Source organism: Lissotriton vulgaris, chromosome 5 (genome assembly GCF_964263255.1).
Source record: "Lissotriton vulgaris chromosome 5, aLisVul1.2, whole genome shotgun sequence".
NCBI lineage: Eukaryota > Metazoa > Chordata > Amphibia > Caudata > Salamandridae > Lissotriton > Lissotriton vulgaris.
Window position 1 is genome coordinate 1,589,628,868 of NC_141693.1, and position 72,089 is coordinate 1,589,700,956.

Consider the following 72,089-nt stretch of genomic DNA (forward strand, 5'->3'; position numbering starts at 1 on the left):
TTACCTGTTTGTAGATAGGAAGTTGATATTCTGGCATTCTATATTTTTACCTTGATATTTTGGCAAGTCGATATTTTGACTGTCGATATTCTGTCAGTGATCCAACGGTATGCAGTGCTTCAAAAATAATCGCTTATGGACGGACTGGACGTGGTAGAGGGGAGCGTAATTAAATAACGCGGTATGGTTACAAGGGTGGGAATGCTCGGTAGAGCGGCATTAGCAACAACCATGCATTTACATTGGTAAAGCGGCGTGAAAACAACCATGCATTTACATCAGTAATGGTGAAACAATAGATTTTTTTTTTACCAATGCTTGCTTTTTTTTTTTCAACATACTTTATTTAATGTAACGAATATTATAAGGTGACAGTCCTTTTGTACTCGTAATAAGTACTATATGTATACATTGCATGAATCTATCATACGTTTTTCACCCTATTAGACAGGAAATGAGGAACAGATAATTCCTGACAACAACGTAAGTACCAGGTCATTATAGTTATGTCAGATAAAGATACAACTTAAGCCTTCACATTTCCAAATAACGAGAAGAACAGATTCAACCATGTCCCCTCCCTCCCTAACCCTCCCGACCCCTACTCCTGGTCAGTCAATGTGTAGTTACTTTGAAGTGAGATGTTAGTAGTGTGGTGAAACACCACAGTCTGCGGCACCTGTAGGTTATGAAGTGTGGGTCTGAGTCCTGGAACCTATTGTTAGAATAGCACAGGGTGAAACTGCTTGTTATGTGGGTGGGGTGCCCTATGGCGGCAGTAAGTCAAGTGATTCGAGGTCGTGTAGCAGCTCTACCCCACTGTATCATGTCAGCCTGCCAGCTGGATACTGCCGGGCACCTGGGGGACTTCCACCTCATGTTGAGGGCTCTTACCGCCAATATGAGGGCTAAGTCTAAGAATTGTAGTCGTAACTTCTGCACCTTTATACGTCTACTCAGACCTATGAGGCAGTTCAGGACTTCCTCTGAGACAGGGATTTGTGTGGCTTCGCTCAGAGATTGACAAACTCCCTCCCAGTAACCTCGCAGTCGGGGCAGGACCATAGCATATGAAGGAAGTCCAACTTGTTTCCCATACAACGGGGGCAGCAATGGGAGAAGTTGGGGAACATGTGATGAATTCTCATGGGGGTGAGATACGACCTATGCAGGATCATCGTCTGAATGAACTTTAATTTAGCGTTACGGGACACTCTTTTGGGGTGTTCTAGCATGCTCTTCCAAGCCTTGTCAGTGATTTCCGTAGCAGAGTCCTCGCATCATTGTGCTCTAAGGGGATGTAAGTGAAGGTGCGGCATGTGCCCGAATACCCGTGTACAGCCACCGGACTAGGTGTCCACCATTCCCCATGTAGTGTAAGAGATGTACCAAGTTATCTTGTGGGGGTTCATTGCGTTGTGGGGCCCATGTGTTCTTTATGTAATGGGAAACCGTAGCCTGTAATAGATACAGAAGTGTTGGTGCGCCCGTAGCAGGAGAAAGGTGTTGTGATCAAGCAAGTTACCATCACCGAAGAACGCCCAGACGTCCTCCACTCCCGCCTCCATCCAATCATGTATCCTGACCCTCATAAGCCTACCCTGCGGTGTGGGGATGCCCAAGAGGGGGATGTTCATTGAATAGGGGGGTCACCATGGAGGTATATGATAACGCCTTCCTCCAGCACTTTATTGCAGTCTTCAATAGGGGAGGGCTGTCCACTGGGATTTTAACCTTAGGGAGGAGCAGGGAATGCAGTGCACCACGGTCTAAACCCCTAGGCGCATATCCAATTTCCTGCAGATTCATCCCTGTGGTCCAGTAAGACAGCCATTGAAGCTGGCTGGCGTAGTAGTACGTCCCTAAGTCCGGAAACCCCAGGCCGCCACTCTGAGTCTCTAGTTTAAGTTTCCGTAGGCTCACTCTCCTATGGCCCATTCCCCAAATTAGGCCCACCAACATAGTATTCAATGTATTGAAAATAGCCTGCAGGATCATGACAGGTAAGTTCACAAAGTAATATAATAGACTAGGGAGCATCACCATCTTTGAGTTGGCAATACGCCCCATCACTGACAATGGCAGAGAGGACCAGAAGGCCACACTGGCTCGGAGGGCTGTTATGGCCCACAATATGTTACCCTCGATTTGATCATCCTGCGTTCTATAAACTTAAATGCCCAATCATTCAAAAGTGGTGGGGGCTACTGGCAATTCATTCAATTCAATTCGCCGAACTATAGATTGTTAGGGTATGGCGTTTCATGAAAGAATTATGCCATAGACTTTCCCGGGTTTATAGCCAGGCCCGAGAGACGCTCAAAAGTGGAAAAAATATCAGGAAGGGGGAATTCACGGCTGTTAGATCACATAAGTACAAGAGGATTTTGTTCGCATAAATGGGAAATTAGATGGGATGAACCATCAATGGGTATGCCAAGTTGGTCTGCTGATTGCCTAAGCGCTATCGCTAGGGGTTCCAGCGCAAGAACGAACAACAGGGGAGAAAAAGGGCATCCCTGTCTCGTACCCCTGTGGACCCTATATTGGTCAGAAATGTAACGACCAGTACGGGCCCGGGCAGTGGGGGATGTAAATAGTAGGCGCACCCATTGAAGATATGTGTCCGGATACCCGAAGCGTTGGAGAGTCGCAAACATAAAATCCCAGGATAGAGAATCAAAGGCCTGCTTAAGATCCAGTGCTATGCATCTAGAGGATTGATAGGCATGTGGAGTGGCCTTCATGACATAATGTAACCCTCTGGTATTGAGAGAGGTGCTATGGCTCGGCAAGAATCTGCATTGGTCACTATGTAAGAGTGTTTTAAGGTAGGGATGTAGCAGAGTCCTCGGACCATTGTGCTCTAGGGGATGTAAGTGAAGGTGTGGCGTGTGCCGGAATACCCGTGTACAGCCACCGGACTAAGCAGTGTACCGGATCTGTCTGCTTCCGTGTGTTTGCGTGGCAGGAATGCCCTTTGGTCGATTGTCTGTAGGCTCTCTAGTGTTTCAGCATAGTCTACACGGGCTGTCTGCAATGCCTCTTTTTTGTCAGGGTCTGTTACTGCCTCTCGTTCCAACGTGGTCTTCTGTTGTTCGACCCTGAACTAATGTTGGTGTGTAGGGTTAAACAATAGATAACGCAGTATGATTGTAAGCGTGGGAAATACCAACGCATGCGACCCTAATGGTCATGTTGCAGCAATCATCTGGCAATTATAGTAGGAAAACGGTGGGCAGTACTTCAAGAAAAATCGCTTTTAAAGGACTGAAAGTGGTAGCGGGGAGCGTAATTGTACCACAGTATACTTGAAAGCGTGGGAATGCCTGATCAAGCAGCGTGAGAACAACCATGCATATCACATTGGCAATGGAAAAACGTTTAATAATGCGGTATGATTGCCAGTGTGAGAATGCTCGGTAAAGCAGAGTGACAAAAATCATGCATTAATAATGGTAATGGCACAACATTATATTACGCGGTATGACTGCAAGCGTGGGAAGCGATGTCACCCCAACCCTGCATTTACATTCGTAACAGCACATCATCAAAATGCAGTTCAGAATAGGCGGGTGTTAGAAATGGAGGTCTCTAGTTGGCAATGGCTGGCCACTGTCCAAGTAGGGACCCTTCTTCCTAAGTCAGAGTAAGGGGGCTACACCCTTTGATAACTCCTGCTCAACCCTGTGGTAACATAGCACGAGCAGCTAGGCTTATCAAGTATCTTTATATATAGACTTAACACAAGACCAATAACATTAAAAAGCCACAATACTGTAGAATAGGGTTATGCTGTAAAAATAGTTCAGAAGGTGCGAATAGGAGTTCAGTTCAAAGCAGTGGTCTCTGCGACCCTTTTACTTACAAAGTACCTGGATTTCGTAGCAAAACCAACAAAATGTGGCAAACGAGCGGCAGTGATGATTTTCCTCATGTGAGGCCGGCAATGCATTAAATCCTTGCCGCAAGGGAGGATGATGCCCCGGTCTGCAGATGCGTGTGGGACAAAGCGACAAACTTCTTCACGCTAGGCCAGCGATGCGTTGAATCCTTGCCACAAGGGCAGAAGATGCTCTGGGCCTGTTGCGTATTCGATCCTGTTGCGATGAAAGAAAATGGCGCTCCGCGAGGGAGCGATGCTCCGGGCGTGATGCGAGGAAAATGGCGGACGCACGGCGCCCGCACTCCGATGCGATGATCTCGATGCAATGATCCGGGGTTAGCGAGTACTCGAAAAGCCTGCAAACGTGTAATGCGATGATCTTCGGGTGTTAGCAAGCACTTTGTGGTGAGCAAGTGTGCGATGCGATGGTTTCAGGGTTGCGAGCGCTCGGCGACAGCAGTGCAGTGATTTTTCTGACACTCTTTAGCTGCGGCGGCTCGCAAACGGGCGTTAGCGGCGGTTTCAGCACTCTCTTCTCTGGAGTAGAACTAGAGGCCCCAGAACTCACAGGGGCCTCACCTTCAGATAGAAATCTTCGCAAGGAGGAATCAGGAGGCTGGTGGGGGAGTCAGATGTGCCTGTGACTCCGGCAGGAGGCTAGCTCTCTTCTAGCCTTTGGGTGATTGCTTTAGCAAAATAAAAGTCTCTCAAAAGTCCTTTTCCCTCTTCTTCCAAGTCCAGGGGAAACTACTGCAGGTCAATCCAAGAAATAGCACACAAGCACAAGGACAGTCCTCTCCTGCAGAGTCCTTCAGTGAAACGGACAGAGGTTCTTCTTGACATCCAGGAGCAATACAAAAGTCAGGGGTTTGGGCACAGATATGAATTCCCCAAAAGTCTTTGTTTTCAAAAGTCTCTAGTCACTGAACCCAGCCAGAACAAGTTCTGCTCAGGCCTGGAGCACATTGTTTACCAGGCTGCCTCCTTCCTTTCATAAAGAGGGGGTCTGCCATCAGACGCACAGTAGGAGATAGAGCCAGCATTCACCTTGCCATGGCACAGCCCTATTCAGGTCAAGGAGCTACCCCTTGCTAAAATATGTATTTTATTATTCTGAGCTCAAGCATACTAACCTCGAATTTCTACCATGTTCCCTGAGTCAGTTAGGACTATAAAATGTAATAGTCAGACTGCCCATTCTGGCCTTTGGATAACAGGTAGCCTTACAGCAGTGAAACACAAAATGGAGTGTAGTTCACTACCAGGACATGCCACACATATCATGCCATGTCCTACCTTACACACACAATGGACCTACCAAAGGGGTGACTGACATGATGCCATGGGAAGGTTCAGGGGCTGGGAAGTGTGGGCACTTCACATCCAAGATGGCAATTCTGTACTGCTCACAGCCACTGCAGTGGCAGGTCTGAGGTCCCTTTTACACGCTGCTTCTGTGGGTGCGCAAATCAGCGCTTCAGGCCCACCAGCAGCATTTTGGTTAACAGCCCTGGGCACACAAAGGCCACACTACTAGGGACTAACAGGTAAACCAAATAAGCCAATCAGGGATATACCAATTCACAGTCATAGTTACACAGGGAGAGCATATGCACTTTAGCACTGATCAGCAGTGGTAAAGTGTCCAGAGTCATAAAGCCGACAAAAAAAGGTCAGGAAAAATACAGGAGGAAGGCAAAAAGTTTAGGGATGACCCTGCAAAAAGGGCCATTTCCAACACGACCCCCTTCCAGCCAAAACGCAGGGTAGACCAATCACGACCCTGATGGGCTTCCCTGCTTTGAGCAATAGAACATGGAACTGGCCCGCACTTGCAGGGGCATAGTCCAGTCCTACACCCATCTGAGCCCTGGTGGATCCCTCTGTCCACACTCTCAGGGCCCACCAAGACAACCAAGGGGAAACCCTTGACCTCACCTGTCAACACCATCTGTGCAGCACCTAACCCTAGCTTGCTCACAGGTGCGTCCCAACAGACAGACATCAAGCCAATGTGGTCACTGACAGTAGTCAGTGATGAGACCCAGGCCTTACACCTCTCAGAGTCCTCAAACCTCTGTGACATCAGAGAGTGGGATCAGTAGCCCCAGGTGCCCAGCACCTTTCCCCTCTACATCCTGTCAGGTCAGGCAAGACACCCTGACACTGACCTACCAGCCCTAGGCCTGTAGCACATGGCTGGACAAGAGACAGGAATGGGCTTTCCCACACCCAGTCCTCCTCCTCAACTGTGGATACCACTTGTGCAGCACCTAACCGTAGCTGGCTCACAGGTGTGTCCCAACAGACAGACAACAAGCCACAGTGGCCACTGACAGTAGTCAGTGAAAAGACCCCAGGTCTGAAACCTCTCAGGGTTCTCAAACCTCTGTGGCATCCGAGAGTGGAGGGCAGTAACCCCAGGTGCCTGACACCTTTTGTCCACTCTCCCTCTCATCAGGTCGGGAAAGATACCCTGACACTGACCAACCAGCCCTGGGCCTATACCCAGCGTGTTAGACCTGGCACCATTAGTGTGGATCTCCCTTCCATTTTTGCTGTTGCCTCATGTGTTTTTGCTGGTATTAGATGCTTTGGGCACTGTGCCACTGCTATTCAGTGCCACAGTGCAAGTGCTCCCTACTGTAAATTGATGTATGAATCAGTGGTTACATGTTTGGCTATTTGGTTTACTTGTCAGACCCAAGTCTAGTGCACTGAGTGTGCCAGGGCATGTAATCCAAATGCTGCTGGTGGGCCTGCAGCACTGGTTGTGCCACCCACAGAAGAAGCCTTGTAAAATGTATCTAAGGTCTGCCATTGCAGAGCCTGCGTGCAGTCTGGTACTGTCATGCTGACTGGGCAAGTGCACCCACTTCCCAGTCCCTAAACCTTCCCTTTTCTTCATGTCAGTCACCCCTATGGTAGGCCCAAGAGCAGGGTGCATTGTAAGTATAAGGTAGGACAAGCCCTGATGTGTGTGGCATGTCCTAATAGTGAAATACAGCCATTTTCGTTTTTCACTAATGCAAGGCTACCTGTTCTCTATAGGCCTGAATGGGCTGTTAGCGTTATTACATTTTCTAATCCTAACTGTTTTAGAGAACATGGTAGAAATTCAAATTTAGTATGCCTGAACTCAGAATAATAAAATACATATTTTAGTAAAGTTTATTTTAATATTCTGTGTTTGCAAATACCTCTTTTAGAAAGTAGGTATTTGCTTGTCTAACCATTCAAACCTGCCTCTGCTAGTTTGTGTATTCCTATGTCTGGTTTTGTGAGTGACAGGGCTGGTGAATTCTAAAAGACAGGCTGAGTCACCCAGTGGTGAATAGAGAGATCTGCATCTAGATGGGAGGGAGGAGTTACACCTGAACCTTGAATAGGGCTGTGCCTTCCTTCCACAATGCTGGCTCTACCCCCTGGGAAGCGGCTGATGTCTCTGCCCTGCACACTGAAAGAAGAGAAAGAGTCCTGTAAACAAAGTGCTCCAGGACCGTACTTGCCTTCCACAATGCTGGCTCCACCTCCTGTGGGGCGTCTGATTTGCATGCCCTGCAATGTGAAAGGAAAGGAGAAGTCTAGTAAGCAGAGTGCTTCAGAACTGGTTTGGACTGGGCAAAGGCCCCTCTCCCCTCAGAGAACAAAGGATTTCTGGGTATAAATATTGGGACCCTGATCCCATGAAATTAGATTGGCCTGCAGTAGTTGCCTTACTGCCAAAGGAAGGAGAAAGGAACTTGGTGTACTTTGCTTTCAACTTGTGAAGGATCTCCAAGAGTTTGGAAAAGAGCTTGTCTCCTGCTGAAGTCTCAGGGACAACAGACTTCACCCCCAAGCTCCCCAGAGTTCTATTGGAAGAGCCTGCTGCTGTTTTGGGCCTTCTGAGGAATTGCATGTCGAAAGGAGCTGGAAGTGTGACTCAACGAGAAGTGCGTCGCTGTCGCTGTGCCTGCCGTCGCAACTCCAAAGGAGCGTGTTGCCGCTGGAACTGTTGCACTGCACCACATCGGAGAGAAGCGTGCCGCAATGAAGAGGAAGCGTGTTGCTGTCGCTGCTGCCGTCGCAACTCCCAAGAAGGAGGGTGTCGCCGCTGGAGCTGTCGCACTACACCGCATCAGAAGAAGAATCTCGCAACGAGATCGGAGCGTGTCGCCGTAGCTGTGCCTGCTGTCGCAACTCCGAAGCAGGAGGGTGTCGCCGCTGGAACTGTCGCATTGCATCGCATCGACCAAGAACACCTCGCATCCCCGAGAAGCACTCCGCCGTCGGAGCTTGACCGGTTTCTGGCATTTCAGCCGTCGTCGGCCCGGCTTGCTTGAATCCTGATGGTGCAGTGAGCAAGGGACTCATGTCTGAGTATACCCTGGTCTGCCCTGTTCCCATGATGCACTGGACCAGAGACAGACTAATTTGCATATAGCCAGGTTCTGAGCTGGGATGGAGCAGTGAGCTAAATAACGGTGATGGATCAAGCCCTGATCTTCGGACTGGGTAAGAGTGGTCTGCTTAATTCAGACACTCTGTTCATCACCACCCCCTTTTTTGAATCGTTTTTGGCCACTATAGGTGTGGCAGGGTATACTCAGACATGAGTCCCTTGCTCACTGCACCATCAGCATTCAAGCAAGCCGGGCCGACGACGGCTGAAATGCCAGAAACGGGTCCCCGGAAGCTTGTCTCCTTTACGGTGAAGAATTGGCTTGGTAGTTTTGTCTGCCCTGTTCCCATGATGCACTAGGCCAGGGACAGACTAATTTGCATATAGCCAGGTTCTGAGCTGGGATGGTGCAGTGAGCTAAATAACGGTGATGGATCAAGCCCTGATCTTCGGACTGGGTAAGAGTGGTCTGCTTAATTCAGACACTCTGTTCATCACCACCCCCTTTTTTGAATCGTTTTTGGCCACTATAGGTGTGGCAGGGTATACTCAGACATGATTCCCTTGCTCACTGCACCATCAGGATTCAAGCAAGCCGGGCCGACGACGGCTGAAATGCCAGAAACCGGTCCCCGGAAGCTTGTCTCCTTTCCGGTGAAGAATTGGCTTGGTAGTTTGGTCTGCCCTGTTCCCATGATGCACTGGGCCAGGGACAGACTAATTTGCATATAGCCAGGTTCTGAGCTGGGATGGTGCAGTGAGCTAAATAACGGTGATGGATCAAGCCCTGATCTTCGGACTGGGTAAAAGTGGTCTGCTTAATTCAGACACTCTGTTCATCACCACCCCCTTTTTTAATCGTTTTTGGCCACTATAGGTGTGGCAGGGTATACTCAGACATGAGTCCCTTGCTCACTGCACCATCAGGATTCAAGCAAGCCGGGCCGATGATGGCTGAAATGCCAGAAACCGGTCCCCGGAAGCTTGTCTCCTTTCCGGTGAAGAATTGGCTTGGTAGTTTGGTCTGCCCTGTTCCCATGATGCACTGGGCCAGGGACAGACTAATTTGCATATAGCCAGGTTCTGAGCTGGGATGGTGCAGTGAGCTAAATAACGGTGATGGATCAAGCCCTGATCTTCGGACTGGGTAAGAGTGGTCTGCTTAATTCAGACACTCTGTTCATCACCACCCCCTTTTTTGAATCGTTTTTGGCCACTATAGGTGTGGCAGGGTATACTCAGACATGAGTCCCTTGCTCACTGCACCATCAGGATTCAAGCAAGCTGGGCCGACGACGGCTGAAATGCCAGAAACCGGTCCCCGGAAGCTTGTCTCCTTTCCGGTGAAGAATTGGCTTGGTAGTTTGGTCTGCCCTGTTCCCATGATGCACTGGGCCAGGGACAGACTAATTTGCATATAGCCAGGTTCTGAGCTGGGATGGTGCAGTGAGCTAAATAACGGTGATGGATCAAACCCTGATCTTCGGACTGGGTAAGAGTGGTCTGCCTAATTCAGACACTCTGTTCATCACCACCCCCCTTTTTTGAATCACTTTCTTTTGCAGAGCATTGAATGTTTGGGTAAAGGGCAGCAAGGTTAATGATTTTCAAGGTCTCTTTGATTTGATTGCATGGGAGCACTTGTCTGATAATTGTTTTCCAGAGCTGCACCAGCATTTGATAGATAGCAAGTTGACTAACCCTAGGAAGCTTGCTGAGAAGGCGGACCACTGGGTCAGTACCAGGGTCCACAAGGTTCACATGGGAGACTCAGCCAAAGGTGGGCAGGGTCCCCAGCAGAAGAGAGGGGGAGACAAGTGTAAACAGAAGGAGTTCCGCAAAGGGCCCCAAAGTAGTCCCCAAGGGAACCCTGTGAAAGGTTCCCTGCCTCCCCCTGAGAGAAAGCAAGGGGCCCGACAGGTAGTCCTGTTCCCCAGGGGCCCCTGAAATGTTTCAAGTGTGGTGATCTGGGTCATAAGGCGAATGATCCCAGGTGCCACCTGTTTGGTAAACAAGCACCAACTGGTGCTCCGCCCCGGCAGATGGCTAGTGTAGCCTTGTGGGAGGAGATTGAAGTCCAAGGTGGGGGTCCCGCACAGATGACCCTTGTCTCTTTAGGAAACTGTGAGACGGTCTCAGAAGCTCAGCGACCCAGGAACACTAATACATTTGGGCAGCTAGTGGCCGTCAATGGCCAAAAGGTGGAGGCTCTTAGAGACACAGGAGCCAGTGTGACAGCTGTCAGGTGTCACCTAGTGTCTGACAAGCAGATTGCCCCTCATGCATTTTGCAGAGTTGTTAGCACCGACAAAACAGAGAGTCATTGTCTAATGGCTCAGGTTCTCTTTGAGTGGGGGAGGGGGCTCTCTGGTACTCTTCAGGTAGCTGTGAGGCCCGCCATGCCTGTTCACTGTTTGTTAGGAAATAGTTTGGAGAGCTCCCCTTGGGAAAAGGTGGAGAAAACAACTCACTTGAAGATGGTTGGACTGCCTGACTGGGCGTGCGTGATCACCCGGTCAATGGCAGCCAGTAGGGGTTCTCAAGAGGACCTGGAGCCTGAGAGGGAGGCCCAGGACCCTGCAGAAGAGAGAAGTGGAGGGGTAAACCTGCCCCCGAAGTTCCCACAGCCCAGGAGGAGGTAGATCTTGAAGGGGGATGCCCTGGAGCATACCGGGGAGCAAGTAGCTGAACAGGGGAACCTGCCTGAGCTGACCCATTGGCAGCAAGAAGGAGGCCCCTCCATGTGAGAATTTTGCAAGGAACAGAGAGAGTGCCCTTCTCTTGTGGGCTTGCGGGAACAGACTGCAAGCCAGGCAGCAGGTGATCAGTCAGGGTCACACTTGATTTACTGGGAGAATGGTCTCCTGTATAATAAGCCCTAGGTTGCTGAACCTTGGTCAGCCCGTGTGCTGGTGGTGCCCCAGAAGTTCAGACCCTTCCTACTGGGGCTGGCTCATGATGTGCCGTTAGCAGGTCATGTGGGGCAGGACAAGACCTTTGAAAGGCTTGTCATCCACTTTCATTGGCCCCAAATGCACAAGAGTTCTGATACTCATTGCAGGACTTGTCAGACTTGTCAGGCAAGTGGAAAGTGGTAGGAAGCACAAGGCTCCTCTCCAGTCATTCCCTGTGGTCAGTACCCCCTTTGAGCGGGTGGGGATTTACATTGTGGGGCCACTGGACCCCAAGACAGCCATGGGCAACAGATTCATCCTGGTCTTGGTGGACCATGCCACCCATTACTCGGAAGCCATACCTCTGAGAACAGTGACGGCCCCCGTGGTGGGACGAGCACTGATGGGAATTTTCTCCCGAGTGGGATTCCCTCGCGAGGTAGTGTCTGGCCGGGGGACCAACTTCATTTCCAAGTATATGAAGTCCCTGTGGCAGGAGTATGGTGTAACGTACAAGTTCACTACTCCTTAACACCCCTAAGGAAATGGGCTGGTTGAAAGGTTCAACCGGAAGCTGAAGGGCATAATAATGGGTCTTGAGGAACCCATGAGGCGTAAGTGGGACGTCCTCTTACTGTGCCTACTCTTTGCATACCGTGAAGTGCCACAGAAATCTCTAGGGTTCAGTCCCTTTGAGCTTCTCTATGGACACCCAGTCTGAGGACCTCTGAGTTTGGTTAAGGAAGGCTGGGAGCAATCTCCCAGGAAACCTCCCCAGGATGTATATAGCTACATGCTGGCCTTCAGAAACCAAACTAAGCGTTTCAGGCAACTTGCTGAGGCGTACCTGGAAGCCAGCCAGGAAGAGATGAAGAGCTGGTATGACCAGAATGCCGCTCTGGTAGAGCGTCAACCTGGCCAGAAAGTGTGGGTCATGGCCCCAGTGGAGCCCTGCGCGCTCCAAGATAAGTGGACCGGACCATTTGAGGTTGTGGAGCGCAAGAGTCCAGTTACCTACTTGGTGGACTTGCGGTCTCCTAGGAACCCCTTGAGGGTCCTACATGTCAATCGCCTTAAGCCCCACTTAGAGAGGTCTGAAGTGGGCATGCTCTTGCCAACAGATGCTGGGATGGAGGTGGAGACTGAGCCTCTTCCTGACCTTCTGTCAGCTTTAGAGCAAGATGGGTCAGTGGATGGTGTTAACCTCTCTTCCACCTTGACCCCTGAGCAACAGAATGACTGCCGCCAGTAGCTGGGACAGTTTTCTGATCTGTTCTCCCTGGTTCCTAGTGTCACAGATTGGTGCGTCCATGATGTGGACACAGGAGACAGCTTACCTGTGAAGCACAAGTCTTACAGAGTAACTGACAGGGTAAGGGCTTGCATTAAAGAAGAGGTCTCAAAGATGCTTGCACTTAGGGTAATTGAGTCATCTAGCAGTCCTTGGGCCAGCCCAGTGCTCTTGGTCGTGAAGGGTGCAGCGCGGGGGGCCACACCTGAACTCCGGTTCTGTGTGGACTACAGAGGTCTCAATTCAGTCACGAAAACTGATGCGCACCCCATCCCCAGAGCTGATGAGCTCATTGATCAGCTAGGGGCTGCACTGTACCTTAGCACGTTTGACTTAACGTCTGGGTACTGGCAGATCGCCTTGACTGATGGGGCAAATGAGAGGTCAGCATTCTCCACACCAGATGGGCCTTTCCAGTTCTGTGTTATGCCCTTTGGGTGAAGAATGCCCCTGCCACCTTTCAGAGGTTGATCAACCAGGTGTTGGTTGGAATGGATGAGTTCAGTGCTGCCTACCTGGATGACATTGCAGTGTTCAGTGCCAGTTGGGAGGAACAACTGCACCACCTATGGGAAGTGTTGTTGGCACTGCGGAAGGCAGGCCTCACGATCAAGGCGAGTAAGTGCCAGGTCGGGCAGGGTTCCGTGGTGTACTTGGGACACCAAGTTGGGAGCGGCCAGGTGGCACCCCTTCAACCCAAGATTGAAACCATCCTGGCCTGGGAGCTGCCCAGAACCCAGACAGAGGTGAGAGCCTTCCTAGGTCTCACAGGATATTACAGGAGGTTTGTCAAGGGCTATGGCAACATTGTTGGTTCCCGACAGATGAATGAAGAGGGCCTTAATCAACCTGTAGCCTTTATCAGTAGAAGGTTACTTCCACAGGAATAGAGGTGGAGTGCTATTGAGAGTGAGGCATTTGCTGTGGTCTGGGCACTGAAAAAGCTGAGACCATACATGTTTGGGACTCACGTATAATGCAAACGGGGCTGCGTTATCCTAAACTGATGGTGGTTGGAGATCTAAATTTGCATTTGGAGGATCCGCTGGATAACGGCGCTCAGGATGTTCTTCAAGCGCTAGCGGATCTCCATTTAATGCTTAAATCTGACGCCTCTACCCATCAAGGTGGCCACCTATTGGACCCGATTTTCGCAAACTGGGATGACTTATTCATTAAGCTCCCCTTTCCGATCCCCTGGTCCGATCATTTTATTGTTTCCTTTGAGATTAGGCGGCCCCAGTTTGCCGGTCCACAAAAAACGAGTACGACCAAACGGAGGAGGAAATGGGCAAATTTCTCCACGTCCAGTTTTAACCCGGCCCTTAAGAAGGGCGGGCCTCCCGGGGGCAGTGATATTATGTCTGCATGCGATTCTCTTGATAATCGCATCCTGGAGGCACTGGACAACACGGCTCCCAGGTCTTCTAAAGTATCAGGCAGGCAGGGAAAGTCTGGGCCTTAGTTTAGCAATGACCTGAGAATGGCCAAATCGGCCTGTAAACACCTGGAGAGAATCTGGAGGAGAAAGTTTGATGACTCTGCTAAACTTGAATATAAAGCTAGTCTTAGGAAATACCATGCGATAATTAGGCAGGCCCGGGCTACCTTCTATAACAACAGGATCACAACTGCCGAGAACTCATCTAAAGAGCTTTTATCTATCTTTAAAGAGATCACATCTTTAGCTCGAGTCACTGCCCCAGATGCGGGATCATCTGAGTCTTGCAACAAAATAGCTAACTTTTTTGCAGATAAAGTGGGGAGGATTTATGCCACCTTTCCTGCTTCAGCTCAGCAGGGAAATGCCAGTAGCGAAGGGATCTTGGTGATCCCAGAAGCAGATTGGCTGCGTGACTTTGTGGTACCTAGTGAAGAGAGACTCATAGCAGTGGATACCAGTATTAAGTCTGGCTCACCCAGAGATCCGGCTCCCTCTAGTATCCTGAAGGGGAGTCTCACTATATTGGAACCCTACATGAGACATCTGAAAATCTCCTTTTCCGCTGGAGCAGTCCCTAATAAATGGAAGGAGGCCATTGTTATCCCACTGAAAAAGAAACCTAATATCAGCGCAAATCAGATGGATAACCTCCGCCCGATTTCTCTTTTGCCGTATTTTGCGAAGGTAGCAGAAAAGGTTGTTAACATGCAACTGGGTGAACATGTTAATAATCATAACCTACTCCATCCTACCCAGTCTGGTTTTCGCGCCACGTACTCTATGGAATCAGCCTTACTTTTATCCACCGAGCTCATCCGCAGTTTAGTGGATGCGGGACAGACAGCAGCGCTAGTGCTTCTTGATCTAAGCACCGCGTTCAACACTGTTGCCCATCACACTCTATTGCGGCGTCTGCACGAGGGCGGTGTTGGCGGGAAGGCCATGGAATGGTTGCGATCCTTTTTAAACGACCAATGCTTTCAGGTGTCACAAAAACCTTTCCTCTCGGAAAGTGTCAAGCTCGATCAGGGGGTCCCACAAGGATCCATTCTTAGCCCTACTCTCTTTAATGGAGTAAGTTTGGCGTCATATGCGGACGATACGCAACTAGTGGTAACCCTGACTTAAGAGTCGGAAGAGACCGCACAGAACTTCACATTGTGTCTTCAGGAGCTGGCGTCCTGGATGGCTTCGAACTGTTTGAAGCTAAACGGCAACAAAACGGAGGTCCTAATTATAGGCAAGACCCCCTCGATTTGGTCATCCGCTTGGTGGCCATCCACCTTGGGACAGACCCCTTCCCCGAAAGATCTGGTGAAGAACCTGGGGTTTTGGGTGGACTCCAACTGTCCTATAAGACCCACACCAGGCGAGTGGTGGGTAATTGTGTGGGGGTCTTATGCACTCTCCGCAAGACCTTAGACGTTCTCCCTATGTCAGCAAAAAAGACGATGGTCCACACCTTAGTGACATGCCGGCTTTACTATGGGAATGTTTTGTACCTGGGGGCTACCGCCAAGTGCGTTCAGAGACTCCGGCTTATTCAGAACGCGGCTGCACGTCTCGCTCTAATGCTCCCTGAGAGCGTCATCCAGCAAGGCTCCCAAATCCCTACACTGGCTCCCGATGAGGAAACATGTTCTGTTTAAGGCCATGTGCATTAGTCATCAGATTCTGCAGAAGAAAGGACCTTCTTATCTACACAATCTCCTCACCCCGTATGTTCCCACAAGAGGTCTAAGATCCAGTGGTAAGTGGCAATTACGCATACCTGCTATCAGAAGAGCCAGGATGGGCGGACGCACTTTCAGGTTCCTTGCAGCATCTTACTGGAATAAGCTTCCAGTGGAGCTCCGTCTTGAAGCGTCTGAGACGGTCTTTCAGAAAAAGCTGAAGACATGGCCTTTTCCATCGGATAATTCCATTGTCTGATTCCTTCCCTGTTTTCCCCTAGTCCTTTGGGACCTTGTCGCAGCACGGGGATGCACAGTTTTGTGTAACCAGGCGCTTTATAAGTTTAAATTGATTGATTGATTGATTGACTTCTGGGTTCAGATAGACCACAGGCCCCTCAGATGGTTGATGCAGATGAGACGTGGGAATCCAAAGCTGTTGAGGTGGTCCATCTCCCTACAGTGTATGGGCTTTACGGTGGAACATCGCCCTGGTACAGAACATGCCAACGCTGATGGTCTGTCCAGATTGTTTCCGCCTTAGTGAAGAGAACTCCCAGGAGTTAGGGTAGTTCTCCCCACTTTTCAGCTGGAGGGGACACGTGTTAGACCTGGCACCATTGGTGTGGATCGCCCTTCCATTTTTGCTGTTGCCTCATGTATGTGCTGGTATTAAATGCTTTGGGCACTGTGCCACTGCTATTCAGTGCCACAGTACAAGTGCTCCCTACTGTAAATTGATGTATGAATCAGTGGTTCCATGTTTGGCTGTTTGGTTTACATGTTGGACCGTAGTCTAGTGCACTGAGTGTGCAAGGGCGTGTAATCCAAATGCTGCTGGTGGGCCTGCAGCACTGGTTGTGCCACCCACAGAAGCAGCCTTGTAAAATGTGTCTAAGGTCTGCCATTGCAGAGCCTGTGTGCAGTCTGGTACTGTCATGCTGACTGGGCAAGCGTACCTACTTCCCAGTCCCTAAACCTTCCCTTTTCTTCATACAAGTCACCCCTATGGTAGGCCCAAGGGCAGGGTGCAATGTAAGTATAAGGTAGGACAAGCTCTGATGTGTGTGGCATGTCCTAATAGTGAATTACTGCAATTTTCGTTTTTCACTAATGCAAGGTTACCTGTTCTCCATAGGCCAGAATGGGCTGTTAGAGTTATTACATTTTATAACACTAACTGTCTCAGAGAACATGGTAGAAATTCAAGTCTAGTATGCCTGAACTCAGAATAATAAAATACATATTTTAGTAAAGTTTATTTTAATATTCTGTGTTTGCAAATACCACTTTTAGAAAGTAGGTATTTGCTTGTCTAACCATTCAAACCTGCCTCTGCTAGTTTGTGTATTCCTATGTCTGGTTTTGTGGAGTCACCCAGTGGTGAAAAGAGTGATCTGCATCTAGATGGGAGGAAGGAGTTACACCTGAACCTTGAATAGGGCCGTGCCTGCCTTCCACAATGCTGGCTCCACCCCTTGGGGAGTGGCTGATGTCTCTGCCCTACACACTGAAAGAAGAGAAGGAGTCCTGTAAACAAAGTACTCCAGGACTGTACTTTCCTTCTACAATGCTGGCTCCATCTCCTGTGGGGCGTCTGATGTGCATGCCCTGCACGGTGAAAGGAAAGGAGAAGTCTGGTAAACAGATTGCTTCAGAACTGGTTTGGACTGGGCAAAGGCCCCTCTCCCCTCAGAGAACAAAGGATTTCTGGGTATAAATATTAGGACCCTGATCCCATGAGATCACTTTGGACTTCAAGAAGAAACCTTTACTGAGGAGAGGAACCTGAAGAAGCTGAGGAGAGACTATTCCCAAGCTGAAGTGCTGCTTGGGGGATTGGCCTGCAGTGGTTGCCTAACTGCCAAAGGAAGGAGAAACAAACTTTGAGTACTTTGCTTTCAACTTGTGAAGGATCTCCAAGGGCTTGGAAAAGAGCTTGCCTCCTGCTGAAGTCTCAGGGACAACAGACTTCACCCCCAGAGTTCTTTTGGAAGTGCCTGCTGCTGTTTTGGGGCTTCTGAGGAACTGCGTGTCGCAAGGAGCTGGAAGTGCGACTCAACGAGAAGAAGCGTGTCGCTGTCGCTGTGCCTGCCGGCAACTCCGAAGGAGGGTGTCGCCGCTAGAACTGTCGCATTGCACTGCATCGGAGAGAAGCGTGCCGCAACGAAAGGAAACGTGTCGCCGTCGCTGCTGCTGCCGTCGCAACTCCGAAGAAGGAGGGTGTTGCCGCTGGAGCTGTTGCACTGCACCGCATCAGGAGAAGAATCTCGCAACGAGGTCAGAGCGTGTCGCCGTCGCTGTGCCTGCTGTCGCAACTCCGAAGCAGGAGGGTGTTGCCGCTGGAACTGTCGCATTGCACCGCATCGATCAAGAGCACCTCGCATCCCCGAGAAGCGCGCCGCCATCGAAGCTGCTGCCGTCGCATCTTGGATGTCGCCGCTGTAGTTGTCGCATCGAGCGGAAGCTTCACGCATCGTGGAGGAGAGCGTCACCACTGGAGCTGTTGCCGTCGCATCGTAAGGATGTCGCTGCTGCAGTCTACGCTTCGAACCGAGAGTTTCTCGCATCCCCGAGAAGCGTGCCGCATCTGGAAGATCTTCACGTCTTTATTTCTTTGCACCTGACTTTGCCGCATTTCCCATAGCCGTGACATTGCTTGTCGTGGAAGCGCAATGCAACTTAAGATACATTGACGCAGAGTGTCGCATCTAAGAACTGAACTGAACGAAGCTTAAATTTACAATCTTAAAGTAATAGTAGTGTGTATTTTTGTCGTTTATGATTTTGTGATAACTCTATATAAAGTCTACTTATTTTTGATATAAAACATGTGTGGTGTCCATTTGTAGTGTGGTCACTGGGTTACTGTATGTCGTCACAACTGCTTAACTTACAACGCCTCTGAAATAAGCCTTGACTGCTCATGCCACGCAGCCTCGAGGGTGAGCAGGGGTTATTTTAGGAGTGTAACCCCCTTGTCCTGACTAGAAGAGAGGGTCCCTACTTGTCACAAGTACCTACCTGTGCCAACTAGAGACCCCCAAATCTAACACAGCGGCTGGACAAGAGACTGGGGTGGGCTTTCCCACACCCGATCCTCCTCTTTGGGGCTCAGTACCCTCTACTTGCTTTGGGGGCAATTACTCACCGCTGACACAGGGAGAACGCAAGCCAGCAGACAGCCTCCCCCGCCGCTGAAGACCATTCCGGCCGCCGAGTGGGGACGAGCTGCACCTCAGAGAACTACAACTCCCAGCGCCCCCTGACTGACTGGGACGCCGCCTCCTCACGCCTGCTGCTTCCGCCCGGAGGCGCATAAACACGAGCAGCACCTCCGGGGGAGTGGGGGCCTCTACTTGGTTTGGGGGCAAGTACTCACCGCTGACACAGGAAGAACGCAAGCCAGCAGACAGCCTCCCCCACCGCCAAAGACCATTCCGGCCGCCGAGTGGGGACGAGCTGCACCTCAGGGAACTACAACTCCCAGCGCCCCCTAACTGACTGGGACGCCACCTCCTCATGCCTGCTGCTTCTGCCCGGAGGCGCATAAACACGAGCAGCACCTCCCGCATCGCGGGACACGCGCGGGCTGAGCCCGGGCAGAGGGCAGGCCGTCTGTGGCCATCCGGGGCAGGAAGAGGCAGGGCAGGGCCACCCCGCTAATATCTACAACTTCAAATGGGTAAGAGGAATAAAAACTTGACTATGGAGGAGGGGGGTAAAAATGCTAAGGTACCAAGACATTCTAACTCTATCATGTCATACCTCTCCTCTGCTGTGGGGGCCCTAACTAAGGAGATTGCCAATGCTGAGCAAGAACGGCGTATCGCTCCGACCTCCCCTCGAATTATAGCATCATCTCAACTGTGAGAAGTTGGCCTGATATATGATGATCACTAGTTCTAGTGATCACCTTGTATCAGTCCAAACAACCCTTATGGTGATTGGTTGTAAGTCAACCTTATAGACCAGCTATCCTAGTAGCGTGGACAAAAGCAGTCTTTAGGCTAAACTCTTTATGGCATGTGAAGCCAGCTGTTTTACCACATATAACCTTTGAATACCAAATGAAAAGGACACCACACAGGTAGTTATGAAAATAAACAGTTATTTATTAACTAACAACACCTCTGAACTCTTTATGAGGTCAGAGGGCTAAGCACATGACAATACTCAAAAGGAAATACGAGTTCGCACAATATTTACAAGTGCGCCTTAGGGGCGAGACAAACCATATACTCAAAATAATGGAATGCGAGGAAGGAGAGTACTGTAAGGAGATCCAGAGGCTGGAGGATTGCTGGGACTACGCTACAAACTAGGTAAGTAAGGAGCAGGAGGCCCACGGGACACACGTGCAGAGTGGGAACTCTCACGCGGGATGCGTACCAAGGTCTATGGATCGTACAGTTTAGAAAGTTACGGATTCCGGACGAACCCGGCTGGATAAAGGGAAAACAACAGTGGACCTGGACACTAGGATAGTGTACACAGACTTCAGCACCTAGAAGCTTTAGTTACCTAACCCACAGGCTGCGGGTGCATAGGGCTGAAGTTGCGTCAGGTTTGCTGCGTTGATCCCGGTGATGCCTGAAACAAGGAGTTGCTGGCAGGCAGCCAGATGGAGGAGTCCGGTGGTTCCAAGGATGGAACGAGGAAGAAGAAGTCCTAAAAGGGAAGGGGACAGAGTCTTGGTCACTAGCCAGTGATGGTGCTGGAACCAGGAGGGAGCCAGATGCTGTCGCCGCAGTCAGGTGAAGGAAGGGTCGCTTCTCTCTGCAGCTGTGTGGACCAGGAGCTGTTCTTCACGACCAGGCTGGAGGCACGAGCTGTCCCACGTAGTCTGCTGCTGTTGGCGGTGTCGGATCGTCGATCTGGACAGTAGGCCTTGGCAAATGCAAGCCACGCGGTGGAGCAAAGATGGCGTCTGGTGCAGACCAGAAGGGTCCGGGGTGCTTCTCGTTCACAGGGAAGCAAGGGCCAGTCTTGGGGACCAGACTAGCAGTGTTGGATTCTTCGGGTCATCGTCTCAGAGGTCACAGGCCAGCCGGCGAGTGACCAGACAACAGGAAGAGCAGCAACCAGGCAAAAGGGCCCCACGCAGATCTCGTGGATGCTGGGGGGCTGGTCTTTGATGCAGGAGCTGCGTCAGTGTAGGGCTTCTCAAACCCCAATGCACTCACTCGAGGATCCCTCGGCGGTCGTGCTGGAAGCGCTGTGCAGGTTTTCCCAAGATGGCCGTGTCCACGTTGCTCGTCGCACCCACGGGTCCCAGCTGTGCTGTATATGTGGGTAGAGGTCAGAGAGGTCTGGAGGTCTGCGTCTTTGTCGAGCTGGGTCGTCGGATTCCGGGATGGAAGGACTTGCAGTAAACCGCACAGGAGCTTGATGGTGCTGCGAAGCAGGATGGTCACTCCCTGACCATAGGGGAGATTCTTCAGTCTTCTGGAATCAGGAGGTCGAAGGTCAAGAGTTTCTTCGTGGAAGTAGTCAAGATTAATCTGATTTGGAATGGGACCAGCTCCTACCTTTATCCGGCTAAAGGGGTCTGCACTACGACTAGGTCCCTCCCCTGGGTGGGACCAGGAAGGGGGGTGGTTACACCCCCTTTCCTTTGTCTGGTCTGTCGCCAGCTCTGGGGCTGGAGTGCCCCAGGAACTGGTTCTGACCGGTGTATGCACAGGGCACCTTGTGTGCCCCAGGAATGTCTCATTCCTTTGAGCCCTGTCCTACCTAATACACAAAATCCTGTCTGGGGTGGTGCTAGCACCTCCCAAGGCAGGAAACTCTTTGTCCAAGCCTCCCTCGCTGGAATGACTCCCAGCAGCAGGAGGTCAGACTTGTGTCTGTGGTGGCAGCATCCATTTTGTGATGCTGAGGCTCGAGTTAACTTTAACCGGGGTTCACAGTTACATACATGTTGTGTCCCTCTAGAAGGGTGGAATGCTAACCCCGTCACCAGAATTGGCGAGGGGTTAGTATTCCAATTCGTATGACACCTTACTCGACATGTTTTGATAATGCGATACCAAAGTTAGCAAATAACCGCGAGGATTATAATGCACTTAAGAGTATATGGTACGCGTTATCATGGAATAGCTATTAGGACTTGGTTCCGCAAGCTGCAAACGAGCTCAGCTCATGCCAGAGCACCATCTCACATAATTCCAAGCACTCTGCCTTCAGGATTGATAAGGCCTGCCATAGGAGTGACTTATAGGAATGTATGTGTCCATTTTAGGGTTAGATATAGGGATGCTATATCTAAAGCAAAGGGTGATTACACCACCTTGCCCCAGCTGTCGTGCAGCCAGTGGTGTCAGATTTGGGTGGCCAGCCAGGGGTGGCATAATACATGCTGCAGCCCCTGGTAGGCCCTGGGTACACCTATGCCCTGGATACCTAAGGTATGCTGTACAGGGACTGATAAGGTGGCCCAGTACCAATTGGTAAATGCACCTAAGGTACATGTGTGTCAATTTAGAGAGAGAACAGCTAGGCTGTAGGTCTGATTAGCAGGCCCACAGCCAGGGAAAGTCGTAAACCAGTGAAGCAAAAAGCAAAAATCGGGGGTGACTATAGGATTGCAGACCCCACTCTCCTACATAACCCCCCCTCCCCAAACTTAGGGACATTAAACTAACCTTGACCAGGTGAGTCTTCTTGTTCTAAGTGGAAGTACCTGGAGAGACCATCTGCATTACCATTGTCAGTCCCTGGGCGGTGCTCCACTGTAAAGTCCATCCCCTGTAGGGAAATGGACCACCTAAGAAGTTTGGGGTTTTCGCCCTTCATTTGATTTAGCCATAAGAGGGGCTTATGGTCGGTCTGAATCTTGAAGTGAGTGCCAAACAAGTATGGCCTCAGCTTCTTCAGGGCCCAAACCACAGCAAAGGCCTCCCTCTCAATAGCTGACCAACGTTTCTCTCTAGGGGTCAGCCTTCTACTTATAAAAGCAATGGGCTGGTCATGACCATCAATATTCAGTTGAGATAGAACAGCTCCCACACCCAACTCAGAAGCATCTGTTTGGACAATGAATGGCTTGGAGTAGTCTGGACTCTTGAGAATAGGTGCAGTGCACATGGCCTGCTTTAGGTCATCGAATGCCTTCTGACAGCTAACTGTCCACTGAACTTTCTTTGGCATTTTCTTACTTGTCAGGTCATTAAGTGGAGTCACAATGGTTCCATAATTTCTGACAAATTTTCTATAGTAACCAGACAGGCCCAAGAAAGCTCTGACCTGTGTCTGGGTGGTTGGAGGAGCCCAGTCTTTTATGGCCTGTATCTTGCTCTCCAAAGGTTGAACTTGGCCTCCACCTACAAGGTGGCCCAAGTATACAACTTGACTCTGCCCTATCTAGCACTTGGTAGCCTTGATAGTGAGGCCTGCCTTTTGCAGGGCCTCTAAAACTTTCCTCAGGTGGATCAGGTGATCCTCCCAGGTGGAGCTAAAGACAGCAATATCATCTAGATATGCTGCACAGAACTCATCCAACCCAGAGAGAACTTGGTTCACCAACCTTTGAAAAGTGGCAGGTGCATTCTTCAAACCAAAGGGCATCACCACAAACTGGTAATGACCTCCTGGGGTCGAAAATGCTGTTTTGGCCTTGGCATCCTCAGCTAACCTGATTTGCCAATAACCAGCTGTCAGGTCAAATGTACTCAAGAATTTGGCAGAAGCCAATTTATCTATGAGTTCATCTGCTCTTGGTATTGGATGGGCATCTGTCTTGGTGACAGCATTAAGACCCCTGTAGTCTACACAAAACCTCATCTCTCTCTTACCATCTTGGGTGTGAGGTTTAGTGACTAGAACTACAGGACTAGCCCAAGGGCTCTCTGAGGGTTCAATGACTCCCAATTCCAACATTTTCTGTACTTCTTGTTTGATACAGTCCCTGGCGTGGTCAGGTTGCCTGTAGATTTTACTCTTTATAGGCATACTGTCACCAGTGTCCACCTCATGGGTGCACCAGTTTGTCTGACTGGGTGTCAGAGAGAACATTTGTCTGAAGGATTGAAGAACCTGTTTACAATCCTCTTGTTGATGTTCAGAAAAGACTACACCATCTACTGACCCATCATCAGGGTTCTGAGTGAGCAGGTCTGCGAGAGGGTCACTCTCTTCCTCCTGCCCCTCATCTGTAGCCATGAGCAAGCCCATGTCTTCCCTGTTGACAAATGCCTTGAGCCTGTTCACATGAAGTACTCTGTGAGGGCTCCTGGGAGTTCCAAGGTCCACCAGGTAGGTGACCTCTCCCTTTTGCTCAATAATGGTATGGGGTCCAGACCACTTGTCTTGGAGAGCTGCTGGGTCCACTGGCTCCAACACCCACACCTTCTATCCTGGGTGATACACAGTCAGGACAGCCTTTTGGTCATGCCAAGCTTTTTGGAGTTCTTGGCTGGCCTCCAGGTTTTTAGATGCCTTCTCCATGTACTCTGCCATCCTGGAGCGGAGACCAAGTACATAGTCCACAATATCTTGTTTAGGCTTTTTGAGGGGTAACTCCCATCCTTCCTTCACAAGACATAGGCGTCCTCTTACAGGATGCCCAAACAGAAGCTCAAAAGGGCTGTAGCCAACCCCCTTCTGTGGAACCTCTCTGTAAGCAAACAGAAGGCAGGGTAAAAGGATGTCCCATCTTCGCCTAAGCTTTTCAGGTAACCCTTTTATCATCCCTTTTAGGGTCTTGTTGAATCTCTCAACAAGCCCATTGCACTGTGGGTGATAGGGGGTGGTGAATTTGTAGTTGACACCACATTCCTTCCACATAGCAGTCAAGTATCCTGACATGAAGTTTGCACCTCTGTCAGAGACAACCTCCTTAGGAAACCCCACTCTGGAGAAAACTCCAAGTAGGGCCCTGGCCCCAACAGGAGCTGTAGTGGTCCTAAGGGGAATAGCTTCTGGATACCTGGTGGCATGATCCACTACCACCAGTATAAATCTGTGCCCAGATGCTGTTGGGGGGTCCATTGGTCCAACAATGTCAATCCCCACCCTTTCAAAGGGTACCCCCACCACAGGTAGTGGTATAAGGGGGGCCTTTGTTGTGCCACCTGATTTGCCACTGGCTTGACAGGTGACACATGAGCGACAAAACTCTTTAGTGTCCTCAGACATATGGGGCCAGTGAAAGTGTGAGCAAGTCTGTCCCAAGTCTTGTTCTGGCCTAAGTGACCTGCAAGGGGAATTTCATGGGCCAAGGTGAGAAGGAAACCTCTCAGAGACAAGGGGATGACCAGCCTCCTGGTAGCACCAGGCTTGGGGTCTCTTGCCTCAGAGTAAAGGAGTCCATCATCCCAATACACTTTATGAGCACCTGTGGCATTCCCTGCAGCCTCAGCAGCAGCCTGCTGTCTGAGGGGTTCAAGAGATGAACAGTCTAATTGTGCTTGTCTCAAGTCTGCCCTGGAAGGTCCCCCTGTCCCAAGAAACTCAACCTGGTCAGGTTCAAGTTCTTCTAGGACAGTTCCTTCTGGGGTATTTGGGTCAGTCTCCTATGAGAGCTGATCCTCACCTTGAGGCAAGGGGGAAGGCACTGCCTTAACCCTACTGTTCTTTCTCTTGGTTAGTGTCTGGTCCATTGTTCCAGGATCCAGCACTAGTTCAGCTGGGCATTTCTTGGCCTGTGACCTAGTCACAGCAAGGACATGTGCTGACAAACCTAACATCTCCACAAGAGTCCTATACTCCACATCTGACCATAGAGAGGATTCCAAATCATTGCCCAAAAGACAGTCAACTGGGAGGTCTGAACTAACAACAACCCTTTTGAGGCCATTTACCCCTCCCCAGGAGAAATTAACAAGTTCCATACTATGGGTGGTAGTGACATTTCTAGCGTTGGTCACTAGGTAGTCTGAACCTAGTATTACCTGATCAGGGTCCACAAAGTTTGGTGTCACCATAGTGACACTGGCACAAGTGTCCCTGTAGGCCTGAGCCAATTTTCCATTGATTAAAGGTGTTTGCCTGTACTTGCCCAGGGTACTGGGACTTATTGTAGGGGTCAAATCCATGTCCCCAGTACAAACAAGAACAGCCTGGGTAGGTACTCTGACTAGGTCAGAGCCTGCCTCAGATACCAATGTCAACCCCACTATAGCCTTAGGGGGAACACTACCACTACTAACTGAACTAGGGGTTGCAGGTGCCTTAGGGGCAGTAGTGGTAGGAGCTGGGCCTTTCTTGGTGCACTCACTAAACCAGTGAGTATTACTTTTACAGTACTGGCACCATGGTTTCTTCTGACCATTATTCTTCTTCTTTTGGGAATTCTGGGACCCACCCTCCTTAGATTGTTGGGGCCTGTTGAAGACTTCTGGTCATTTTGTTTACCCTCATTACCCTTCTGGTCTGCTTTCTTCTGGCCACCACCCTGGTTCTGGTTCTGCTGCTTGACCCTTGTCCTCACCCATCTGTCTGCCTTCTTTCCCAATTCTTGGGGAGAGGTCAGATCTGAGTCAATAAGGTGCTGATGCAACAACTGATTTTGACAATTACTTAGGATTTGTTCTCTCATAATTAGGTTACACAATCCTGTATAATCAGTAACTTTACTTCCCAGTAACCAGCCTTCAAAAGCCTTAGTGGCACAATCAACAAAGTCAGCCCAATCCTGAGACTGAATTTTCTGGGTGTCTCTGAACAGCAACCTGTACTGCTCAGTGGTTAGGCCAAACCCATCAACCAGTGTGTTCTTCAGGACTTGGTAATTGTTAGCATCCTCAGCTCTAGTAGTGAGGAGCTTATCTCTACCTTTACCTTCAAAGGAGAGCCACAGAATAGCTGCCCACTGACTCTGGGGGATGCACTGTACAGTGCAGGCCCTCTCCAAAGCAGTCATCCATTTGTGGATGTCATCCCCTTGTTTAAAGGAGGGCACTATTTTACTCAGGTGTCCAGTATCAAAACTCCTGTCTTTATCTCTAGGGGTAATGCTGCCACCAGTGGGGTCTACCCCACTCAATTTCTGCTCTCTGGCAAAGGCAAGTCTTTCCTTGGCAAGGGCAAGTTCTTCCCTCTCAATCCTCAGATTGACTTCCCTCATCTTGGCTTCATGCTCTCTTCTCCGAGGGGATGTCATCCCTCTGTGAGAAGATACCTGAGAGCCATTGGTGTGAATGGATCTGTTAGAGCCTCTGGAGAGAGACCTAACTCGTCCATTCCCAATGTTAAGCCTGCCTGAGAGTGGGCCTGGGGGTCCCCCAGTTCCATTCTCATGCCTGCTTAAGTTGGTGCTGGTGAGCCTACTGACTACTACTTGACCTTTGTCTGCCTCATCCCCTGATAACTCCTCTTCCTCTTCCTCCTCTTCACTTTCAGCTCCATGGAGGTTAAGGTCAGGGTCACCAAGGGTTCCCACTAAGGGGGGCATGCTCCCATCTGGATTAGAGGGGCCTGTGTTAGGAGTCCTTCTGGCATCATATGTCTCTAAGAGACCTATCAGAAAAGGAGTGGTAGGGTTAGAACCCTGTTTTAGTTTCCTGGAGGTACACAATTGTCTCATCTCCTGGAAGCTAAGAGCTGCATATCTGGAAGTGACCTGTGGAAGGTCATCAACCACAAGGGGGCCCTCTTGTTCCCTCCTGTGGTAGACATGCTTCTAGTGAGGTGTAAGTGGTGCACTTACCTACACTATGGGTTTACCTACTGATCCCTTGCTAAGAGTTGTAGTCAGGGTGTGCTACTTCCTTTCTACTACAACAGCTGGTTCAGTAGAACTCAGAGTATTTCTAAGCGTGTTATATGTACCTAGGATACCTTATGTGATTTTTCAAATGATATCTCAGATTATATTTGGTAAAAACAACAGCAAGCTCAAATCCCAACCGCTGCACACCAATGTGAGAAGTTGGCCTGATATATGATGCTCACTAGTTCTAGTGATCACCTTGTATCAGTCCAAACAACCCTTATGGTGATTGGTTGTAAGTCAACCTTATAGACCAGCTATCCTAGTAGCGTGAACAAAAGCAATCTTTAGGCTAAACTCTTTATGGCATGTGAAGCCAGCTGTTTTACCACATATAACCTTTGAATACCAAATGAAAAGGACACCACACAGGTAGTTATGAAAATAAACAGTTATTTATTAACTAACAACACCTCTTAACTCTTTATGAGGTCAGAGGGCTAAGCACATGACAATACTCAAAAGGAAATACGAGTTCGCACAATATTTACAAGTGCGCCTTAGGGACGCGACACACCATATACTGTCAAGTGTCTGAAGCGCCTTCAAAGACAATCCATGACTCGCAAGACTACATGTCCCAGAATCCTTTGCGCGGTGGGAGGAGTATAAAAGGGGGAAGCTGCTGATGCTAAGCGTCGGATATTCTGGTTCCGGACCCGTGGTGGAGGATTGTTCGTCGTTGGAGTTCCTGTTGTGTTGTGTTGTTTCCTTGTGCCTGTTTGCTGTTCCTTCAGTCGTCATCGTGGTTCCCTGTTTGATGGCCTTTTCTTGCACCGGCTGGTGCGGGGAAGTGTTTCCGTGTACTGAACTTCATCACGGTTTGTGCGGAAGGCACACTGTGTTCGCATTTACGTTGTGTATTGTTGTGTATTTACGTTGTGTATCGTTCGGCGTCTGAGCCTTTTTGCACCGGCTCGTGCGGGGAACGCCAAGATTCATGTTTCCTCATTCGGCGTCCCCGTTGGCTGAGCCTTCTTGCACCGGCTCGTGCGGGGAACGCCAAGAGTTGTGTTCCATCATTCGGAGTCCCCGTTGGCTGAGCCTTCTTGCACCGGCTCGTGCGGGGAACGCTAAGATCGTTGTTCCATCTTTCAGCGTCCCTGTTAGCTGAGCCTACTTGCACCGGCTCGTGCGGGGAACGCCACGTTATTCGGTCCTGCCTGATCCAGACCTGTGGTTCTTTTATCAGGTACTGTAGTTACAATTATAAGGGTGACGTAACCCAATGTATTTCTTTTTATTCTTGTATTATCGTACACTAAAGAAACCTTGGTCCTTGCAATTGGGAAGTTGAATCACGTTCTCAGACACCATCAGTATATGCATGGTATGTACTTAGTAATAGTATTATCTAAGAAACAGGGAAAAGTCATATCCTCGTTAAGGTCTCGACTGCTCATGTATTACAGGTGGAGTTTATATACGCTTCATACCCATACCTCGGACCAGATAGTAGGGGAAGAGAAATATCTTCAGGGCCTACTCTTAGTTTTGTTACAGGTATAGGGTACAGTGGTTCTTTGAGTATTTTGGTTGCGTTTACATACTTCAAGAAAAGATATGATTATTATTTATCTTTTGTCGTTACAGATCTCCCTCCCTGCTGTCCCCTTCCTTTCCTTCCTGTTTATTATTTTGCTTCTGCCCTCACTTGATCCTTCCTGGACCCAGGCTATAATAGCTTTCTGGGTTCGTTTGATCAGGAGGTGGCCTTTATCACATCAACCTGCTGATTCCGAGGACTTGGAGGATAACATATACTCAAAATAATGGAATGCGAGGAAGGAGAGTACTGTAAGGAGATCCAGAGGCTGGAGGATCGCTGGGACTAGGCTACAAACTAGGTAAGTAAGGAGCAGTAGGCCCACGGGACTCACGTGCAGAGTGGGAACTCTCACGCGGGATGCCTACCAACGTCTATGGATCGTACAGTTTAGAAAGTTACGGATTCCGGACGAACCCGGCTGGATGGAGGGAAAACAACAGTGGACCTGGACACTAGGATAGTGTACACAGACTTCAGCACCTAGAAGCTTTAGTTACCTAACCCACAGGCTGCGGGTGCATAGGGCTGAAGTTGCGTCGGGTTTGCTGCGTTGATCCCGGTGATGCCTGAAACAAGGAGTTGCTGGCAGGCAGCCAGATGGAGGAGTCCAGTGGTTCCAAGGATGGAACGAGGAAGAAGAAGTCCTGAAAGGGAAGGGGACAGAGTCTCGGTCACTAGCCAGTGACGGTGCTGGAACCAGGAGGGAACCAGATGCTGTCGTCGCAGTCAGGTGAAGGAAGGGTCGCTTCTCTCTGCAGCTGTGTAGACCAGGAGCTGTTCTTCATGACCAGGCTGGAGGCACGAGCTGTCCCACGTAGTCTGCTGCTGTTGGCGGTGTCGGATCGTCGATCTGGACAGTAGGCCTTGGCAAATGCAAGCCACGTGGTGGAGCAAAGATGGCGTCTGGTGCGGACCAGGAGGGTCCGGGGTGCTTCTCGTTCACAGGGAAGCAAGGGCCAGTCTGGGGGACCAGACTAGCAGTGTCAGATTCTTCGGGTCGTCATCTAAGAGGTCACAGGCCAGCCGGCGAGTGACCAGACAAAAGGAAGAGCAGCAACCAGGCAAAAGGGCCCCACGCAGATCTCGTGGATGCTGGGGGGCTGGTCTTTGATGCAGGAGCTGCGTCGGTGTAGGGCTTCTCAAACCCCAATGCACTCACTCGAGGATCCCTCGGCGGTCGTGCTGGAAGCTCTGTGCAGGTTTTCCCAAGATGGCCGTCTCCAAGTTGCTTGTCACACCCACGGGTCCCAGCTGTGCTGTGGATGTGGGTAGAGGTCAGAGAGGTCTGGAAGTCCAGGTCTTTGTCGAGCTGGGTCGTCGGATTCCGGGATGGAAGGACTTGCAGCAAACCGCACAGGAGCTTGATGGTGCCTGCGAAGCAGGATGGTCACTCCCTGACCATAGGGGAGATTCTTCAGTCTTCTGGAATCAGGAGGTCGAAGGTCAAGAGTTTCTTCATGGAAGTAGTCAAGATTAATCTGATTTGGAATGGGACCAGCTCCTACCTTTATCCGGCTAAAGGGGGGCTGCACTACGACTAGGTCCCTCCCCTGGGTGGGACCAGGAAGGGGGTGGTTACACCCCCTTCCCTTTGTCCGGTCTGTCGCCAGCTCTGGGGCTGGAGTGCCCCAGGAACTGGTTCTGACCGGTGTATGCACAGGGCACCTTGTGTGCCCCAGGCATGTCTCATTCCTTTGAGCCCTGTCCTACCTAATACACAAAATCCTGTCTGGGGTGGTGCTAGCACCTCCCAAGGCAGGAAACCCTTTGTCCAAGCCTCCCTCGCTGGAAGGACTCCCAGCAGCAGGAGGTCAGACTTGTGTCTGTGGTGGCAGCATCCATTTTGTGTTATGCTGAGGCTCGAGTTAACTTTAACCGGGGTTCACAGTTACATACATGTCGTGTCCCTCTAGAAGGGTGGAATGCTAACCCCGTCGCCAGAATTGGCGAGGGGTTAGTATTCCAATTCGTATGACACCTTACTCGACATGTTTTGATAATGCGATACCAAAGTTAGCAAATAACCGCAAGGATTATAATGCACTTAAGAGTATATGGTACGCGTTATCATGGAACAGCTATTAGGACTTGGTTCCGCAAGCTGCAAACGGGCTCAGCTCATGCCAGAGCACCATCTCACATAATTCCAAGCACTCTGCCTTCAGGATTGATAAGGCCTGCCATAGGAGTGACTGATAGGAATGTATGTGTCCATTTTAGGGTTAGATATAGGGATACTATATCTAAAGCAAAGGGTGATTACACCACCTTGCCCCAGCTGTCATGCAGCCAGTTGTGTCAGATTTGGGTGGCCAGCCAGGGGTGGCATAATACATGCTGCAGCCCCTGGTAGGCCCTGGGTACACCTATGCCATGGATACCTAAGGTATGCTGTACAGGGACTGATAAGGTGGCCCAGTACCAATTGGTAAATGCACCTAAGGTACATGTGTGTCAATTTAGAGAGAGAACAGCTAGGCAGTGGGTCTGATTAGCAGGCCCACAGCCAGGGAAAGTCGTAAACCAGTGAAGCAAAAAGCAAAAATCGGGGGTCACCATAGGATTGCAGACCCCACTCGCCTACATCAACCTCTAGAGGTTGTTGTGCCAGGCCCAACTGATATACCCAGTCTTCCCCTGGAACCACTTGTCACCATAGTAAATCCCCCCTCTGTGTCAAACGAGTAAAGACACCCTCCCTACTTCACCTGCTATACCCCCAACCGTGTCCTCCCAGCTGGCTCTTCAACCAAATAAACGTAAAAAAGGGAAAAAAGTCAATACGATGCCACATACTAGTGATAATTCGGACAGTTTGGAGGATAAACTTGAGGAACTTTTTGTGGCTAGGATTGAACCCCTCTTGGTGGGAATTGCCAAAGACATTGTGGACACCCTAAATACGTGCCTGGAAGGCCTTTTAAAGAAATGTTCCCTCATTGACAGAGTTGTAAGCTCTCTACCTTCCAATATCGCTCTAATAAGCAAAGGTTTACCTGAGGAAGCGGGTGGGGTCTTGGCACCAGCAGGCAACATGATAAATATGCTCACCACAAGTAGCACTATGTATAAAGATGCCAGGCCTCAGGTTTTAATACCAGTTCCCCCCCAACAGATAGCCAATGCTCCCACATTGGGAGTTCAGTCATCGGCCTTACTCCAGAAGATCTCACCCCCCCAGAGGAGGGTCACTCCTAGCTCATACAAACTTAACCTTCCCCCAGAGGCGTCTCCTCTGGTAGCAGTGTTCATTGGGGTAGACCCTCTTATGGAAGGGAAGAGGGAATCAACCAGGGATCTTATGGCAAAGTGAAAATGTGGTGCTCTGAGAAATGCTGTGGGGAGAACATCGCAGATATGATAATCCATGCAAGGAGGGTGGGCTGGATTGGCAAACAACCGAAAACTACACATGGTGATTGCGTGGTAATTAATTTTTGTAGGGCCGATCTAGCCGATAGGCTGTTCTGGGACGGTTGGGCGATTTCCATTAGGGACGACCTGAGACCCGTTCCCCTAGGTTTCTTTTATCAACCTCCAGCCCACTCTATACCAATAATTAACTACCAAACTAGATGGCAGGGCATGAGGGCAGTAGCGGTACGCAGAAATGCTAACGATGGCTCAAAGACACAATCAGCAATAGTCCCTAATGTCCCTTTGATAATCCGCCCACAGGTCCCCCAGGATTTAATAGAGGATGGCGGGCTGATCTTGAGCAACCATTATGCCCCCCTGTCCGGCATGGACGATACAGATTGACTACCAAATGCTGAGTTAACATCGACTGAAGGGGGAAGCAAGCCAAATGGAGCAGCAGGATGTAAAATCCTTAGCTGGAATGTCGCAGGTATTAGATCTAAAATGAGCGACACTGATTGGGTTAGCTTTATTTCAGAACATAAAGTTATTGCTCTACAGGAAACCTGGGACACTTCATCCCGCTTTTGGTTGGATGGTTTCGTAGGTTTCGCTGTAGCTGCAAGTCCAGGTAATGCAGGTAGAGCTAGGGGGGCCTTTTGACTCTTTTTTCACTTGATCTTAAAGGGTCGCAGAAACAGATTAAATATGACTCCCCAAATTGTCTGATTGTAGAAAGGGAAATTAGTCCGTCTAAGAGCACCCTGTTTATCAATATTTATAACTCCGGTAATAAGGATTGTGGTGGCGACAATATTGCCGCACTGGATTCGTTTTTAAACCTAGTCAGTCATAATACTCATACTAACTATGAATATGTGTTAATGGGTGATTTTAATATTCATGGTTGTGGCCCAATTGATTGTATGGAGACTACGGGACAGGAGGGGCCTCACTTTGAGCACACTAAAGCAGGTGAAGAACTGGAAGAACTTTTGGCCAATTTCAACTTCTTTGAATTAGGGAATAGGGAGGGGGAGTCTAGAACACCTACCTTCAAGGGGACAATGCCTGGAACAATTATTGATTACATTTTTGTGACTCCAGCCATTCTCAACCAAACTATTTCTTATTGCACAGTCCCTTCCCCCCTTAGTGACCATAATCCCGTCCTCTTGGTGGTGGCATGGGGGGATTCTATGGGCCCTAAGCCGGGACAGGTCATTCCTGGACGTGCTCTACGCTCAATAGACGGGTAGACGGCTGAAGTGGGCAAACGTGGTCCCTAGTGATTTTTATGCTGACATTGGTCCGCAAATAAATGACCAGATCATGATTTGCCACAATCAATCCTCACAAGATCATGACATCATGGATGCCTTTCAAACGATCTGTAGTAAAGTTTCTTCTAACCTCATGGTCAAACTGAGGAAGGGAGAAAATAAACACTGCCGATGGTTTGATGCTCCTTGTTCAAAAGCCCACAAATCCCTAAAACTGGCTCTTAAAGCAAACCCCAGGGACAGGGCAGTGGTTGCAATTCTAAGAAAAGATTACAAAAGAGCCATTAAGAACAGACAGGATAAAATCAAACATGAGGCTTGGGAGAATCTAATCTCTATCGATATCTTGCGGGACAGCAGGCAATTCTGGGCCGTAATCAACCAGCCTTACTTCTCTGACTCACCTAACTTAGATATGGACTGTGTCATCCCAGATGATAAGTGGTTGGGACATTTTAGTTCCGTTTATGGAGATAATGGTACCATCACCCAACCATTTAACAAGACCTTCCCTGAGGCTACTCCCATGCATTTCAACAGGGCCGAGGTTGAGAAAGCAATCCGTGCCACTACCAGGAATAAAGCCCCTGGCTGACTTTTATATACACTCACCAGAACTATGGGCTGGTATTCTAGCAAATGTATTTACAGCTGCAAACAGCACCCCCCCCCCCAACCACATGGGCGACTTCCACAATAGTCCCCATATTTAAAAAGGGGCAAAGGGACGACCCGGGGTGCTACCGGCCTATATCCCTTTTGGACTCTGCAATAAAGATCTTGGGTGAGTCCTTTTGGCTAGGCTAAGGGATAGTCTGGAAGGCTGTGGTGGTTTGGCCGACATCCAGTACGGTTTCAGAGAGAAAAGAGGCACGATTGAGCAGTGCTCTAACTTACACCTGTTGATCTCAAAGTACATGGTGGCCAAGGAGGGGTCACTGTACCTAGCGTTCATGGACCTCTCCTCGGCCTTCGATTTGGTCAATAGGTCTAAGCTCTGGGACACCCTCTTGAGGATAGGGATTGACGAGGCTCTGGTCAGGTTCATGGCCTCACTCCACCAAGAGCTCTTTGCTGTGGTGAGGGTCACAAAAGAAGGTAGATGTACGCCCCGTTTTAACTTGAAGCGGGGTGCCAGGCATGTTTGCATACTAGCACCCCTGCTATTCATAATTTACATCAATGGCCTAGGTAACCACTTAGAGGGGGCTGCGAGAGACGTTCTGCGTGTAGGAGAAGTTAAGATCCCTGCTCTCCTATACGCGGACGATGCAGTGCTTATAGCTCGTACTGGCGTCTGTCTTCAACAGCTTTTGGATGCATTCGGTACCTTCATGGACCACCTAGACTTGAAGGTTAATTCAAATAAATCACACACTATGGTCGTTGGCCCGCAAAAGAAAAGAGCCATGGTAAAAACATTTAGATGTAATAGAGAAGTAGTCTCTAGAGTACCCGTTTTTCCCTACCTTGGTGTGCTCTTTGACAATAAGGGTACCTGGGGACCCCAGGTAAGGGCCAAAAGCCTAGCGGTGACAAGGACATCAACGGCCCTCTTGGGTTTTGCCAAAAGGTTGGACCACAGACCGATGGAAGCCATCTTATAGGTGTATAACAGCAAATGCTTCTCTGTGGCACTATCTGGCGTGCCTTTATGGGGTTACGCACGTTTGGAAAACATCCAGAAGGCAGAAAATAGATTCTTACGCTCTCTTTTGTGCCTTCCCCAATCGACACCGACTTTTTCCATTCACGCGGAGGTAGGAATGCACTATGTCCATGATAGGTTAAAACTGGCGCCCCTAATATACTGGCTCAAGACATGGTTAAACACAGAATTAACCCTTAACCATCTGATTATGAAAGATGTCATGTGTTTGGAGCATAGTAGTGCAATCCCATGGTTGGCCTATTTAAAAAAAAAACCTTTATGGACCTGGGACGGCCAGATCTATTTACTGACCCTTTTGGCATAACAAACCAAGACGTAGATACCATAAAAAACAATTTATGCTAAGGGCAAGAATGAGCCGAGAAGAAACTGAATTGTTAAAGCCTACAGTTAGACGTCATTATCTGTTAGTTAATTCACCTGCACTCGAATCTTACTTATGTTTTGTCACCAATTAATTTCACAGGTTTCTTTTAACGAAATTGAGGTTTAATCTTATTCACTTTTATTTGGGAAGTTTTAATACTTGGACAAAACCAGAGTTAGCCCCACCCTGTACTTGTGATAATTTTTCTGCACAAGACACCCTGCACTTTATTATGTTTTGCGATCTCTTTTCTGAACAGAGAAAAAAACATTTGTTACCTGTTTTAAGGGCAGCTGGCTTTTCCCAGGTGAGACTAGCCATGTTTTACCTACAATCATTGAAAAATATCCGCATTACATTTTGCATGGCAAATTTTTTAGTGGCGGCAGCTAGATCAAGAACACGCAAGAATTTAGTAAACTTCCCTGTATAAATTGCTTTTATAGATCTTTTACATTTTGTTTTTACTGTAACACCCTGTCACATGTATTCGATTGAAATGAAATTGTTTAATTGTATTTTACTTGTATATAATATGTTTTTATGCTCTTTGTATGATTGTTAACTAAATCGAATAAAGATACTTTGACTGACTGACTGACAGTACCCTCCCACCTGGAGCGGTACCCCCTTCCAGAATTGTCAGGGCGCCTGTGGCAGGTGTCCTGCACAATTCACCCACCAGTTCATGGGTTCTATCCTGCAACTGGCATCCCTGCATGGGGTATGTATCCTTAGACTGGGCGGAGGTCAGTGGTGAGGCTGCCCTCTCCCCGCCCCCTTTATGGGGGCCCTGTACCCTCCCACCTGGAGAGGTGCCCCCATAACACAAACCGGTAGAGGCACTGTGAGCAGTGGCCCCTTCCTCCAGGTCAGGGGGGTGGTACCCTGAACCTGGCCCTCCAACCCAGGGTCTGTACCCTTAGGCTGGGCCTGTGCCTGGCAACCCAGGACGTCTGAGGGAGTACACCAATGCCGCCCAAGGAAAGCACACTCCTCTAGAGTTGGGCAACAGTCTGCCTGGTGCACCAGGACTTCTGGGGGAGCACACAGCCCCCCCTCGAGGGAAACACACACCTCCACCAGTTCAGGGCCTTGACCCTGCAACCGATCTACCAACCTGGAAAACCCCTCAGGTGGCACCAGGGACAGAGGCAAGGACTCCCTCCCTCTGCACCCCCTTCCAGCATACTGCACCCTCCCACCTGGAGTGGTGCTCTTAGAAAAAAAATGGTGGGGACACACCTTACAGTTGTCCCTCCCTCCAGGTCAGACAACACCTGGACCTGACTTCCCAACTTAGGGACCAACCCCTGCGGCTAAACAACTGCCTGGCGAACCAGGACTTCCTGGGGAGTACAAACACACTTCCCGAGGGTAACACAGAACTTCTGTGCTGCGTGACAGTCTGCCTGGCGCTGATCTGGCGACCCCTGACAGTGAGCGGAGATCCCCCAGGACAGAAGTGGTGTCACCATGGTCACTCCTCTGGGGCTCAGCCCTCCTGACTGGCCCCTGACCCACTGGTTCTCCCACTGGGGGCTCCTTCCCGTCTCAACCCTCAAGCTGGACTTCTGCACCCTCCCCCTAGGAGTGGCACTGCCACACACAAGAACTGATGGAGGCCTCCCAGCTCCCAGCTCATCTAACACGGGCAGTTCCCCCACAACTGACGGTCCATCCGGACAGACTAGACTCCCTACCTGGTGTTCCCTCGTGGAACCATCCAGTCCTGGAGACTGAGGTTGGGGCACTTTGGGACCTATCCCAGTCTCACTCCTGCACCCAAGAGACAGGATGTTTAGCCCTACAACCTCCTCACAACAAGGGGACCCAGCTGCATCACTCCGAATCTCTCCCACCACTCTGGGTTGAAAGACATCTGAACCACTCCTATTAGGGGCATTCCCCAAGGCCTCTACAGAGCCTCTGGTACTCACCCAGAGGTCTGCCTCCTGTGCAAGCTCCTTATGATCAGAGAACTCGTGCTGCAACAGGTGTTGGTTTAGCTCTGGAAAACAGGGACTCACAATATGCTCTCCCACAATTAGATTACACAGTTCCCTGTAGGTGCTAACCTTCCTCACAATCCAGTGCCTCACACACGTACCCCACACCACTCTCCTGAAATGGGCGAGACATTACATGACTGTCTCTATCACTCAACCCACACTCTTCTGGGTAGTCCTCACACTCATACACCAGAACTTCAGCCACGGTGGAACCCCTCTCCCTGCGCCTCACATCTAGAGTCAGTAGGGTGTCCCTTCCCTCACAAGGATCATGGGCCCCTGTGCTAGTTGCCCAATCCACCTCAGGGACACTGCACACCAATGGAGCTACCTCATATCCTTGAATCCCCTGGTGTAGATCAACCCCCTCCTTCAAGTCAGGTGCCACATCTCTGAGTGGGTGTACTACACTGTCATTACTACATGACTCAACTTTGCTGCCACCACTGGACCCCACCCTCACTGGTCAATCCAGACAACACTGCGCTCAGGGTATAACCTACCCTCCAGAGCTAACTTCTCCTTTACTGCTATCTGCGCTAGGTGTGCCTCCAGCTGGGCAATCTCCACTTGGAGCCTCTCTAATTCCAGCTGGTGCTCCCTCTCCCCATGTCTGTCCAACTCCTCTGATGACCATGAAGGGAATTGGGTACTACCCTGGGCACTAGACTCAGCAAGGGACTCCCTACCTATGAGATATTCCATAACACTTTCTTCCTGCTCTTCCGACTCTCCAGAGCCACCCTCAGACCAACTAACCTCTTGGTAAGTGTACTGGGACTCCAAGAATCTCCATCTGTCTTGTTGCAAAAGCCTCAGGGATGTCTGCAAGGATAGATGAGTCTCCTCCCCACTCACAGCTAAACCTCTCTCCTCACAGAACCCCCTTAGCTCCTCTAGACTGTAGGTCAACAGGCCATCTATGTAAAAGGTAGGTCTCATTTCAGGAAGACCCATTGTAGCAATACTGGCAATATGAATCAAAAATAGAATTAAAAACCTCAAAAATGTATGTGGTTGCGTTATGGTCTGCACTCACTAGTAGTGTACACTATAATTACTGAATGCAATCACAAATGCAAGTCCAGATCCTCACCGCTGACCACCAATGTTAGAAATGGGGGTCTCTAGTTGGCAATGGCTGGCCACTGTCCAAGTAGGGACCCTTCTTCCTAAGTCAGAGTAAGGGGGCTACCCCCTTTGGTAACCCCTGCTCAACCCGGTGGACATACGTACCACAAGCAGCTAGGCTTATCTCAGAGGCAGTGTGTAAAGCATTTATGATCATACACAGTAACACAGTGAGGAACACTACAAAGGGACACCACACAAGTAGTTATAAAAAATAAGTATCTTTATATATAGACTTAACTCAAGACCAATAACGTTAAAAAGCCGCAATACTGTAGAATAGGGTTATTCTTGAAATGCTGTAAAAATAGTTCAGAAGGTGCGAATAGGAGTTCAGTTCAAAGCAGTGATCTCTCAATCAATCAATCAATCAATCACAGACATTTATAGAGCGCACTACTTACCCGGAGGGTCTCAAGGCGCTTGGGGGGGGGGGGGGGGGGGGGGGGAGTGCTGCTACTGCTCGAATAGCCAGGTCTTGAGCTTCTTCCTGAAGGAGAGGTGGTCTTGGGTCAGGCGCAGGTCGGTCGGGAGGGAGTTCCAGGTCTTGGCGGCCAGGTAGGAGAAGGACCTTCCTCCTGTTGTCGTTCTCCGGATGCGGGGGACGGCGGCGAGGGCGTGGCTGGCTGATCGGAGATGTCGTTTGGGAGCGTGGAAGTTGATGCGGTTGTTGAGGTAGCTCGGGCCTTGATCGTGTAGGGCTTTGTGTGCGTGGGTGAGGAGGCGGAAGGTGATTTTTTTGTTATCGGGGAGCCAATGCAGGTCTCTCAGATGTCCGGAGATGTGGCTGTGTCGTGGGATGTCGAGGATGAGTCTGGCTGAGGCGTTCTGGATCCGCTGGAGTCTCTTCTGGAGCTTGGCGGTGGTTCCGGCGTAGAGGGCGTTGCCGTAGTCCAGTCGGCTGGTGACGAGGGCCTGGGTGAACGTCTTCCTGGTCTCGGTGGGGATCCACCGGAAGATCTTCCGTAGCATGCGCAGTAGGTTGAAGCATGACGAGGAGACGGCGTTGACTTGTCTGGTCATGGTGAGGGAGGAGTCCAAGATGAAGCCCAGGTTGCGTGCGTGGTCTGTCGGTTTGGGTGCGCTGCCCAGGGCGGGGGGCCACCAGGAGTCGTGTCCCAGGCGGAGGGCGAGGAACCCAGGATGAGGATTTCCGTCTTGTCTGAGTTCAGTTTCAGGCGGCTGGTCGTCATCCACTCGGCTACGTCTTTCATTCCTTCGTGAAGGTTGGCTCTGCCGGCGGCGGGGTCGTTGGTCAGGGAGAGGATCAGCTGGGTGTCGTCAGCGTAGGAGATGATATTGAGGTTGTGTTGGCGTGCGATGGCCGCGAGGGGGCTCATGTAGACGTTGAAGAGGGTGGGGCTCAGCGAGGATCTTTGAGGGACGCCGCAGATGACTTCGGTGGCCTCTGACTTGTACGGTGGTAGACGGACTCTCTGTGTTCTTCCGTCGAGGAAGGAGATGATCCATTCCAGTGCCTTCTCCTGGATTCCGACGTTGCTGAGGCGCTGCACTAGGGTGCGGTGGCAGACAGTGTCGAATGCCGTGGAGAGGTCTAGGAGGATGAGGGCCGCTGTTTCTCCGTTGTCCATCAGGGCTCGGATGTCATCGGTGGCAGCGATGAGGGCGGTCTCGGTTCTGTGGTTGGCTCGGAAGCCGGGTCGAGGGATCCATTCGTCTCGAGGAAGGCGGCCAGCTGTTTGTTGACGGTCTTCTCGATGACTTTGGCTGGGAACGAGAGGAGCGAGATGGGGCGGTAATTCTTGAGTTCGGTGGGGTCCGCTGTAGGTTTCTTTAGTAGGGCGCTGAGTTCGGCGTGCCTCCAGCTCTCCGGGAAGGTGGTGGTGTCGAAGGAGGTGTTGATGATGTCCCGCAGGTGGGGTGCGATGACAGCGTCGGCCTTGTTGAAGACGTGGTGAGGGCAGGGGTCGGTCGGAGATCCGGAGTGGATGGAGTTCATCATGCGGATGGTGTCTTCGGTGCTGATCGGAGTCCAGGCGCGGAGGGTGGTGGTGGGGGGCGGTGGTTCGGTTGTGGCGTGCATCGGTTGAGTGCTGAAGCTGTTGTGTATGTCCGCGATCTTGCTGTGGAAGTAGGAGGCGAGGGAATTGCAGAGGTCTTGCGATGGGGTGATGTCATTGTTTCCGGGGTTGGGGAGCCCTTTGACGATGTTGAAGAGTTCCTTGCAATTGTGTGCGTTGTTGTCCAGCCGGTCCTTGAATGCAGTTTTCTTGGCGGCGCGGATCAGTTGGTGGTGCTTCCGGGTGGCAAGCTTGAGGGCGGTCCTGTTGTCCAGTGTTGGTTCCCTTCTCCAGGCTTTCTCGAGGGCTCGGCAGTTCTTCTTGGAGCTCTTGAGTTCGTCGGTGAACCATGGGGCCTTCTTGCTGCCGGGTCTGCTGGGCTGTGTCCTCAGTGGGGCGAGTTCGTCCGCGCAGTTGTTGATCCACTTCGTGAGGTTGTCGGCGGCCTGGCTGGGGTTCGCTGAGCTGGCGGGGGGGTGCTGGCTCAGGGAAGCGGCGAGCTGGTCGGCTGTGATCTTGTTCCAGCTTCTTCGAGCAACCGGTTGCTGGTGGTGGTGGATCGTCGTTTTTCTGAAGGTGAAGTGGACGCAGCTGTGGTCCGTCCAGTGGAGTCCAGTGGCGTGACTGAAGGCAATGTCTTTGCTGGATGAGAAGACGGCGTCGAGTTTGTGTCCGGCGAGGTGGGTGGGGGTGGACACCAGCTGCTTGAGTCCGAGGTTGGCGAGGTTGGCGAGCAGGGTGATGGTGTTGCGGTCGTTGTTGTTCTCCAGGTGGAAGTTGAGGTCCCCCAGGAGGATGTAGTCAGCGGACGGGAGGGCATGCGGGCTGACGAAGTCGGCGATGTCCTCGCTGAATTGTGTGCGTGGTCCCGGGGGTCGGTAGATCAGGGTGCCTCTGAGGGTGGTCTTCGGGTCGGTGCGGATCTGGAAGTGTAGGTGTTCGGCGGTTTTCAGGGTGTCGTCGGTGTTGGTCGTGATGTGGATGGTGTCCCTGTGGATGATGGCGATGCCTCCTCCCGTCTGTTTGACGCGGTCTCTTCGGGTGATCTTGTATCCCTCCGGGATGGCGATGGCGATGTCGGGTGCTGAGGAGTCGTTCATCCAGGTTTCCGTGAGGAAGGCGACGTCAGGAGCTGTGGTGTCGAGGAGGTTCCAGAGTTCGATGGCGTGCCTGTGGACGGAGCGGGTGTTGAGCAGGATGCACTTGAGGTGGTTGCTGCTGGTGTTCGGCTTGGCGGGTGCTAGTGCGGGGCAGGTCCGGATGCAGGTGAACTTGCAGGCGTGGCAGCTGAAGGGTCCGTGGGTGCGCCTCGGAGTGGCTCGGTAGCATCCAGGGATCCCGCCGGTGTTGAGTGCGATGAGTTCGGTGGCGTTGTAGGACAGTCGGGTCGTCTTCCGTCGGTGGGGGCCAGGGGTCCTGGCGCTGGGCGCGGTCCAGGCGCGGACGGGCGCAGACGGGCTTACCTTTGGCGCACCTTCGGTGCTCAGTCGGTGCTCCCGCTGCGCGCGTCCGCTGCGCGGTCGCTCCGGGGGCGTCATAAGAAGGGAGCCGGGAGGGAGGATCCGCTGGGAGGCGGGGAGCGCGTGGGCCAATCGGCAGGCGGGGGGCGGGGTCGCGGCAAGAACCGGCGTGAAAATCTAGGCGGGCGGCCCTGCGGCGGCTGGGGCGCCGGGGAGCCGAGTTCGAGCGGCCCTGCGGCGGCTGGGGCGCCGGATCGGAGCGGCGTCAGCAGGCAGGCAGCAGGTAGAAGGCAGGCAGCAGGCGGGGAGCGTGGGGGCAACCAGGCCGAGGAGGGCGCAGTGGTCGCTCCTGATCCGAGGTCAGGGTCCCCTTAAGAAGGGAGTCGGGAGGGAGGGTCCGCTGGGAGGCGGGGAGCGCGTGGGCCAATCGGCAGGCCGGGGGCGCGGCAAGAACTGGCGCGAAAATCTAGGCTGGTGGCCCTGCGGCGGCTGGGGCGCCGGGGAGCCGAGTTCGAGCGGCCCTGCGGTGGCTGGGGCGCCGGATCGGAGCGGCGTCAGCAGGCAGGCAGCAGGTAGGAGGCAGGCAGCAGGCGGGGAGCGTGGGGGCAACCAGGCCGAGGAGGGCGCAGTGGTCTCTCTCTGCGACCCTTTTACTTACAAAGTACCTGGATTTCGTAGCAAAACGAGCTGTAGCGATGATTTTCTACACACGAGGCCGTTGCGTTGAAACCTTGCCGCAAGGGAGGATGATGCGCCGATCTGCGGATGCGTGCAGGACAAAGTGACAAACTTCTTCACGCTAGGCCAGCGATGCGTTGAATCCTTGCCGCAAGGGGGGATGATGCGCTGGGCCTGTTGTGTGTGCGATCCTGTTGCAATGAAAGAAAATGGCGCTCCCCGAGGGAGAGATGATCCCGGCGTGATGCGAGGAAAATGGCGAGGAAAATGGTGGACGCACGGCGCCCGCACTCGATACGATGATCCGGGGTTAGCGAGTACTCCAAAAGCCCGCAAACGTGCAATGCGTGCAATATTCTTCAGGTGTTAGTGAGCACTTTGTGGCTCGCAAACGTGCGATGCGATGGTTTCAGGTTTGCGAGCACTCGGCGGCAGCAGCGCAGTGATTTTTCTGATGCTCTTCAGCGGTGGTGGCACGCAAACAGGAGTTAGCGACGATTTCAGCACTCTCTTCTCTAGAGTAGAACTAGAGGCCCTGGAACTCACAGGGGCCTCACCTTCAGATAGAAATCCTCGCAGGGAGGAATCAGGAGGCTGGTGGGGGGAGTCAGATGTGCCTGTGACTCCAGCAGGAGGCTAGCTCTCTTCTTGACCTTGGGTGATTGCTTTAGCAAAATAAAAGTCTCTCAAAAGTCCTTTTCCCTCTTCTTCCAAGTCCAGAGGAAACTACTACAGGCCAATCCAAGAAATAGCACACAAGCACAAGGACAGTCCTCTCCTGCAAAGTCCTTCAGTGAAACAAACAGAGGTTCTTCTTGACATCCAGGAGCAATACAAAAGTCAGGGGTTTGGGCACAGATATTTATAGCCCAAAAGTCTTTGGGGCATATTACCAAGCAATAGCGATAATTATCGCTATTGCTTGGTTAGAGACAAAAATTTACCGCTGAGCTGCGGCGATTTTTACCGCAAATAAACCTTGGTATTACCAAGGTTTAACGCAAATGCGATAAAAATCGCCGCAAAGCATGAATATCGCTGAAAAGTCAGCGATATTCATGCATTACCGAGCTAATGCTCTTAGCCATGTTATCCACCTCCCATTGGATAACATGGCTAAGGACTGCTCAGGGCAGGTGTTAGCTTTTGGAGATATTCGTGCTTAGAGCGAATATCTCCAAAAGTTGGTAATAGGAGATAGCGATGCTAGCGACTGGAAACAGTCGCTAACATCTTGGCACGCCCACTTTGCATGTCATTAGTGATAAATATCACTGACATGCAAAGCGGGGCCCAAGATGGTCGCTATCTCCTACTAGCTGTCGCTAACTGGTGTTAGCAACAGCTAGGTAATAAGGAGATAATTTTATCTCTGCTTTCTTGGCTTTTAAAGCCAAAAAAGCAGGGATAAACCCCCTTGATAATATGCCCCTTTGTTCTCAAATGTCTCTAGTCACTGAACCCAGCCAGAACCACTTCTGCCTAGGACTGAAGCATTTTGTTTACCAGGCTGCATCCTTCCTTTCATAAAGAGGGGGTCTGCCATCAGACGCACAGTAGGAGGTGGAGCCAGCATTCACCTTGCCAGGCAGATCCCTATTCAGGTCAAGGAGCTACCCCTCCCCAGTACTCAATGCCGATCCCTCTATTCAACCCAGGTCTGACTCAGCCTGCCTTGCCCCTCTAAACCCAGACAGTCAATACACATAACAACAGAGCACACTAGAAGGCTTAGGCAAGAAAATACCTACTTTCTAAAAGTGGTATTTTCAAACACGGAATATTAAAACCAACTTTGCTAAAAGATGTATTATATTATTCTGAGTCAGTTAGGACTATATGATGTAATAGTCAGACTTCACATTCTGGCCTATGGAGAACAGGTAGCCTTGCAGCAGTGAAAAACAAAATGGAGTGTAGTTCCCTACCAGGACATGCTACACATATCAAGCCATGTCCTACCTTACACACACAATGCACCTACCATAAGGGTGATTGACATGATGCCAAGGGAAGGTTCAGGGGCTGGGAAGTGTGGGCACTTCACAGCCAAGATGTCAGTTCTGGACTGCTCACAGACATTGCAGTGGCAGGTCTGAGGTACCATTTACAAGCTGCTTCTGTGGGTGGCGCAAACCAGCGCTGCAGGCCCACCAGCAGCATTTGGGTTATGTCACTATTGTTTACTTTACCTCACTACCACATTTGAATCACAACCTTTCCCTTTTTTTCTCTCTCCTTTCGGGCACTGTCATATTGAATTTTGACATACAAATGTATGTAATTCAAAATCTGTCCGATGAACAGACGCTGAGTTTCAGTGTGATTAACCACTCCCACGATCATGATGAACTCAGCTCGTCATGAGCCATGGTTCCAGTGTGCTCATGACGAGCTGAGCTCGTCATGACCGTTAGAACGCTCGCACACAGGGCTAATTCCCCCGCTGTGCTGAACGTTCTATGAAAACGGGTGTGGCCGTGACGAGCTGAGCTCGTCATGAGCACACGAGCACCGTGGCTCATGACGAGCTGAGCTCGTCATGAGCACCGGGGAGCTGTGCGCGCCTCCCGCCCCCCAGCACAGCGGGGAAATTAGCCCCGCAGTGAAGGAGTTAAATAAAACTACAACAACAAAAATGTCTTTTACGTTTACCTAATTTCCAATGTTGTTTTGAATTTTTCTCCCCACCCCACACTAATGTTGTTATTGCATTGGGACCACCCTATTATATACTGTTTAGTACCCAGGTCCAAGTGATTCCGGGTTTACCCTTTTTTGTAACCCTAGTGCCAACGCAGGCACCCTTGCACCATAGTGCAAGGGTGCCTGCTTTGATGGGAATGATTGTTTATGTGCAGGAAGGTTTTCCTTTCTGCACATAAACAATCAATATTGACGATTTAATACTTTTTTGTGTGCTGCTTTTTGCAGCACATATAGAAGTAGCGAATCGTCATTATTAGATCATTGTTTTGTCACATGGCCAGTGGGGACATTATGATGTTCTAAAAGTTAGCATGAGAACGCTGCAGAATGTCCGCTTCTTTGGGCACGTTACTACATGACTTTATTTTTGGAGTTTTCACATGGGAACCTACCTTTGTTCACACTCTGCCAGTGGCGGCTCCTCGAGGGAGTCCTGCAGGTGGTGAGGCGGGGCGGGGAGGGGCAGGGTGCGCGGTAGTAAACTCAGGCATACGGCCGAAAGGAGTTAAGTAAATAAATAAATAAATAAAATGCATTACATTGCTCGCGCTGCAACGCCAAATGGCGACGCTGCGTGCTCATTGTCATTAGTTATATTTATTTATTTACTTAACTCCGTTCGGCCGTATGCCAGAGTTTACTACCTCCCACCCTGCCCCAACCCGCCCCAACGCCTGTCAGCACTCCCTTGAGCGCTCTCCTACAATAAAGAGATCTAGTAAGGCATTACTGTGTGTGTCTCCTCATTACGGCGTCTGCCAACACATTACAAAGTGGCGACGAGGCTGGGGGAGGTATTACCCAGCCGTCCCGTAACACCGCGCATGCACGCGCTGACCGAAAACGGCTGCGGACGAATCCAAGACCACCTGGAGAGCGCGGCAGAGGGTGCGGGTGAAGAACCAAAGCCCCTCCTGCAATAACCACCGGCAGTGCTACGGACCAGGCTTGGGGGGCACAAAGTACAGCTGGGAACATTCAGGCTATCCCAGAGGCTCTAAAAGTTGAGCAGAAGCAGCAAAGAAAGACAGCGCCAATAAAGCTACGGTATGCAAGATTACGGAGGTGAAAACCCAAGAGAACAAGCAGCTGCCCTCAGGCGGACCAAGGCAGCACAAGAAAGTCACCACCAAACCGTCTGCTCCCCAAAGGACCCCTGGGGACTACAAGAATGGCTGCTACAGGTGTGGCAGCTGCACGCACACAGCAAACGACAAGCGATGCTCAGCTTTCAGAGCTAAGTGCTTATATTGCGGGATAATGGGACATTTTGAGAAGGTATGTGTTGTGAATAAATGATGAATAGTCATGTAGTTTCTTGAAGTTCCTTTATTCAAGTAAGATGGTAACAAGATAAACTGGAGAAAACCCCACCAGGAGCAAGATGGTTGTCGCTCAGCCCACTCATTCCTACTGTCACTCTTCCAGTCCACCATGCATACCAACATTCCACACTGTCATCATGCACTCTAAGATTCCATACATACACATGCATGTAAACTAGCTAAGCTGCTGTAAATGTAATCACAACATATCCTCTTTCCTTAATGAGAAAAAGAGAACAAATAAATAAATAGTTAAAACAAATTATAAAGAAAGGAGCAGAAAGCCAAAGATAAAGACAGGCAGAAAAAGTACAGAGTAGAATACGTAAGTGAATGGATGCTAACTGGATGCTACCAAGAAGACGTAGCGAGACACACCACCCCTTCCCTAGGGAACATTATGAAAATATAGAAATAGTCAGAAAGTAATAATAAAATAATGTGTGCAGATTTAAACTAAACACACCATAAAAACAGGTACAGGTGAGTACAAAGTAATGTAGACACAAAGTATACATAGGTAGGGTGAAAACAGTGAAAAGGATGTGCGCACAACCCACACTGCAGACTAGTTCGAGAGTATAGAGACGAGCTCCTAAATACAACCACCCTACAACTAAAAAAACAACCATATAAACTAAAGCGTCAGCAATACCAAGATGGTCTCAAAGAGAAACATAAGCAACTCACACAAAATTTGTACCAGGTAACACACACAATTAAAGTGTGAATAACCAAAAATAAACGTTGCATGAATAATTATAAATACTACAGTCTTACAGAAATGCTGTATAAATCACTATAACTAATACAGTCTTACTTAAATGCTGTATAAATCACTATAAATTATACAGTCTTACTGAAATGCTGTATAAATCACTATAAATAATACAGTCCTACTGAAATGCTGTAAAAATTACTATAAATATAGTGTAACAGTGTTACTAAAAATAGCTATAAATCATCACCAACATAACAGTCTTACTAAAATTGCTGCTAATAACATTAAAATAAATCAGTCTTACTTAACACGCTTCATAGCTTAACCCAAATAGTACAATACCATTTAAATTGCTGTAATACACATATAGCAGTCTTACTAAAAATGCTGAAAGAGATACTATAATTGTATAAATATATCAATCTTACTTAAAATTGCTGCATAACTTATCGCAAACAGTAGAATCTCATTTAAATTATTGCAAGAATCATCAATAATTGCTGCTTATATCAATATAAATATAACCACTTTACTTAAATCGCTGTATAAATTAATACAAGGAGTACAGCCTTACATAAATAAGTAGCTATAAGTAGGAGCTCCATGAAACATTAGAAGTGGACATTCAAGGTTCAAATACAAGTTGAGTACCAACTTAATCCAGTAGATGGCAGTATGACCTTATTTAGAGCATCCCAAAGCTATTCAAGTAACACGAAGAACATTTGTTTCCCACCGAAACCATAGAACACAATTTTTCCCCTATATTCACCAGCTTGGCCAAGTAAGTCGAAATAAACTTATGCAGTACATTTTTGATATAAGAAGTCTCAGGAACATGTGGCAAAAGAAGAAGTCCCACGAAGTATTGACAAATCCAAGGAAAATGAACTGTACTCACACGAACTGCATTGGAAGAAGATGAATGTACCTTCGAAAACTCCGTGCTCCATGTAAGCTGACAAAAAGAACTTTCAAAACCTCGTTGGTCCATGAAGGCGCAAAATGGAGGCACGTTTCTTGCGTCATTGTACCGTGTGGCTCCCGGCGCGCATAGGCATGCAGGCAGCTGAAGATTAATCGGCGTCATGAAGGGAGAAGTACGTAATACAATCACTGTGCTTGCACGAGATAACGAAGCAGGTGAGGAGCGCGTGCTTGTATTTCTAATTTGAATGAAACGCTGCCGTTAGTTTTCCTTAGGGGCAACACGAAGAAAAATAATGATAATAAAGTAAAGTGATTACTTGTTAAAAACACGGAATGTCTCCAAATATCTCTGCACACACAAGAGGCAACACGGACAGTGTCCAACTTTAACACCTCAAAAAAAATAGCACAAGAGTTGCCGGTGCACTGTAAACCACTTCTAACTTGACAGCTCATTTCTTTCACGCTTGGTTGCTCGAGTTGCATAAAGCCATCGCTCATTTCTTTCACTGATAGATGCTCGGCTGTTTAACTTGAATTTTTACAAATACCTGTCTGAATTATTCTCGACAGTGTATGAAAAAGGTTAAATCACCCGCCTCAGGTATGCTCAATATGTTGCTAATTTCATCCAAAAACAGCCAAATAGGGTGCAGTCAACTTTACTGTATTTAAGGAAAAGACAGCCACATAAAACTTTACTTGAATGGAGACTGTAATTGACTGAATGAACACAGATCATCTTCTCTTACGCTTATTTGAAAGCAGGAAGTTTCAGTGTTTGGTTAATGTCAATGTCACAACACACGGGGACACCAAGGGGCTCTGGTGCTAGTCAGCTTTCACTGTCTCCAAGCAACTTTCACTGTATACAAGCAAAACACAGACCATCTTCTCTTACGCTTATTAGCAGGAAGCTTCGGTGTAACAGCTTATAGATTGTCTTCAAGAACACTTCTTCTTAACAGTACTTCTTTCAAAAACACAAGACTCGTAGCTGCAGTTAATTTAAAGGTCAAACATCTCTCAGCTTATAACGGCAGTAATTATACAGTGGGTTTGTGACCTTGAGCTTGATCTGGCACTTATTTTGAGTTTAGGGCGACCGATTTTAGGGTCACTGGTGGGGTTTTGTAGTGCCAGGTAGCTTACATAAAAGTTTATAATTTAAAAGTCTTTTACCTTAGATCATTTCTGTATCCATAAATATTCCTTCCTCATTGTAAGTTGCTCGCTGAAAATACTTACTCCTTGTAAGTACCTTAGTTTACTTGTAAGTTGTATCTTGCACGCTTTAAGTTCTTCAAACGTCGCCAAAATGTTGTGAATAAATGATGAATAGTCATGTAGTTTCTTGAAGCTCCTTTATTCAAGTAAGATGGTAACAAGATAAACTGGAGAAAACCCCACCAGGAGCAGGATGGTTGTCGCTCAGCCCACTCATTCCAACTGTCACTCTTACAGTCCACCAGGCATACCAACATTCCACACTGTCATCATGCACTCTAAGATTCCATACACACACACACATGCAAACTAGCTAAGCTGCTGTAAATGTAGTCACACCAGTATCCAGACGCAAGCCTCGGAAAACCTCAGTGAAATGTGTGATGCAGGACTCTGACACTGAAGAAGGAGTGGGCGAAGCTGAAGAAGACAGCGTCCTATGCATGGATGACCAAATCTTGGGCAAAGACTGCTCCAGAACAAAAAAACCTTCTTGTGGATGGTCGATAGCTGGTGTGAAGGTATCAATGGTAGCCGACTCAGGTTCCCCGTACACCATCATACAACGCAACATCTGGGAAGGAGCTTTTGTGTTCATCTTAGGCACTCACCTGCGCCCTACAGACATCTACCCTGCCACTTTCACGGGGGAGCCGATCCCCATGGTATGGTTCCGTCCCCTGCAGTTTGAATTCAAGGGTCACACTGCAGATGGTAAGTTATATGTAGCCTAGAAAGGACCCTCAGTGTTGGGGTGGGTTGACCAGGGAGCCTTAGGGATCCAACTAAATCCTGGCGGCACAACGCAGGTGCACATGACTGACCACTCACAAACGTACGAAAACAACACATGGAAAGTAGACTTTCCGACAGTTTCCAGCGGCACAATAGGCAAACTCACAAAATTTACACATAAAACATGCCTCAAAGATGATGCCAGACCAGTAAGTCACAAGTTGAGGAACATCCCATTCAACTGCTGGGACACAGTGCAACAAGAATTACAATGCCTTGAGGACAAGGGAGTAATAGATCCTATTGTGAGTGCGGAGTGGTTAGCACCATAAGTTGCAGCCCGAAAACCCAACGGCAAGGTGCGCCTATGTATAGACTTGAGAGAACTCAACAAACATATAATTGTGGACAAATTCCCGTTGCCAAAAATAAATGAAATGTTGGCCCTGACCAAAGACATAAAATGGTTCTCCACGATAGACCTCACCTCAGCATACCACCAAATTGCACTCCACCCTGCCTGCAGGAGCCTTACCTTCTTCATCACACCCTTTGGGTTCTACAGGTTCAGGCGGATGCCCTTTGGATTGGTATCCGCCGCAGCGGTGTTTCAGAAACTAATGTTCAAGCTTTCCAAAGACACTAAAGGGGTGCAATACTTCCAGGATGACATCCTGATCATGGGAAAGACTAAAACAGACCATGATTTCAAGCTTGCCACAGTGTTACGCATACTGGATCAGAATGGCCTCACAGCAGAATGGGACAAATGTAAACTCGGCCTACGCTCTGTCACGTACCTGGGCCATGAAAAAAGCGATAAAGGCATTGCGCCCAAATGCACCAACGTGGAAGCCATCAAAGAATCACCCATATCACAAAGCAAATATGATGTTCGTTCATTCCTGGGAATGGCGGAATTTTACACCAAATTCGTGCAACATTTCGCTACCAAAACGCCCCACCTGCACCAGATACTCAAAGAGAAGAACGCCTTTGCATTGCCGGAGGCTGCCCACGAGGAATTCCAACAGATCAAGGACGACATTTGTGCAGCAGTACCGCTACATGGCTTCGATCAAACAGCATTATCCATTTGACAGAGGGCTGGGGGCAGTCCTCATGCAGAGGTCCACAGAGGGTGAAGTAACCACGGTCAGCTTTCCGTCTCGCTTCCTTGCTACAGATGAGGAAAAAGTCAGCGTGATCGAAAAAGAGATGTTATCAGCTATCTGGGCGATGGAAAAATTCAGTCAGTTCCTCTGGGATTCCAGATTTCTTCTTCGTACTGACCATAAATCGTTGGTCAAAGAGCTGACGTCCAGTGGACATGCCAGCACCACCCCACGCATCGCTAGGATGACACTCCGACTGCTGGACATTGTGTATGAGGTAGAATACCTGCCAGGCAACAAGAACAAAGTTGCAGACTAGCTCAGCAGAGCAGCGGCTATGGAAGCAGCACAAGAGCGCACAACGTGGGATGAGTACACCATAGCCTTCCCGGAGGACCAGTCATAAGTGCACAAAACTGGGGAACGGCATATGAACAGGATGCATGCCTCACGACCGTCAAACGATTTATCGTAATGGGGTGGCCGGAGAAGAAACATTTGGACGCAGAACTCAATAAATTCTGGGAAGTTCGGGAAGAATTATCCATAGGGGACAATGCCATATTCCTCCAACCCGGACACAAAGTAATCCCTCCAAGGCAATTGGTGGACCGCCTGCTTGCAATCATGCACGAAGGCCCCCTTGGGATCATCAAAACGAAGCAAAGAGTCAAACAGGCATATTGGTTGCCAGCGATAGACAACCAGGTGGAGAGGCATGTGAGAGCCTGTGAGCAGTGCAGTAACGCCAATAAAGCAAACCTTACTATGACCTCCATTGGGGAAGTTCATAAACCCCGTCAACCCGTGGGAAGAAATATCTGTGGACATCTTGGGTCCAATTCTGGATGCACAGAGGATTCCCAAGTATGCCGTCGTCCTCATAGACAGATACTCCAAGTGGCCAGAAATTCACCTACAGCAGACACGGACACCATCCTAGACTTTCTCACTGCTACCTTTTTAAGAGAAGGGATACCAAGGGTCATCACGTGTGACAATGGACCACAGTTCACGTTTGACAAATGGAAAGCATTCATGGAACGGAATGGCATCATGAATAAACATACCTCAGTAAATCATCCCGCGGGGAATGGTCTGTGAGAAGTTGGCATGATATATGATGCTCACTAGTTCTAGTGTTCACCTTGTATCAGTCCAAACAACCCTTATGGTGATTGGTTGTAAGTCAACCTTATAGACCAGCTATCCTAGTAGCGTGGACAAAAGCAGTCTTTAGGCTAAACTCTTTATGGCATGTGAAGCCAGCTGTTTCACCACATATAACCTGTGAATACCAAATGAAAAGGACACCACACAGGTTGTTATGAAAATAAACAGTTATTTATTAACTAACATACACCTCTGAACTCTTTATGAGGTCAGAGGGCTAAGCACATGACAAACTCTTAGGAAAAATATGTTTAAGTTGCACGATTTACAATGGTGCCCAAGGGGCATGACAAACCATATACTAGATAAATGGAATGTGAAAGTCAATTAAAGGAATGGAGCTGTCCAGGGGCTGTAGGATCGCTGGGACCACGCTATACTAACTTGAGGTAAGTAATAGGAGGCCCACGGAGCGCGTGTGCAGAGTGTGAACTCACACGCGAGATGCGTACAAACGTCTATGGACAGTACAGTTTAAAGAAAAGGTGAGTACGGACGTTCCTGACTAGATAGGACTGAAACGACAATGGAACTGGACACTAGGAGAGTCAAGCTACCCTTGAGCACCGAAATGCTCGTGTTACCTCACCCACAGGCTGCGGGTGCATAGGTGCGAAGTCGTGTCGGGTTTCCGCGTCGAAGTCTATGGAGCCTTGAAGAAAGATGCTGCAGGCGACCAGGAGGAAGATGTCTCGGTGCAATCCAAGGGTGGATTGGTGAAGAGAAGAACCTGAAAGCAGAGGGGACAATGTTCAAAGTCACTAGCCAGTGACTGGAGTGGAACCAGATGTCGTATTCGCGATCAGGTGAAGGTGGACGCTTGTCTCTGCAGCCACGTGGACCAGGTGGTGTCTTCGACGACCAGGATGGAGGAATGAGCTGTCCCACGCAGGCTCTCGCTGTCGGCGGTGTCGTCTCCGGATTCGGGTTCAACAGGCCTTGGCAAAGGCAACCCACACGGTGAGTGGAAACGGCGTCTGGAGTGGACCAGGAGGGTCCGGGGTGCTCCTCTCTAGGAAGGAAGCAAGGGCCAGTCTGGAGCAACCAGACCAGCAGCAAAGTTGTCGGTGTTCGTCGTCTAGGAGTTCACTAGCCAGCCGGCAAGTGACCAGACAACGCGTCGAGCAGCAAACAGGCAGAAGGGCCCAACGCAGATCTCGTGGATGCTGGAGGGCTGATCTTCGATGCAGGAGCTGCTCGGGGTCGGGGCTTCTCAGTCCCCAGAGCACTTGGATGAGGATACCTCAGGAGTCGTGCTGGAGCGAAGTGCTGCTTCTTTCAAGATGGCCGGTCCCACGTGTCTCGTTGCACCCACGGGTCTCAGCTCGGCTGCAGATGTGGGTTGAGGTCGGAGAGGTCTGGGAATCTGGGTCTCGTCGGGCTCTGAAGTCTGGATCCTTTGCAGGAAGACGACAAAGGGAATTCGCGGTACGCTCATGGTGCCTGCAGATGCAGGGTGGACACTCCTTGCCCACAAGGGAGATTCCTTCTGTCTTCTGTGGAGCAGAACGTCGAGGTCCAGAGTTTCTTCTTGTGAAGTTGATCTGGATAATCTAATTTGGAATGGGACCAGCTCCTACCTTTATCCGGCTAAAGGGGGATGCACTACGACTAGGTCCCTCCTGTGGGTGGGACCAGGAAGGGGGGTGGTTATACCCCCTTTCCTTTGTCCGGTCTTGCGCCAGCTCTGGGGCTGGAGTGCCCCAGGAACTGGTTCTGACAGGTGATGCACGGGGCACCTTGTGTGCCCCAGGCATGTCTCATTCCTTTGAGCCCTGTCCTACCTAATACACAAAATCCTGTCTGGGGTGGTGATAGCACCTCCCAAGGCAGGAAACCCTTTGTCCGAGCATCCCTCGCTGGAAGGACTCCCAGCAGCAGGAGGTCAGACTTGTGTCTGTGGTGGCAGCATCCATTTTGTGATGCTGAGGCTCGAGTTAACTTTAACCGGGGTTCACAGTTACATACATGTTGTGTCCCTCTAGAAGGGTGGAATGCTAACCCCGTTGCCAGAATTGGCGAGGGGTTAGTATTCCAATTCGTATGACACCTTACTCGACATGTTTTGATAATGCTATGCCAAAGTTAGCATTTGACCGCGAGGTTCATAATGCACTTAAGAGTATATGGTATAGCGTTATCATGGAACAGCTATTAGGACTTGGTTCCGCCAGCTGCAAACGGGCTCAGCTCATGCCAGAGCACCATCTCACATAATTCCAAGCACTCTGCCTTCAGGATTGATAAGGCCTGCCATAGGAGTGACTGATAGGAATATATGTGTCTATTTTAGGGTTAGGTATAGAGATACCTAAAGCAAAGGGTGACTACACCACCTTGCCCCAGCTGTCATGCAGCCAGTTGTGTCAGATTTGGATGGCCAGCCAGGGGTGGCATAATACATGCTGAAGCCCCTGGTAGGCCCTGGGTACACCTATGCCCTGGATACCTAAGGTATACTATACAAGGACTGATAAGGTGGCCCAGTACCAATTGGTAAATGCACCTAAGATACATGCTTGTCAATTTAGAGAGAGAGAACAGCTAGGCTGTGGGTCTGATTAGCAGGCCCACAGCCAGGGAAAGTCGTAACCCAGTGAAACAAAAAGCAAAAATCGGGGGTGACCATAGGATTGCAGACCCTAATCTCCTACATGGTCTTGCAGAGAGGTTTAACCGTGTGATCATGGGATCGGTAGAGGCAGCAATCAGCGCAGGAAAGAACTGGGAATCGGAATTCAAATGCACAATATGGGTCTACCGCATTAGTCCCACTTCGACAGGATATAGTCCATTCAAGATCCTACAGGGTCGAGATCCATTCACGACAATTAGGCATGGATGCAGCTCACGCTACAAAGCTAATGATCTCCAGCTGTGGTGCGCAGCAAGTTAGAAAAAGCACAAAAAGTCTACACGGACCACTACAACAAGTGACACAATGTCAAGGAAGTGTCACTGGAGAAAGGGGAGTGGGTCCGAGTGAAACTACCACAGCTACGGAAAAAAGGGGACAGTAAGTTCAGCACTCCCTTGCAAGTGAAGGAAACGTACGCCAGATCTGCTCTATTAAGCGATGGAAAGGTATGGACCAAGACAGAATGGCTAGGTGTAATAGAGTAATGAGTAGGCACAAGACAGGAACAGCGCCACCTGAGAAGAACAACAGTTGGAGCCTGGACGAGGAGGAACAGACACCGATAATGGAGGCACCGAGAAGAGGGATCACAGGCACCAGAGAAGAAGAGAAGGACAATACCAGGGTACAGAGGAGTATGGAAGACACAGACCATCACGTTCTGCGAGAGAAGGGTAATACGAGTGGGTCAGACATCAGGCATCAAACACCCCTGAGAACAAGTAACGATCATCCAAGTAATACCAGCGAGACCAGAACATGCATACCTTCCACACGCACACGCACAGGCAGGGCAGTGGTACTACCTAAGAGGTACAGAGATTATGACATGAGAGTATAGCCTTTTGCACCCCACCACTGCCCGTATACTCTCTCCAGTTTATCATCCTTACCCTCTTCCTCCATCAGCATCCCTCTTTGTTATTGTTGATTGTTTGGGATATTGTAAAGGGGGGATATGTAGTGTTGCGCTCTAGCATTCAGGTCACGTGTGTGACAGGGAACACTGGGAGAGCCGGCGAACATTTGCTCATTGAGCGCCGTGCACTGCAGTGAGCAGTTCTACCCCGGGGCTCTCTGGCAATAAAGAGATCTAGTAAGGCATTACTGTGTGTGCCTTCTCATTATGGCATCCGCCAACACATTACAGCGATGCCGATGTAATTAAGGCTTGGCTTATAAAAATACATGCCAGGTATTGCATGCAAGACCTGGCAACCTGGATGTCCGCAAACTGTTTAAAGCTGAACGGTAGCAAGACCGAGGTGCTCGTGGTGGGGGGAGGGCCGTCTGCTTGGTCGTCGGCGTGGTGGCCGCCCTGCCTGGGTGAAGTCCCCGTCCCCTGCCGGGAGGCCAGGAACCTCGGTGTGTGGCTGGATACGGATCTTGCCTTTGGTCCCCAGGTCAGCCGGGTGACGGGGTGTGTTTTGGTGTTCTGAGAGCCTTAAGGAAAGTATTAGACCTCCTCCCTATTGCTGCTCGAAGGACACTGGTGCACGCCCTGGTCACCTCGCGACTAGATTATGGGAATCTGTTATATCTGGGGGCCACGGGCAGGGTCCTGGGCCGCCTTCAAGTGCTCCAAAATGCCGCGGCGTGCCTTGTACTCAGGCTCCCCAGGAGGTCATCCTCTAAACCAGCTCTCCAGGCCCTCCACTGGCTCCCTGTGTGGAAGAGGGTGGAGTTCAAAGCCCTTTCCACATGCCACCGCATTTTGAGCGGCAAAGCTCCTGCTCCGCTCCAGAGTCTGGTGACCTGCTATGAGCCCACACGCAATCTACGGTCCTCTCGGACTGGGCTGCTAAAGGTTCCCAGAGTAAGGAAGGCGCGCATGGGAGGAAGATCTTTTAGATACCTTGCTCCCAGGTGCTGGAATGCGCTGCCTTTAGAACTGCGCTTGGAACCATCTGAGATCCTGTTCAGGAAGAAACTTAAAACCCACTTATTTAGCAGGTAGCTTCTGTGGGAGGGGGCAGCCACTCCACTTATCATAGCGCGGGTACACGCCGGTGGCGTAACCAGGCGCTCTACAAATGTCCAATAATAATAATAATAATAATAATAAGTCAAAATCTATGCTTAGCATATTGCGCTGCCCGACTTATATTTTGCTGCTTCTGTTGTTGCAACCAGATATATAATGCAACAAGTTACATTGTACCTACAACAGGCCAGGACTATTGGCTTTATCAATGGCTGTTAGTTGCATAAGACAAATAAGCAACAACTACGGCTTAGCTGTATATAATCCCGAAAATACTTCAGCTCTCAAATGGTGGGACTGTGAAAGAACTATAGCGAGTCTCTGAAGTTACCTCAAAGGCAGTGAAGGGTGGTGCAGCTGCAGGGTTAAGATTTATTTTCACCCTGACGGTGAGGGGAGAAATGGAAAGCCCAACAGGGAGCCGTCTCAGCCCATGCTTTTTTAAACTGCTGGTGGTGAGCACTGGCAAGAGCCAGCCCTCTTAAAGTCCTGAGCTCACCTCGATAATTGGTATCCCCCAGTAAACCAGTGTGGCAGTCGGTGAGGGAGTGGCAGCTACGAAGTTGGCTCTGCTCAAAGGGTGCTGGTGTCTGGCCATGCAGGTCCAGTGCGTCACCAAAAAGAAGTAAAGCTTTCCTCACAGATTTGAAGTCAATAAAAACTTCTTTATTAAAAATGCCTGCAAAGCTTAGAGTCTCCTGTGCCTGTCCAGAATCAACTGCCATCAAGCCCAGGAAATGGAGACGACATATACTAGCATCTGGATGATGACAGATTAATTCTAACAGATACATCAGCTCTGCCTCATTATATACATCAGTATGCTTGTGAAGTCCCACAAATGCAGTAACCAATCCGGGCTCCACACTACAACAGTAGGCTTCTTAATTCACACATCAGAATCATTAAATCAATCAATCAGAGTACTTGTAAAGTGCGCTACTTACCAGTGAGGGTCCCAAGGCGCTGAGGGAAGAGGGGGGTAGGGGGGTGGGGGGGTGTTCCTACTGCTCGAAGAGCCAGGTCTTGAGGAGTCTTCTGAAGGTGAGTAGGTCTTGGGTCTGCCGTATGTGGGTAGGGAGGGTGTTCCAGGTCTTGGCGGCGAGGTAGGAGAAGGATCTGCGCCGGAGGTCATTCGTTGGATGCGGGGGACAGCGGCGAGGGCGAGGCTGGTGGAGCGGAGCTGGCGGGTGGGGGTGTGGAAGCTGAGTCTGCTGTTCAGGTAGGCTGGTCCGGCGTTGTGGAGTGCCTTGTGTGCGTGGGTGAGGAGCTTGAAGGTGATTCCCTTGTCAACGGGGAGCCAGTGTAGGTCTCTCAGGTGGGGTGTGATGTGGCTGCTGTGGGGGAACATTGACGATCAGTCGGGCGGAGGCGTTTGGATGCGTTGTAGGTGTTTGGCTGGGATTCCTGCGTAGAGTGCGTTGCAGTAGTCCAGTCTGCTGCTGATGAGGGCCTGTGTCACCGTTCTTCTTGTTTTGGTCGGGATCCACTTGTAGATCCTGCGGAGCATGCGGAGGGTGTTGTAGCAGGAGGAGGAGACGGCGTTGACCTGCTTAGACATGGAGAGGGAGGAGTCGAGGATGAATCCTAGATTGCCTGCATGGTCAGTGGATGTTGGTGCTGTTGCAAGTGTGGTCGGCCAACAGGAGTCGTCCCAGGCTGAGGGGGTGGGACCGAGGATGAGGACCTCCGTCTTGTCCGAGTACAGCTTCAGAACGATGCTCCTCATCCAATCGGCGACGGCCTTCATTCCCTCGTGGACGTTGGTTGTGGCGGTGTATGGGTCCTTGGTGAGGGAGAGGATGAGCTGGGTGCCGTCAGCGTAGGAGATGATGTTGAGGTCGTGATGGTGGGCCACTTGTGCGAGGGGGGCCATGTAGACGTTGAACAGCGTTGGGCTGAGGGATGAGCCCTGGGGGACACCACAGATGAGATCGGTGGCTTCTGATTGGAAGGGTGGGAGGCGGACGCTCTGGATTCTGCCGGAGAGGAAGGAGGTCGTCCAGTCAAGAGCCTTCTCTTGGATTCCGCCTTCTCGGAGGCGTGTCTTTAGAGTGCGATGGCAGACCGTGTCGAAGGCAGCTGACTGGTCCAGGAGGATGAGGGCTGATGTTTCGCCGTTGTCTAGTTGGCGCCTGATGTCGTCTGTGGCGGCGATGAGGGCTGTCTCGGTGCTGTGGTTTTGTCTGAATCCGGACTGGGACGGGTCCAAGATGTTGTTGTCTTCGAGGTGGCGGGCCAGTTGCATGTTGAATATTTTCCCGATGACCTTTACTGGGAACGGGAGCAGGGAGATGGGCCGGAAGTTCTTGAGGTCATTGGGGTCCGCTTTGGGCTTCTTGAGGAGGGCGTTGATTTCGGCGTGCTTCCAGCTTTACGGGAATGTCACTGTTTCGATGGAGATGTTGATGACCTTCCGTAGTTGGGGTGCGATGGCTGCATCTGCTTTGTTGAATATGTGGTGTAGGCACGGGTCAAACGGAGATCCTGAGTGAATGGAGTTCACGCCGCCATCTCCGGCAAACCCACAGGCCACGCCCCTTTTCGAGGCCACGCCCCCCGTCGATACCATTAAAACAACGCTGATCACTAGCGCCATTCAGAGTCTATCTCCTGAGGCGGAAAGCCGGGAGCACGTTCAGCTAAATTTTTTAAATTTGAGTGTCACATATCTGTGTGGTGATTTTAATACTACCTGACCTTCTCCCACTTCGTTTAGGGGCCCTAGCATGCTCCTGCTTTGTCCGTGCAGCGGATTTTAGCGCTGCCACGGGACCACAAAGTAAACAACACTCCCTGCCGCCATCTCCGGCAAACCTGCAGGCCACGCCCCTTTTCGAGGCCACGCCCCCTCTTGCTGTCCTCTTTCACATATAAAAATGTGCATCTTCAGGACGCGCAGCGGACGAGTGCAGCAGGCACGCCGTTTGCGCGCCTTCGGCGCGCCTAAGGCAAGCCCATCTGCGCCCGTCCGCGCCAGCTCCGGGCCTAGGGCCAGCCATGCCGTCAATCGTCAACCAACTCAGAGACTAACATGGACCAGGTCACAGCTTTTAGACCTGGGTAAGATATCCTGCACTTCCCCTACTCCTTGCAACCTCCCTCTACCTAGCCCTCTCTCTTACAAATGTCACAACTGCCCTTTTTCTCTTCGCCCTTACGGGACCCACCCACAGGATCCCGCAACTAGTCAATCCTCTCCCACCATTACTTACTCTATGGGATTGGTGAACTGTCGCTCCTTACCTTGTCACGCCAGTGATATTTGGCTACTACTCTCCTCCACATCCTGGTACGTATTATTTCTAACTGAAACCTGGATTAAAGACACCTCCAACCCAGACATCTCTCTCGCCTTTCCCTTAGGTTACCACTTTACTGGATTAAGCCGCGAAGGCTCCAAAACAGGTGGAGGAATCACAGTAATCTCAAAAAATCACCTGAAAATCACTTCCAGAAAAATTAAGAATATAAAGCCCATTGAAGCACTATATTTCTCTGTCACGGACGCCACCACAGCCATCTCTTCGGGGATCCTGGTTTACAACCCCCCGAATACCCCTCAATCTGCCATCTCTGAACTACTGGCAGTCACTGCAGATCTCTCTATTAAACATCCCCACTTTACAGTACTGGGTGACTTCAACCACCATGTTGATGTAAGTAGCTGCAACCGCAGCTCTTTCCTACTTGAATCCATGCAAAATCTAAACCTGACACAAAGGGTAAAGGGCCCCACTCATACCGCAGGACATACCCTTGACCTTGTCTTCTCAAATTGCTAAAAGCTAAAAACCCTCCAATCCTTACCTCTGATATGGTCGGACCACTTTTTAATCCCATTCGAGGTATCCTCAACTATAATCATCAAAAAGGAATCTGCAATAAGATCAAAAAGCAGAAAATGGTATAAGATTTCATGCACTGCCTTTGAGCAACAATATTATAACAACCTAAACCCTTTCCCTGACGATCTTAACGATGCGGTTTTTACACTTAACAATGATCTCACAGCTGCTATTGAGAAAGTAGCCCCGCTTCAAACCCTCACCTCCCGCAGACAAAAACCTTCAGCCCCCTGGTTCACTCAGGAACTAAGGGAACACAGAAGTAAGTTTGAAAAGATGGAGCGACATTGGCGGTAGACCTATGATCCAGAAGCCTAGGCTCTTTACAGACAAGTCCTCAAGGAGTTTCGCAAACTCAAACGCAACTCCATGAGCACCTACTTCACCGAAACCATTGCCAATGCAAAAAACTCTACCAAAGCCCTCTTTAACATTGTTAAAGATTTTACGAATCCCAGTGCTCTATCTGCCCCAGTTCCCCCATCCCAAGCTCTATGTGAAAACTTATCAGATTTCTTTGAAAGTAAAATAACCAATATTGCGGCAACTATTCGTCAGAACGGGACCAACATTACCAAAGACCCCATCATCATTCGCAAGCATGCATTTACCGCTTTCCAACCTCTAACCAAAGAGCATGCACTGAATCTATTCTTGAAATGCAAATCAGGTTCTCCATTGGACCCAGCCCTAACCATGAACGAAATTGCCCCTCTAGTTATTGACCCCCTACTCGAAATATGGAATGTCTCTTTACTCTCAGGCGTAGTCCCCGCCGCTTGGAAACATGCACTGCTTATTCCTATCCAAAAAAAAAGCAGGCATAGACGCTACCTGCCTAAGCAATTACCGGCCAATCTCGCTCCTACCCAAGCCTGCTAAAGTGCTCGAGAAAGCGGTACAAGAGCAAGTTTCCTATTATTTGGAATCAAACTCCATGTTCCATGACACCCAATCTGGATTCAGACCCGACTTTAGCACCGAGTCAGCTCTGCTCGAAGTTTCCGAGTCGATTCGAGAATGCACGGATAGGGGAGAGGAGGCCATGCTGGTCCTCCTCGACCTATCCGCTGCATTCGACTCCATCTCCCATGATACTCTACTTACTCGCCTGCAAGAGGTTGGTGTCAGCGGAACTCCCCTTACTTGGGTCAAATCGTTCCTTACGAACAGATTCCAACAGGTGACGCTGGGTCCCTTTCTTTCCTCCAAAAAACCATTGATCTCGGGCGTTCCGCAAGGTTCTACTCTCAGTCCGCTCCTATTCAACGTGTACCTAAAACCGCTAGCAAAAGTGGTTGAATCTTGCGGCATCAAAGTAACCTTTTACCCTGACGACACCCAACTAGTGTTCTCCTTCAAAGACCACTCCGATAAATCATTCCACAACTTTAGCCACTGCATGATAAACATTGCTTCCTGGATGTCTGCCAATAACTTAAAGCTTAACACAGACAAGACTGAGGTCCTATTTTTCAATCAGAAATCCCCCATACCTTCCACTCTCTGGTGGCCATCTGATCTCAACCCTCCCCCGGAACCAGTCCAAGCTGCCCGTAACCTTGGCTTCCAATTTGATACTACCCTCTCTTGCAAGACTCAAATTAATAAAGTCACCTCGTTATGCTTTGGATAGCTTCGCATGATAAAAAAAATCACTCCTTACCTGCCTCTGGACTCTCGTTAAACAGTAGTTCATGCCCTTATCACCGCTTATTTGGACTACGCAAACAGTCTGTATGCAGGGGCTCCGGCATACCTCATAAACCAACTACAGAGAGTCCAGAATGCAGCGGCTAGGCTGATTTGCAACATCCAATACTGTCATTCCATTTCACCCCATCTGATCAAACTTCACTGGCTCCCAGTGAGACTGCGCATCCAATTTAAAACCTTAACTTTGGCTTTTAGAGCTCTTAGTGGCCGAGGCCCTATCTACCTACGTCACAGAATGAAGCTCTCACAAGCTCCCCGAAACCTCAGATCCAACCATCTCCGGCTTATGATCTGCCCCCATTTCCGCTTGGCAATCACGGGAGGAAGAGCCTTCGCAGTGGCCACCTCCAAACTGTGAAACCAGCTTCCTATAGAGCTGAGATTTCTGCTTCTGAGCCTATATTCCGGGAAAAACTCAAGACCTGGTTTTTTTCCCTCATCTAATTCTACCTACTCCCAACCTCCCCCTTCTGACCCTTTGGAGATAGTGTCTTCAGCGCCGGTACACCTCAGTTGGAGGTAGCTGATCGCTCTACAAACTATTTAATTAATAAATAAATAAATAAATAAATAAATGACCTTGCGTGTCTCGTCATTGTTGACATTGGACCAGGAGGTCAGGCGGTTGGCACTGGTGGTGTTCACAGGGGAGGTGGAGTCTGGCGTAGCCGGGGCGGTCGTAGTGTTGAAGCTGTCGTGGATGTCAGCTATCTTGCGGTGGAAGAAGATGGCTAGTGAGTCGCACAGTTCTTGTGAGGGCGGGATGTCGTTGGCGCTGGGGTTGGAGAGTTCCTTCACGATGCTGAAGAGCTCTTTGCTGTTGTGTGCATTGTTATCCAAGCGATCTTTGAAGGAGCATCTCTTGGCTAATCTGATGAGGTAGTGGTGTCTGTGGGTGGCGTCCTTGTGGGCTGTGTGGTTCGCCGGTGTGCGTTCGTGGAGCCATATCTTCTCCAGTTTCTGGCATGAGCCTTTAGAGGTCTGGAGCTAACAACCGTCCAAGCAACACCACACTTAAAGTGGTGTGGAGACACAGAGAACAAGGAAAGCAAGAAACAACAAGTATAACAAAGATTACTTGCATTTCTATATTTCCATTTCAAGCACTGGACTATTATCACACAGAACGTATTCTCGACATATTGCTCTTATCCACGCTCTGCTGAGTATGTGATCCAGTTAGGCATGGGATCACCAAATCGGTGATGCAAAGCCTATCTGGATCACATTCTCTACAGAGTGCGGATAAGAAGTAGCTAGGTGGGACCAAGTGCAAGGCTGACAGCTATGGAGCTTGAGTCGAATTGATGTTATAGAGATGTTCGCAAGACATACTGCCTAGCAAACCTAGGTTGCAAAGGTGGGTAACTCGCTAAAAGCTCGAGTCAGATGTTTGCCTCTGGCTCAGCTCGAAGTCCTGGAAAGTCATGCCCAAAACGAGCCAAGCTTTCACAGGAGGTGGCGATGTGGCTTAGTAAATGCTGACCACGTAAGATGGATTACCAGGTTCAAAACCTGGCCTCGGACAGTCATCCTGTGAATCACTGCAAATCTCCATATGCCTATAAAAAAAATGTGAAGTGCCGTTATGTCCTTAAACAAGGTCCGTGCTATGTAAAACTCCCAAAAACAAAACGTGGCTTCTTACTGTGATTCACTTCCAATCTCATCCTTCAATAATTAAGGGGAAAACATTTTCCTTTGATGTCACAAAAGATACCCATCCAGTGGCTGATTTGTACAGTGTGAAACTAGAAAATCTGGTATCAATTGACCAAAATGCGTGACCCTAGGTGATTACTTTATTTCACCAACTTTCTTATTTAGTTCATTAGCACATATGAGAGCACCTTCAACAATATGAGGTCAGGATATGTGAGCTGAGCAAAAAACTCTCATCTTTGATTCAATATATGATATGTTGCTTGTGCTTCATCTCTGATAAGAATCTAGGTCACATAAAAGGTACACTTGACAACTAACTTGCCTCTAGGTTATGGTGGTGACAGGAATGTTTCTTATTACCTGTTGAAAAACTCCTAATAAATCTTAGTGCAATGTACTAAAAGTGACGATACTGCTTGTTAAAAAAATACACTTTCTTGAATTTTTGGAGATACCTTATCATATACTAACATAATGATCGTAGCATTAATTACATGCAAAATATTTTGAAGGTATGTGTGATGATGTCTTGTTGCTTTAAGGGCTTTTAGAATTGTTATATGTAATGGAATCTGGTGTTCTGTGCTGTGCTTAGTAGGAATGTTATGATGCATTATACTGTTTCCTGCTTGTCTTACTGCATGTACTTTTATCTACTGAACTTCGTGTCAAATAAATACTTCAATACTACTTCAAGGAGCTCGTTTTATTTACGAAGAGGTCACTACAGATTTGGCAACGAGTATGGGCACAACTTGTAATTTCATGTTCCACAACGATTTTATCTTCGAAAGAAATGCTTCGAAAATTCACCTCTAAACTTGCGTTTTTTGCTCAACTCTAATCGTGAGTAACGTAAAGGAATTTTGTATGAGAAGCACCCCTTCAGATTCGTTTGTGGATAATTACAATTTGTGGCTCCAACGTTCTTTGTTAATGAACTTTCCAACCCTAGAACTTTGTTTAATACGGTAACCTTCGCGTGTAAGTTCCCGATTGACTGTTATATAAAAGAGAATATCCGACCGTATTTCAAAGGGAATCCGACTGTTTTTGGACAATATTTGCCGACTTGCTTTACTTCAACGTACGATTCGGTTTGTTGGCGTGGTGTATTTTTTAAAAAAGCACTTAACGCTTACCGAATGCCTCGCTCCCACCCTCGCCTTCTGCACTGTTGACTCACGTAGCAACGACGCTGTGGACTTCTGGATTCTAAGCGCGCCTACATGTGTTTTTGCTACACGCTCCTACGTGTATTTCATCGACGTTGCAAGCGTCATCACGCTCTCCACCGCCATCTTGTGGTTGCCAGGACAACGCAATCACTGAAACGAAGAGCGTTTTCACCGGTCTTCTTTTAGGTATTTATTTGTTTTTCTATCTGAATTTCCAAGCGCTTTCAACAGCAAATAATTTGGACAGCCAATTTTTACTGGAAGCACAACATAGTGTTGTTCCTTTCAAGTACATGCAGCGTGAAGTTTATTCTTGAAGCCCATTTTTTTCTAATTTTCTTGTAGAATAAAAACAATATAAACAATATTAACAATATTAACGTTTTCAGTATTTTCACTTCATTTCTTGACATTTTTTCAATATGTCTGTTGAAGCTACTCCTTCAAGATCCAACCCAGCAGGAGATATCAATTTAAACAGAGACACCCATCTATCTTACCTACAAATTAATTCTCCTAAAGAATGTTTATCAATCCCGGGAGAACCAGTGGTATCATGGTTAGACTGGAAGGAATACTTTTTGAACTATATAGCGAACTTGGAAGATGTCAATGGCGTTTTACTCCTGAAAGAAAAAAAAGAATGTTATTGTACTCTTTAGGTCCTGAAGGGCTTCGCATTTTTAATGAAATGCATAAACATCAGTCTGCGGAAGGAGATTTGGATGTTTTTAAAGCAGCTATTGTAGATCTTGATGACCATTTCTCTCCGGTAGTTTGTATTGCAGTCACCAGACATTCTTTTTTCCACAGGAAGCAGCAAAAACATGAGTCCATATGAGGTCACTACAGTATGGCTCCGGCACGTGCTCGGATAGCCAGAGCCGAGTGATATCTGGCTCGGCCCTTCTCCCTTAATATGTGGACTCGCCCACCTTCACTATGGGGTATTCACTCGAAACCATCGCTCAGTGCGCTTTCGCCTCATTATATCCATCTTTGATACACAAAACGTGCCACACGATGGCGCCCTTCCCATACTTTGTAAAAAGGCATCTGTAAGCAGTGATACTTCCACGCTTCAAATGACCATAGGTGTGGGAAAGCGTCACATTCACACCGCAGATGCTCCACTCAAAACCCCTGGAGATAAACCTGTCCCTCAAGGTCTTCTTAGCTGGAAATCTGTTGAGTCTGTTGAAAATGAACTCCGATAATCCGAGATTGTAGGGGTCCGGTTCTTGCGCCTGGCACCCGCGAGGAGAGATACCGTGTGTCTCGCGCAGGGTTGAAATTGGTCCTCACAGCTCTGGAACCCGCGATTCCAATTTCATCAAAGCCGAGCGGGTCCTTTCACAGACATATGGGATTTAGTGACGGGCTGGCAGGGGCGTAGATGGGGGCGGTTGTGTTTCACCCCCCAATTAAATGTATTTTTAGTAAATAGTTGGGTAGACGGGTTTTCAGCAGCGTTGGATGGGTAAAGGGAGCACTCGGGCAATGCCCGAGGGGCCGGCGTCCGAGCGCCAGCTATGGGCTGCATTTTTTAGCCGCCTGGGGGATGCGATTTGGGCGGTTTCTACGTTGTTTGATTCCGCCAGCGGCCCAGTAGGGCCTGAGTAGCCTTTCTGGAGGCAGATGGGCGGCCCTTACCTTCCCTTTATTAACAGGCAAAGGTGTCACTGCCTTTCTCTCTCTGGGTCGGCCCATTAATGTATGCATATTGAGCGGGGCAGGGGGCCTAAGCAAAAGTGGCCTCACTTGGTTTCAGGTGCGTTTCACCAGGGTAAACTAATCTGTGCATTTTTTTTATTCCCTCCCACCTTTTTTAGGTTTCGGCTACCGTCCCACTGCGTGAGCAGTGGGCGGAGCCGAAATCTTTTGTGTTTAGTATGGGGGCCTGAACACGCCCCTCTTCTCAATTGGCTGGCCTCGGAAATGCTGGCCAGCCATTGGAGGAGAGGCCCGGTCTAAACGCGATTCGGGGGCGTTTTTCTCTCTTTTTTTAAGCCCCTCCCCTTTTCTAGTCGTGGGCGTTACACCCTCCCTCTCGCCGAGGTCCCAGTCTATTACTCCTGTAATGTACCTTTTTCTACCTCTTGTTCCTTCTCCTTTTCATGTGTGTAGGCAATTAAATACAAAAGGAAGGTGGCGGCCGCTTTTACATCGTTTCCGGCAATGCAGCTTTTACGTCGGTTACACCTTTAAACACGGCCGCCGCCGCCTTGCTTTTCTATTTGTTTAGTAGTCCACGCGCCGATCGGATGTGGCTCCCTCTCGCAGAATTTTAGAACACTGAAATTCACACCCCAGCAATCTCCCTTGAATCCACGCACGCGCGCGCACTACGGGTATCGGTAAAGTAACCCAGTATTCCTTGGCTGCGGTTACCGGTATTCGGGTAGTTAGAGGTACAAAGTGTACCAATCACGTTTTAAAGTTGTGGCGCAGCAGTCATTTTCTAAGGGGTATTGCCGTGCCCACCCTATAAATGTAGGGACTGCGTGCGAGGGAAATCCCCGCCGTGGGCCCATTGTTTATCCTCCCGCGTTGGCTGGATCAAGCCCGTGCTGTAGCGCCCGTGTTCCCCCCGGAGGCAGCGACACCGCAGAAGCTTTCCACATCCGGATACGACACGAGCGTGCGCCGCCGCATTACTAACAGCAGTAAGTCTAAGGTAGTGGTTGCTGTGCAGTCAACCACATGTTTCCTCTTATTCTGTGCACTTCCTGAACAGACTTGGCGACCAATCTTACACTCACTGCGAGTTGTTTTTCTTAAACACAAATATTGTCGGAGCAGGCTGCACTGGCGCCGGTCGTGATTTTAGCACACGGTGTGAAGCGTGCGTGAGGACTGCGGCCTTCTAAGCAGAGGGTTGTGCGTGATCCTCAGATTTGACCAGCTCGAAGATAGTGTTAGTTGTAGGAATAGCTGTTTGAAGTCCCAGCGCTGTCTTTGAAGCCCATGTCATGACTCACGCAGACCATCTCTGGCACGCCGTGGCTTTGATCTGGTAGTAGTATTCGGAGAAGCAAGCGGGTGATTGCAGGTGGTCTGTCTCACATACATAAAGACATGTTAATTGCGAACTAAAAAGACACTTGAAACCGACCCAACTGGCCCATCAGACCCGGCAGTCTGTGCAGATGTAGAGCCGGACTTTACTGAAGCTTGGTGGACGGACGATGCAAACCTATGGGCTGTGACCAGTGTTCCTAAAGTCTCGTCGCCACTGCATTGCCAACTTTGGTCCTATCGCTCTAAGAGGCGCTTCCTATGTCAGGAGGCTGTGGTTGGTGAAATCACCAAGCACCGACGGGGGCTTCTAGGCAGGAGGCATGTTTTTGAGCCTATGGTTGTATGTGGCGTGCTGCAGAGATGTGCTGGATCCCTGGAGGAAGGGAGAGGAGGGGGAGGGTTGGTCTCTGCCCACACATATCGGAGCGCTTTACATGACCACCAGTTGCATTACAGAGGGGTACATTCATTTTTTTAGGCACTGGGAGATTAAGTGATTTGCTCAGAATCACAAGATGCTTGAGCCTCCCTCTAGACTCGAACCTAGTTCCCCAGCTTCAAAGTCGGCCGCTGTAGCCGATAAACCACATCCTCACCCAGCTGGAGCAGTGAAATTAATATAATTCCTTACTAGGAGCGCTGTTAGTGATGAAGCAGGTTTCTGTAGCTCTAGCTGTCCCACTGCCACACCATGTTCCTTGGGCGTTAAATGGCAGTCATTGAAGTACTGCGATTTAAAAGCATATGTCAGCGCTCCAGAAAACATCCGAACCAGTACTCTGGCGAGTTGCTAAAGGCAGCCAGCGTGGGGACTTACTCGTGCAGCCATTAAGTACCTCATTTTTGCTACCGACAACATGTCTGCATCATCAGAACGCAAGTACAGAAATGTTCTGGTCAGAACACGGATGCAAAAAGATCAAACTCTTTATTCAAAGAACCTTGTTTTACGAGCAATCATTTTGAAGAACACGGTGGGACTTTAAAACATGTTCCTACATACAGATTTTTCTGCAACTAGACCAGGGGTTTCCAACCGTTTCTGTAGTAAAAGCTACTTATGTTCAAAGAAAATTATCCCGAGCTACTGTAAGTGATGTCAGAGTCCATTCAAGACCGTGGCAGTGATCCCATCAGTGATTAGGCAGGGTTGTCAGCAGTAAAGTAAAAGAACACCAACACTTTGGAATGCATCTACATAGGTAATACATAACAGCTGGAGCTGCAATTTCCCGGCACCAAGATAATACGAGTAGTAAATGTCCAACTCAAATAATAGCTTTACATTTATTTTGAAAATGGAACCATTTTTCTCGTTAACATCAGCTTATAAGTTCTCACAATACACTCATTTTCATCTCAAATAAATGCTTTTTAATTTTGACATACAAATAATAATATAAGCAAGCACAGGCTTTCGTGTTAGTAGCCTGAGATGCACACTTACGAGCTGCTCACATGTAGCTGGAGAGCTACTGGTAGCTCACGAGCTGCTGGTAGGAGACCCTTGAACTAGACCATTGCGAATAGAATACAAAAATATTAATGCAATGAATAATCAAACTTTAAAAAAATGAAAGCAACCAAAAATTGCTGAAATGTATTGTGTTTCAATCTGAGCATATGGCCAGCAACATACATGTATGAAAAAAATCAGCTAAAGAAAGAGGATCACAAAATCTCTGTTGGCTGGGGTCCCCAACTCTTTTGGGGTCGAGTGTGAGGTATGTAGAGGCTTATGTTGTACCCACCAGCTGTGTCCGAGCCTTGCAAGTTCTGTAAGTGGAGTTGTGAGGACTGAGAGCCCTTCTGAACCAGGGAGCCCTCCTTAGAATACGTGTGCTGCTGTGATACCACTTGACAGGGCGGGGTCATCAAATACTACTGTATTCCTGTATATACGTTGTCGTCTGTTCCTGGGACCCTTACTCACAGATTATGGACTCAGGTACTGGTAGGCTGCACTTCTATTGTAGCTCACTCTGCACAAACATGGGCCCAAAGGAGTGTAAAGCAGGCTTGTAGATTTCCCACAGATTCTTATTCTGTCATATCTGCTCCAGCATTGCAGGTCTACCAATGCTCATTCTTGGATGCCACCAAAATGGCCTCACTCATCCACAACTTGTTTTTAATAAACAATTCCATATACCATTTTGAAAATAAAATATACGACCAACAAGGAAACAGACCTCCTCCTCCACAGCAAGCCTTGGAATTTATTTCTCAGTGGCTGGGGTAGTTTAAGGAGACCCACAATGATCCAGAAGAAATTATACATGCTTTGTTTGTTTCCTCTGTTTGTTTCACTCCTTCTTGGGGCTCTTCTCTGATGCATTTTTTCGCTAGTAGATAGTTTGACATCAGGTGCTCAGTATGTGTGGACTGCTTCGGGCCTTGTCTAATAAATGCACTTCAGGTACACAGCAGCAGTAATTTACATTTATTTTCCCGATGAGTATGGTTTTTAAATTAGAGACATTTTCATACTGCAGCGGGCAGACTGTCCCGACCCTTCCTTTGATAGCCTCTATGAGGGGAGCCCAGGTACTCTGGTGTCTCCCTCTCTGTGAAGGTCAGCTGACGGGCCTCTCCAATCATTTTAAAATGGGCACTTGCAGTGTTAGAGCCAATGTTTACCTTTACTTTTTTAAGCTTAACAGTTTTCAGATACCACTTGGCAAGACCTCAATAGGAGCATCACAGCGCTCTGCAAATTGGGAAAAGCAGTGAAAAAAAGAAAATTATCAAAGTAAATTCAAGAGAAATAGAAGTATCAACTTTGTTTTTAATACGAGTGTTACACAATATGGAAAAGCAATAATAAGACAACCAGATGTTAGCTTGTTGAAGGGATACTTAGTTGAACTAAAAAGGATGAGATCTTCAGGGTACATGCCCGCAAAATAAATGTAGAAAGTTTCAACATCTGTAGGTATGCATGCATACATTTCGACACAGTATGCAGCATAGCGCCACGGGACAGGCAGTGAAGATGTGCAGCTCTGGACCAGCAGCGCGAGCATCCCTCCCTCCCGAATACCTATTGCACGGCCTCGGGGGTGGAAAGTTCCATCACACAGCACAAGTCCAGGGCAGGTGGTGGCAGCCGGAGTGCACGGTACCCTCACACGCGCCTAGTGCAGCACAGGATGTAGCAGTGCGACTTCCATACCCACTCTCTGCCCTGGGGAGAGTGGACAGCCATCTCAGCTTTTTTCTCTCTCTCTCTGCCTGTCTGTCTATATATTCCACGTTCTCTCACCTTCCCTCCCGCAGTGTGAGA